Below are 64,442 nucleotides of genomic sequence, written 5' to 3'. Positions count from 1 at the left end.
TGACTCATTAATAAAATGGACTTGGATAAAGTGAGTAATTCTACATGCCATTCCACTTTACTGATTTGCTTCTCTGGCTGCTGCATCAATTCTCTCCTTGCTACTGTTTGCGGACTACTTTTACTGCATCATTAGGCACACTTCCAGGGTGTACATATGGAATTACTTTGTCATGTAAGCACATGAACACAGCGTGAATAATTAACTCTGGAAAATCAGGGTTATTGCTGCCATTGTTATTCTAGTTGAGATGTAGTGATAGCGCAAGTCAATTGCTGCTAATATATTGCCTGGCATTGATTCTATCTTTCCATCTTACGTCCCAATGTTAAGAGATGTTTGAGTACATAGTTCCACTGGGGAACCAGCACAGACACACTGTGGCGAGCTTTTGTTCATGTGACATGTGCAATGGCGTTAAGAAGCTATAATTGTGCCATTATGGAGAGGACCTGCCAGAAATATCCAAGGTGGATCAACGATACTTGTTCTCCACCATGCCATTTTCTTCTGTCGTTGTAGAGACCACAACAATAACTCATCAGCCCAGAGAGATTGATCCTTTTCAGAGTTTCCAGATGTTTGTCACAGTCTGACTTGCTCTGTAAGAAACGTTTTTTTGAAAGGATATTTCTAATTCAATGATTATACTTTTCTTTTTCTTGAAACAAAAAAACAGTTTTCTGGACAAATTGCTTAGACATTGAAGCAGAGAGATTGCAATACGCACTCAATTGCTTAATATTTAAATATTTAAATAGCTTGTGTTGCAGACCACTGCAACATCGGGAATTAGCATATAGACACAGCTACATTAACTTGTGCCCTTGTTCGCGAAAACACAGAAAATGAAGCCTTAAAACATTTGTAAATTCAAGGACTAACTTATATCTTCCTAAATGGAAATACCAAAAATGTATTATAATTTCAGACTACAACATACGAGATCCCCTAGCATTGATGCTGATCTAAAAGAGTAAATGAAAGCAACTATTGGGCTTTGTGTATTCTTCGCCTGCCTGCAGTTAGCTACCCAGCCGTGCTGCTCCAGGAGAGAAGCTAAGAGAACAGGAAGATATTCACCATGGACCAGTACATACAAACGGACAAATGCAGGAGCGTACAGAATGCATACCCTAATAATCTGAATTTCATTACAAATCATCCGAGAGCCAGCTCATAGGAACAACAATGAGAGACGTATACAGGGAGGTGGAATCAACCCTAGTACCAAAGCAATCATGCTACCTAAAGCCACACAACCTTACACAGGTCTTCTGTTTTAACCATCTCTTTGTGTGATCTGCACCATGGTGTCAAAACCTTGACTCCAGTTTTCAGTGCGGCAATCAAAGGTTCACAATTTAATGCATTATATGTAAGGCTCGGGGTTTGGGATCCGTAGAGTAGAATTCAGAAGTGTTTGATGAGGATCAGGAAGTCACGCACGATGATGGACACAATCTGCGATATTTGCAGAAGACTAGTTGTGATTTCCGAAACCTGCCAAAGTGTGAAAAAAAGACTTATTGTAAATATCACAAATTAGATCCCAATAATGATCAAAATAAAGCCAAGTAACAGTTAGTGCATTCAGTGTTATGTGGTATTTTATTAATGTAACAACGACAACCACTTGCATTTATATAGCGCCATTCACGGAGGGCAGTGTCAATCCTTTTAAGGTAGCAATGATAATCAAATGAGTCTTAATTATTCTATTGTACCATTTATTGTCATTGTTTGTATGACTGACAATGGGAAGCAAGCTTTGAAGAATACCATGATACTTTATGTGCTCTGGTAGCTTGGGTCAGGTCTGTGAAGTATCCAGATTCTAAATCTGTTCTTCAGATCAGGTAACCAGAAGTTCAGATATCCTCAGGTAGAAATAAAGAATGAATAGAGATAGAATCATAAAAGAAACTTGAATGAGACAAGTTAAAAAGAAAGGTAAAGAAAAACAAAGAGATATGAAAAGTTTTTTTTAAAAAAAGGCATTACGTCCACACATCCTGCTCTCACTGGCACTCATAATACTAAGAGGCCTATTTTTTCTTAATGAGTACCTCTTTGTATAAAACTTTCTAAAGCTTTCTCCCCTCCGTGGATCCCTGGTGTCAAGGAAGTAATATACTGTAGTTTGCTGTCTATCTGTCTGCCCTTTCAAAAACAACTTCACCAGATTTCTCATTGCTGAACCTTAAGAGATATCATGTACAGTTACATGTATTGCTGTATACAAGATATAAAGACAAATTTAATTCTGAATGCCAGTTTTTCACAACTGTATCTCAAAGAGCAACTATTAACCCTCCAATAATATTATTGTTTAATAGTGGATATCGTTTAACGAAGAGTTTATATATATCTATACAGGATATAGTTTAATAATTTAATACTCCTAGGCAACATTATACAGTAGTACCATATCACATCAGCAAATCCATCAGATCATTCATCATAGAAGTAGGGTGGCTGAGGTGTATCACAGTATGTTGTATGTTGGCTTTGTTGGTGCAAATTATAATCAGTAGAGAAAATGCAGCAACTTCTGCTTGGTCAGACATTAGTATCTTTCTTCTCAGTTTCAAACAGAAATAAATAGCTGAAACCTCTTAAAGCATTATAACAAATCATAATTTACTCCCTCTTCATATTAGAGGGAAATTATATGTGGGGAGTTTTGGACCACAGCGTTTTACTTAGACTACATTTTTTCTATTTTCTTTTTATACTTCTCTTCCCTTTTAGCCTTTCCTCCTCTCCCAAAGCTAGTGATTCGTGTTGTGGAACCAAACCTCACCAAAGTGCTATTCTTTATGTTTGAGCTGCTGGTCAACCTTCCACATACATATCTCAACTTTTGAGATTGGAGACTGAAACAAACCAAAATTGGAGTAATACTACAATGAAATACAGATTAGAAACATGGCTGAAATTGTTGGCCATAACGATGACAACAATTTAGTTTGGGTCAGGAAGTAATGTAGCAATTGAATGAATAACTTTCCTTGCCCATTTTTTCCAATGTTGCTTATGGTTCACAAGTTTATGAAATATATAGTGTGTTAACAATTATTCCATTGTCACAATTATCACAAAATCATCTTAAATATAAAATAGAGTTACAACAATCTGTATTTAGTACATCCAATTAAATCCAAGATGATTTTGTTTCAGAAAACTTTAAGAATGTAGTTGAATCCTTTTGCCCTACCATCTTATACAATATTTTTGTAAGATAAAAGGGTAAAATACGGTTCTGTATAAAAATTGAAGTACATTTATAAGTTTTTACAGTACGTTTATATAATTACGAAATATGTAAGGTAAGAAACCACACTTTTTATATTACACAAAAACCTATTGAGGGAAGCATCATTTTATTTAATTTTTAATGCCCTTTTTGTTATCAAGGCAGCAATTTGTACATTGTACATGAATAGGTGATTAATGGTTCACATTGAGCTATGGTTAAGTAGGTGCACTGGTAAAAAAAACCTTTTATGAAATAACATTTTAATTTTTTAAACAGATTTTCCATCGTTGGTTCTTTCTAACTGGATTAGTTCTTTGATCTGTTGTGACGAAGCTCCTTGTTAAGGAGACTCCATTAACTCTGTCTGTCATCTTATTTTCAGTCATATCCTATAGAACATAATTTTCTAAATTGTATTGCTTTCAATGCTGATTTGAAATTGCGCAAATTTTAATGAATGACAATGACCAATGGTTCTGATCTATTAAATACGGTATTAAATCATCCCTGTAGCTTATATTTTCCTCAGCAGGTGGAGACATTTTGCAGTCCTAAATATATGTATATATATATGTATGTGTCTGATTAACATAGGTAGCTTTTTTGAAGCTGACATTCTTGTAACATCTAATCCCCATTTCTGCATTTTACCTTTGCAATGCATTTGTCATAGTTCACTTTTCTATTTTATTAGTTCTAATATTTATTTACTGCAGGTCACACTACTGCTTTCGCATAAAAATTTCACGGACAATTGATTTCCAACAGCAGTATCATGCTTCAGTTCCTGTCAAACAGCCTTAATCTGGGAGCCGTTGAAGCCAGAGACACTTTATACTGGTATTTTGTGCAACAAAGTTGTATTAGAATAGACAAGGACATAGTTGTATTTTTATTTCATTTAAGAATAACTACAATAAAGAAGTTTTGTCAGAAAGAACCAATTAGAATATTGGTAAAAAATGCTCAAAGGAATATGGAATTCGTATTGCACATAAAAGTCACATTGATCCCGAAATAACAGTGGTGGCAATAATTGCCTGGTGATTCTGGAAAGAAGACTTAAAAGGCTGTTTCCTTATATTAGTAGAACAAAATCGAGTGATTCACAAGTAAGAAATGTTGCCATTCAAAAGCAAATAGCATAATTTACAGAAAAAATGTATTTTACATTTGTTTCAGAGATAAATGCATTGTCTGTTTGTTCAATAAGACACAGAATAAAGCAATATCAAACAACTTCTTCACAAAACCCAGATGGAAAAATAAACCACAAGTGGATAGGAAGTGAAAATCAACCATTTTGTATCAGTTGATTCCAGAGTATTTGTTTTGAAAACAACTGATTATTAAACAGGTAAAAGCAATTGAGTGGTATTTTTCTATTATAGTGAACAGCGAATAATTTATTTCATTAAACAAGCATATAGTTGACAGGAGCATAGAGTAATCAGATATGCAGTTAGCTGGAAAAAAATTCATTACCCTTTCTCTGGATTTCCAATGATTTGAAAATGCTAATTTGAGAAGCTATCAGCATTCATCAACCTTAATATAAAAACTTTAACTTTACATAAAAACATATTTATTTTGTTTCCCTCTCATACATCTAATTCAGATAATTAATTTGACAATACCCATGAAATATAAATGAAAGCACAATTATTATAATTTGCTATGCAGAACCTCTCATTTGTGTTTTATTATCACTATTCCTCATAAACATGTACATTACTTAATGAGGGCCCCTCATTTGCTGTATCCTCCAAAAAATGACACTTATTTTTCATCTGGACAGTGTACGATCAAGCCAGGTGTTTGGCAGCAACAGAGTGTTCAGGTGTAACCGCAGCAGTGCCGGTACATTACTAACAGTGTGAATGAAGGATGAGGCATGTAGAACCCTTTGACTGTGGTGCCTCCACCATCATCTCTTTTGAGTGGCTCCTCTGTGGAGACCGACAGGTGTTATAGAGTGACTTGGAATGAATAATCTCATTGCATCGTTGAATTTACTACATTCATAAAATACATTTTTAAAAACTCAGAANTTTTTTTTACAAAATGTTTAAGAAAAAACTTTTCGAGTTCTCTTTGAATGTTGCACAATTTAAGCAATGGTATAATTTCCACACCAAACCTTCATCCTTTACAATTTTACAGTTTTAATGTTATTCTGACCCCTGAGACATCCCATCACTATTTGGAGCAATTATACTAAGGTACAGCCATAATATCACACTCAAAGAGATATAATTGCTATTGAAATATGCTTACAAGTTAATAATTAGAGAGAGCTTTACACATATTTGGTTGAGGAGAAGCCTTTTTAGTATATAGCAGTGCTCACTGAACATTCTGTGAGGTGAAATTTGCACTTGACATGAATTACACTTCGCTTCACAATGCTTTTATAGAGTATATATTTTTAAAAAATATCTTCCAGGTTTCTAACAAAGGATTGTTAAACTTCCAAAAAAGTTTGCATATCAGGGTGAAATTGCTTGGTGTAATGTAAATAATGGGGTCTAAAATGCTTCTATTTCTTACAGAATTCCTATTAATTCTGAGATCAGTGCAGCAGTCATTGATAACATGTTTGTTGGCATTGTTAGCTTGATTTTGTAGCCATTTTCTTTGTGTTACGTTCTTCAATTCTGCAGCTCCCATCTTCACACATTAAACGGCCGGTACATTAACGACTTGGTTGAATTTACTCTGAAGGTGACTGGATCCTTCAGCACTGGTGTTAATGTTGGCAACCATGAGAGGGTGAAAATGTTCTTCGAATCAATTAAGAAGACAATGAGCATGTCTAATTTAATAAGATATTTAGGAAAGTAAATGTTGCTAACATCTACTTTTTTAAAATAGTTCTTTAAACCAGCAGCTAATCAAAAATCAAAAGCCTATAGCTTTTCATTTGTAACCCTGTTCCTGGAGATATGAAGCTCAACATGAAGCTGTCTTTATATCAGCAAAGCTTAGGGTGAAGCCTAAGCATTAAACGGAGATATTAGTTGGCTCAGTTGCAGTACTGCCAATGTCTGATAATTATTACTATTCCTTGGATGAACATTACAAATATTACAGATGTATTTGCGTGCGCTACATTAGAGTTTCTGGTGTATTACCCAAAAGACAGGCTTAGCGCAGTCAGACACCAATTGCCTTTTAAAGAATGTAAACTATCACTGATTCTGTTTCTTTACAGAGGTCACTCCAATAGAGCAACATCTCATCTAGCTTAAAGAAAGCAGCACTGAAGAGTAAATCACCTGCCACAAGGATTCCATCAACTCTCAATTATCCAATGCCTTTGATAGTCTATGTGAACAAAATCCACTCAAGTCATTTCAAAAAAGGTACATGGGTCTGTCTTCCTTTTCTTAAGGATAAATATAAGTAGATTTTATGCTGTGGAAACTCAAAGCTTTATGCTAATCATTTAGGTTAAGCTCTGGAAGCAAACTGGATACATTCAACACGCCACTGGCAATAGTGCACTGCACTAGACTCTGGAAGATAAACTACACAGGAATCTTATCTGTTAGTCTAATTTATTCAGTGTCACTGCCATATCACAACCCCGTGTTTGATTTTCTTATTAACTAATAACATCAAGAACAAACTAATACTGCTACATACCCTAGTAGTTTTGCCTTGTAGAAGTCTTTATTGTTATGTATGCAACTAAATTGAAATATCTTTCACTTGAAATATTGACTTTAATTTCTTATTTGAAAAATTCATGAAGCCTTTGATGTTAAATCCATACTCAATTTAGCCAAATGCCATTAAAATATGCAATAAGCCTCAGCACAGAAAGCGTTATTGTCTGTGTTTCTGCAGAAGAATTACATTTTATGACTATAACGTCAGTATCTTTTCTGAATTTGTGCATGAGAAAAGAAAAGGAGAGCTCGCCCATTAGAGGCAAAATGAAAAGTGGTATTGATTAGACTCTCATTTCCCCACTCTTTGCTTCATTTCCTAAATGCATGGAAATAAGGACTATGCCAGGAAGTGAGTAACAATAAGCTGTAATGAATGGAACAATCTTCAGAAAATTAGCGTGAGCTTACGTGATGGTACACAGATGTTGCTCAGGGTAACTGTCATGGCTTTGTTCTTCATTTCCATTTATAAAATACTCTACTTATCATGCAATAACATTACATGCTATAGTAGTTCCTGCAAACACAATTAATAATAGACTGATAAAAGAAGACTTTGAGTACTGGAGCAATTATAGACTTATTCTTTGTGTGTGAACGATCATTTCTCAAGCAACAGAGTTATTTTACATATGCGCAAAACACTAGAGACAGTCATTTAGATGGGAGAAATAACATTTTATTATTACTTGTGGCAATGCTCCCAGATCATGATCAGACTTTGCCTGTTATACTACACATTTTTTCCAGTGATTCTTGGCCGATTTTTCTCTAAATTCCTCTCTGTACACGAGTGAGAACACTCCAAAAAGAGCATGAAACTAATTACATTATTTCCATTGTTTTCTTTACATTTTCTCAACTGATGTGCACCTTCGGAGTAGTTTGAGCTTAGATTAGAAGATTGTCCTTTCTTTCTCTTTGCCTTGCTCAGTCTCTCTTTGCTGCATTGTTGAACTATGCTTCTCTCCAACTCTTGCCTTCTTTTTCACTGTTGGTCCTCCCACAATGGATCAACAGGCAGCCAGCATCCAACTAGCCCACCTGGCACAGTCTGAAACTGCTGTGTATGATTGGAAGGCAAATTGAGATAACAAAAATGGCTGACAAGATTCTTGGAAAAAATGCATAATCCTCCTCCCTCTTCATTTCTCAGAGCCATTTTAAAATCTGGAAGGAAAAGTGCTGAAGTCTCATCCTTTCGGCAACGTTTGCAGTTTGCTTCCCGTTGAACTGAATGTCATGACTTCCCATTAAGTTTACAAATTTTATACGGCTCACAGTTCAAATGGGAGTGTTGTGAGTGTTTTTAAGCACTCCGGGACACTACCCCGCATGAAGGGCACTATATAAATGCAAGTTGTTGTTGTATAGTTTTCCGTCTACCTATTGTAAAATGCCCAAAGTAATAATAATAATAATAATCCTTGCATTTGATATAGTGCTTTTCACATCAGGAGGACGTCCCAAAGTGCTTCACAGAACACACTGTAAAGTGAATTGACTGTATATTTGTGGGCGAACGCGGCAGCCAATTGCGCACAGCAATGTCCCACAAACAGTCGTAGATTGAAAATGACCAATTTATTATTGTTTTTGGATTTGGAGGGATTATTATTAGGCGTGTGGAGTAAGGAAACTTGCCCAAGGTTTCGCCCTGCCTGGAATTGAACTCAGGTCTCTCGCTTGCAAAGCGAGTGCTCTAACCACTGAGCTACAGGACTCCACAAAGTATCATATTCTAAATGAAAATTTTCCACTTGTGTGTCCTGATTTAATAATATAAGTAAGCGGAGGGAATTTACACAATAACTCAATGTTTGTGATTATGCTGGAGAGTTCACTCAAACAAAAAACTTTAAAAAAAAGGCAATGAGTAATTTCAGTCAATCCTCGCCATTGTGGGTTCCAAATACACAATTCAATTCTGCTTGTCAAGGTTAAACTTCCTGAGGTTTGATCTTCTCTGCACACTAATGCTACTTTTGTTGGAAACAAAGGTAAGGTTTCTATGGTGAGAGTTTATAATAACAGACTATATTATAATGTCCTGTTTCTGTGCTTTAACATTCTGTTGTATCCAGTTTCTGTAATACCATCATGGAATATTAATATACAATATTAATTTTTATAAAGGCTCAATGGCATCAATAAATCCATCAACTGTAACACCATTCCACCTACTTTATGATGAATATCCCCTATCAAGGCCTCCTTAATATTTGGTCAGTCTCAACGAATTTTCCTCAGTGTCTCCCATCATAAATTTCTCAAGATCAAACTTCCCCCAATGGTTTATAACATTGAGAAACGATTCTCAGCCTATTGCCAAGGCTGAACTTGCCAGAATATCAAGTTATTTCTGTATTTTATCCCAGATATTTCACTTTATTAAGCAATGATTCTTATAGAAAAAGTGTCACAGGAAACTGGTCTACAAGTAGAAGGCCTGGAAATATGGCGAGTTTCTGAAGTGGATTCGAATTTGGCTGATTTCTAAGAAACAACACAGCAAGAAATATGGAGCTATATGAAAGGTAGTTTCTTGAGAGGTGCTTTTGACATCCATATTGGGACAATGCTAATTACGCTGCACAAACGTGATTTGATGTTGAGGACACAGATCCAATTGGAAAAATATTCTGACTAAATAGAAAGGGATCTGGATATTTTAGAAAATGTGCCTGATAAGTGATGAGATTACCAAGGAAAATAAACAGTAGCAATATAAACTAAATAGTATTTGTCTATAGCATAACATAGGAGATAACACAAAGTTTATCAAAATGATGGTAAAACATGGAATGCACTAAAGTTCCAATATTCTGCACCTCCAAAACCATATTAATATGTGGTTAAGGCTTAATTTGAAAATCTTTGTGCTAAGCAAATTAATTATATACCACTATACAGTATTAGTAAAGACCTTTGTATTTAGGCTCCTAAATCACCCAATGCTTCTGTGGTACTTTGGTAATACCACAAATTCCACCTGACAAGAAAGCCAAGTCAGTCATCCTTGTTGCTGAGCTTAATTTGCTTTAAATAAAAGAATTATAGGATTGTATTGAAAATGTTTTTCACGTAATCAAAAGGATGATTTCTATTTTTTACAAGATGAAAAAATGAACACTTCTCATTACATTCAAGGACTCAATGTCACAATGATCATTTTATGTTACAGGGTTAGCCAATTATTCTTCAATAATTTTTATTCTAGCAATTATGTCAATAAAATTGTACAAAATGAGAGCACAATTGTGAAAGGGAAGGAAAGATTGAAATCTATGATCAGTGATTCTTTACGTTTAACTGACTTGAGAAGTCAATTCAAAAACCTTTCTTCATTTAGACTCAAAGTTAATTTCATTTATAGGATTGGGGAGGTGCATAGTTATGTCAAACCAACAAAAAACATTATTAAAGCTTAATATTATGGAAGACATATTTATCTCCTACAGTAATTATAGAAACAGTGAAGTTAAAAAAGCAGTTCCCTGAGGAACTATGCATATCTAATAGACTGGAAATTATTTTATTAATTATTGTAGAAGAAAAAAAGTTATTAAGCAATACAGCTCCCAAATACCCACAAGGAAGTATAATTTTAACAGATTTTTTTTATTTAAACTATTAACAGTATTTAATACTACAATATAAAGAAACTCGGATACATATAGAAAACTAAATGTCAAATATATGTTGAAATGCCTTTCAGATAATTGCTAGGTAAATATTAAACATATTTTCTGAACATTTTCATAATATTGTAGCATTAAATGGCAAATATATTTTTGATATATTGGACACACATGGCATATTTTCAGGATTTAACTTGACGTGATTCATACATTAGCAGGATGCTTTGACAAGGTACAAATGCAGTGAATGTGTAGTGCTGGAGCAGGGTTAAATATTTATGAGTCTAGCTTTAGAGTAAAGTCTTCAAATGCATCTGCTCACCAAAATAAGTGAAAACAAAAGAGTATAGCATGTTTTTTTTGTATTAGAAATCAATTTAATAGATAACTCATAATACATTGATGCCATTATTTAGAAATGTTTTTAAAGTGGGCAATGTTGACGAATTTAGAATTATATACTACATTATTCTCTCTTCACATGAATGACAATCCTTCTTACATGAGATGGGAATTTTGACAGACCCGAATATTTTGAACCTCATGCAAATGGTATTAAAGAGTAGTCATTTTTTTTTGAAGTAAAGGCAAATCTCATTTAAAATAAGCTGTTTATTTTGTGCATGAGACCTTTTAAGATTTTTTTTTAAACTGCTTATTCCCTTATCCTCCTCAACATCCCCCCCCCCCCCCCCGCCCCCTTCCCAGAGCAGGCATCATGATTATGGAAAAGTTATGGAAAGCTGCTGGTGATAAACAATCATGGTACTCAGGCCAATTACTTTTTCAATCAGCGATTTATATTGTACCCTGATCACTAAAAATCACAACTTTTATTGTGTTTTCGTTGTCATTCTGAAGTTGAAGGGCAAGTTGTAAGTCGCATGATGTGCTTCAAGTTGCAAACACAGATGTGTTCGTGTATTTTGAGCCATTTGGATGGTACCATTTGCTGATAAGGTGGATCTTCCCTTGCAAGGGGCTTAGCCTTAGGGAGTCAAGGGCATATGGTCTTGCATATCACATGCCCAAATGGGTGTTTGGACAGTTAGTGAAGGTTGAGATCTCTGTGTGCAGTGGTTGGGCTCGGGGTTGGAGGGAGGGGGGTGGTCCCTTGTGGTTTATGTGTTAGAGCAGCTGCATACTGTAGATTTGCAGGAAAGGGGTCCATACCTCCTGGTATTTTCCCATCTCTAGAGAGAATCTGTGCATTACTCACTCCGATGGGCAAATATCCCACAGATGATTTGTCCATGTTTGCTGGAGGGCAGGGGGGTGGGGGGGAATGGGAGGGAGGGGAAGTGTTTTGCATTACGATATGCGCTATGTATTTTATTGCACGATTAATGGGTTTGCTTTCATTATTGCATTACTAGAATGTTATTTTAGCTGTTTTCTTTCTCCGGGCAGTGCTCATGTAACATGCACCAATCCACATTTCCCAGCGCAGGCAGCAGGAAGCTGACTTGCTCCCAAACCTCTCCCTAACGTGTTGCCAAGAGAAGCACAGCAGTGGCTCAATTTTACTTTCTCCTACTTAGAACAATTTTGAATGGCCATTATGGAGAGTAACAACATGCTGGTTCACAGCGGCAGTACAAGTTTTGCTGTGTAGTATTTCTAAATATTCGCATTTTATAGCTGTTTCAAGTGCATGTTTAAAACATTCATATTCATTTCTTGATGCAAACAGCGTTTCGAAACTCCACTGAGTTTATTAAGCACACACACATCCATACACTCACCTAGTCTAATAACCCATATCCATGTATGCCTACCCACGACCACACCCACACTTCCAGAAACCAGCATGTTCTTTTACCTCTCCTCTTAATGGATACTTATCTCCATACATTGCTTCGCTAGTGAGCAGAGCATGTGATCTGGTTACAGATTCTAGGGGATTTTCAGTCCTGCTCTTCTTTGGTGAATCAGCTGGCATGGGACATGCATCCATGTATCACATGCATATTGTATCAGTTATTCCACCATACTGAGAGGCTCATCTGATAACTGAGAAAAGTTCTTCCACAATTTAATGAGCTAAAGTGTTGGCTACCTTTGGGATTTGAGCTGTAATTGAGCTAAGGTATAAAATTAATGCATCAACCACTGTGTTACTGAGTCAGTATATCTTAACAGTCAAATGAAATCCTCCAATTAAAATGCATAGTTTAAGTGTTTACAGCTATTGTGAATATATAAAAATGTATTTTTTTTATTGAATTGACAAATGTAATCAATGATAGAAGGTTAAATGTTGCTCCTCAGCACCAGTAATGATATTTCTAGCCAACTTTGCTGAATCAGAACAATAAATCTTAAACCCCTTGTTTTAGATTTAGAAGGTCCACTGGAAGAGTCTCTGGTGACACACTCAGAGAAGTATATGTCCAAAATTCAAACTTATATCAAAGAGAATTACCTATTGATCTTATCTCACCCTATCCCATAAAGATTACATTATTCTATTCAAAAAAGAAGAGTTTCTCCTGGTGTCCTGACTAACAATCCATCAGTGTCATTGGTCATTCACTTAAATATTGTTTCTGAGACATTAGGTACTGTGTTTGCCTACAAAAACAGTCACTACACTTCATAGCAGTTACTTGTGAAACTCTATGAGACATTCAACATAATAAGGTGCTATAAAAATTCAAGGTCTTTCTTTTTGACTGCTGGAAGTGAAGATTGTGTACATACACTTTTGAAGATGTGTAATACTACGACTTATCGAGTTTTGCACAAGATTGTTCTCTTCTGAGGGGTTTAATGGAATTTTTAACGTGTAACATATAAGCTTAACAAGCAAACCGTTAAGCTCACAATATCAGTCAACACCAGGGTTCATTTTGCAAATACATTTTATTTTGGAGACACAAATCCTTTTGTCAAAATATTTTTTGTTGGAAATATTCAAACTACAACTTCAATGGACTTAGCCTAGACAGGGGAAAGGTAGGAAATTGCAAACATTATGAAACTATTTAGATATTTACACACTTTGTCAATATATACATGCACTTCACCCATATACATATTATCCGAGAATAAACATAACTAATAATATTAGTCTTCATGGACATATTGCAGCATTGATGTCTTCATATGCCTTCCAAGGCATGGAAGAAAGCTTGGCTGTCAAACTTTCTTATTTTTTTCATAAAAAAATCTCTGCCGATGGTAGGATATGCCTTCAGAATTGTGGGGCACTTTATACGATTACTCTCAGCAAAGCTTTTAGATCCTTTTTGAATGTTTTGGAGAAAAAAGCTAAAGAACCACTGATTTGCACTTACGGTATGAGGAGTTCTTTTATTTGAAATAAAAGTGCTATCTTTTCTTAGAGCTAAGAGCTGGAAATGTTTAACTTATAATGAGGTAATTGATTCACTTAGTGCCCAGACGTTAGTCAAGATCTACTTTCTTGCATTGGAACTCTGGTGACTTACGCCAATCTAAAATTCAGTGATCAAGTTAATTGCCTCTCAGAAGACATTAAAATCTCCATCGCAAGGCACTAAGATGTCTTTAGTTCTCAGGGAAATGTAAATTCAACGTGCTGCTGATGAACCAACTGCATGCTATTTTCCTTTCATGATGAAGAATTTTGATTTGAGAAATAAATGCGTAAATTGCTGAATTTTGCTTCAAAAGAACCCATCATTAAAAGGAAGAAGTAGCTAGTGGTTGGTGGACTAACCACTTGTGCTATTGAATAATGGAAAGATTCAAGATCAGATGTAGAACTCTCCATTGAATAATCTTCTTGGCATTGGCTGGGTTGTCTGGGGAAGGCACCAAGGAGAAATTGACTGCTTTGGTACAGTGGAAAGGGAAAAGGAAATGGCAATGTAATCATTTCTCCATATATCAAAGACGACAAAGTATATCTTCATGGATCCCAGATATCTCCACCTTGAAAACTCCCCTTCTGTCTCCAGGCTGTTACACTCACTCTTCCCATCTTTTCATTGCATATGGTGTCAGCCCAGCATGGCCAACACAAGTAAACTCAACTTCAGCAACAATCAGCTCTTCGAAAAGAAGACAGGAGGAGAATGGAAGGAGAGAAACAGCAGTAAACCTCTGTCAGAGTTGTCCTCTCTGCCTCTCTAGCTATTACCAGGTATTAATAAAATTGTTCAATGACGTGTGGCTTCTGTAACTAGAATACCAGCTGTTAATTTGTTACTGTGCATGAAGTATAATTATTCAGTTGACTCCAGTTGCCTTGCTCAGCTGTCTGCAGAGCGAAGCCTGCTGAAACAAGGCCTAATTATATGTGTAATGTTGAGTTTATTTTGAGCATGACTTTGCCCTGCATTACTCACTGATAAACTGTTCATTTTCTGTTTGATCCAACCCCTGTTCAGTTCTCCACCTGAATATGACAAGAAGTGCAAAGAAACTGTGTTTACCATCAGAAAGTTGTGACAGTGGCATTCCATGTAGGCTGGAATGATTTGTTGCTGTTTTAATTCTTTCAATTAAATATTTTTTGACTAAGTAAGATCTTGTTCACAACTTATCTCGCAACTTGTCAAGGGCAACAATCCCCCCCACAAAAAAAAGGTTGGTCACCCACTTCATGGCTGTTTGTAGGACATTACTGTGCACAAATTGGCTGACATATTTGCCTAAACTTCACAGTCACTACATTTCACAGTAAAATCCTGTGAAGTGTTGAGATGTCTCGATGACATGTTAAACTGCTATATCAAATGCATAGGTTATTATTATACAAAGCCATACGCTATTTTTTGAAATGGAAGTTGAGAATTGTTATGAAAACGTAACAAAATGTAGTTCTATCACTTTAATTTATTGTAAACTCTATTTCCTTTATGAGTTTACACTATCTCGGCCATAAATGATTAAAGAATTCAACACTTTTATTAAACAATGAGTCAATATATTTTATAATCCACTTTTATTTTGCCACTGAAATTAATGCAATAAATACTGCGTAACAAATTTCCCAATAAACATGGCAAAGCATTACTAATAAACGGTTGTGATAAAAATGAACTGATAAGATTTTCTTCCCATTATCTTAAAACATTGCTCATCAGAATGTGCTTGTGGTGCTATTTGCTCTATTAGTACCCCTGTTTGATTGTACTAATTGCTCTCTTGATTTTTGTAGCTCGGCTTTGTGCTTGCATCAGCTGTTAGTTTCACAGCTTGATGACTCAATTACGTTAGTAAGCAACTTATACAGTGAGCGGGACTTGTAACACTCGTATGTAGTCACAAACATTTGACCAGAACAAATGCTCTCAAGATGCCAGAGCGTATTTCGGATGATGAGTATTTGCAAATTGGAGTTGTTGTGTACACACACTCGAAAATACATCTTACATACAATTTTAAATTTAATAAGCATGAGTCCAGATGAATAGGTTCTTGACAGTTATGAATGAAGCCCTGGCTACATTAAGGCAATGAGGGAGCAAACAGCAGGTCTGAAGCTGGGTTTGAATAAATCATCACCGTGCACATAGTGGCTTCACAACTGGTTCAGGCGTGAACCCTGTAAACATGTGACCCCTGTTGCTGAGCAACCAGATCTTAGGCATTTCTAAAGAATATTAAAACAATTTTTGCTGCAGCAACTTTATTGGAGTTCAATGAACTGAGACTTTACTGAAGTGGCTTTTTCATTAAGGAGAGTTTGTTTTGTGTGAAATATCTATATCCGGTAAAAATGAAGGTCTTGGCAAACATAGCAAAGGAATGGAATCAGTATAGGAAATGGTAAGTGGTAACTGTAACCATTTACATACTGCCTTATTGAACTGAATGGCATACGTTCATTATCAATTAGATTCCATCGCTCTAAGACAACTACTCCGCATGAATGGCTCTATATAAATGCAGACGGTTGTTTTTTGCTGCACCGGAAATTCTTCTTATAATCTTGCTAATTGTTATAAAGTATATGAATGTCCTACATTAATTAAAAAGGAAATGCCCAAATAATGCTTGTTCCCTGCAGGAACGCGGAGACTAACTCAACTCTTCATCTGATGAGAACTGCAGCCAGTATAAAAGTTTATTTTATTGTGATTAAATTGCTGAAACGATGCAAAAGCATGACGTTTTCTAAGATAATTAAATAAGCAAAAATAAAAAAATTAAAAAAATTATTACATTTTGGAAAATGATGTTTAAAAGAACTGGTGTTGAGTCATTAAGTGCAACAGTCTACTTAAATTGACAACTGCCTCTAAACACACAAGCAATCCTTTCAGTAATCCTCCTGTGGAGTGAATCAAGAGTTGTGCAGCTTTTTTCCTTTATATTTGGGATGAGATCAGTCTTCTGCCTTTTTATTGACCATGACTCCAGGTTTGTGTGTTAAAGAAACTGAAGAAAAGTAGCTTTTTTAAAAAAAACAGCTTATAAAGAGCCTGAGAATTTAGATTTACAACACAATAGTTTACTTAGAGGTTGGTCTTTAAACAAGACCAGGCTTGAGAGTTCATTCTTTCTTGTGTATGTACAGTGGAGTGAAAAGTATTTTACGATGTGCACTTTCAACTGAGCCACATAAAACTGAATGAAATGTTGTTCTCTTAGTTTTTTGAAGGCCTATATAAATGTTGATAGGTAATTTTTCCATACATGCTTTTAAGTAATATTTTGAATCTGGAATGATTTTTCTATGATGATAACTCTTGCAATTTGCACAGTTTATCATTACCAGTGGATCCTTTAGCAGTGATCGTGTATAATAGGGTATTTGTATGCCCGATTATCTGATCCACATCATTTTACTGAAGGATAACTTAAGTTAAATATATTTCTGGGTAAATGGAAAGTTCTCCATCTTTGTCACTTTTAGTTGGGTCTAGCTGAGTTAAACCACTATTCTCAGAATCTGCCTACAACTCTCCAGATTTATATGTTTGTCATTGAGAATCCCATTTTAAATGCTATGTACATAAAAATCATACTTAATCATCAACTATGGCAGACTACTTTGCCACTTTACTAGTTTTTAATAACATCAAAACTGTGCAAAGAATAGAAGGATAATTTAATGGGTGGAGGGAGTGGGGAGGAAACTACATAAAGAGAAACCAAAATGATTCAGGGTTAATTGATGGATACCTAGAAGGAATCTTGTGGAAAATTGGATGAGTAGATCACTGATGCACACCTATCTGAAAGTGTTACAATATGATTAAAACTCCAGAATAAAAGATCACATGAGTTTTATGAATTAGGAGTGAGCACACATAATTATAGAATATTGTTTTATCGTATTGAAAAGAAATAAATCGTACAGTTTACATTTAATAGAGAGGATGTTGGTGATGCACAGTTCCACAGGAAAAGTCGATCATAATTCCGTATAAGAACATCACAGAGGCCTGATCCCAAATGAACACAAGAGAGAAACTGGAGCAGTGACTACACATTTACAGCATTACATTTGTAATACCTGAGTTTATAATAACTCACATCTCTTAAAGTGACCCTTTAGCTCCTAACTGGAGCTCTATTTTATTACTGGAGAAAGTAAAACCTCTTTCTGATGAGCCTGTGACAAGAATTATCTTCTAATTTACTGTCCTCCTTCCCCTCCCCTTCCCGGGTCAGAATTTGTGATAACGTGATTTAACACTATTTCTTAATTAACAGCTAGGAATAATATGAATAAATTTGAACTGAATTACTGCATTTCTATCTTGTTAACTTCATTATTTTGTGAGGCATCGCAAGTTTCTGCTGATCCTTTACATTTTTATTTTATATCCAAATAGACGACTTCTCCCCTCTTTTAGGCTACCTTTTGCCAAGGTCCAAGACTGGGCTGCTCGCACAACTCTGCCAAACTATTCGTATAACCAGCCACTGGGAAAAACCATAATTAGCATTTTTATTTTTAATTTTGACATTAAAATGAAATGATGAATTGTAATATATTCAAAATGCTAGATGAACTGGTGCAGTGCTGTAGGATAAATCCTAGGAATAGGTCGGTGCCTGTCACATGGTGCTGTATCCCTTCAGGTTGAACGTCTCAATCTGCTGTGGTCCTCCTGCTGTGGAACCTCACTCGCCTTACATCAGCAGCTTCCACCTCACAGCAGAGCTGAGTCTGTCTAAAATACAATTGTAGGAAAGCTAAGGCAGCATTTGGGATATATAAATACACAAAACAATCATCTTAGTGCGTTTTTTTAAATCTAGAATGCAAACTCAGTGCAGATGACCTTCGCAAATCATTCTCCTGTCCCTCGTGTACTTTGCAAAATCATCTGAACTCCAAACAGTGGTGTAACCTAGATACATTTTTCTATATACATATATATAGAAAAACATTCAAATGAAAAATAAACTATTAAAACATTGTATTTTAAAATTAACGTTAGGCTGAGTTAAGTCCAACCCAACTGGGTGGTTTACCAAATATAATTCCCTGGATGGTATTGGACACACAGCTCACAAAATGAAAAGGGTAAAGGATTTATATAGACTTCATTCACTGGCGGTTTAGGTTCCATAAATTACTACAAACTTTGTTATTACAAACCCCATTTTATGACTAGTATTTATGTTGGTTCCAATAGAAACATCAACAGAAGCCATTAAATAGCTCAAACTTAAAAAACATGAACCCTTGAAGGTAACAGGTTTTTTTTTGGCGAATAGGGAAGCGATTTTTTGTGCCATTCTGCAGTCATTTAGACTGAAAATGATATGGGTGGAGAGAGGAAAAGGGGCTCTGAGCTGTGATATTTCTAAATTGGATTAGATGCTGCTGTTGTGTTCTCTGGACTTTATTCTTACTTTGTTTTTTGGAATCACAATGAGCTGTTTGTGGAAATATTGCCAATCAGACGGCTTTTGCAAGTCACTTACTGAAGTCACAATTACCATTTCTAATCCCACATGTGAATATTGTACATTAAACCCCTGAGTGTCAGGGAGATCTAACATTTTGGGTAGTGCATGAAAGAGCAGATTGTAAAAAAATCTTGTGGAAATGAACATGTATCATGGGATGTGTTTTGTAATTTCCAGAGCTAGGTAAAAGCTGGATTTCAATATAATCCATTGCAAATAAACCATTCTATAGTGTCTTATTAATGGAAAAAAATAAATCATTAAGTGCTGTTAGATCACATAAGGTACAGATCAAAATTGTGTCATCAATCAACTATTTTTTCATAAACCATCACTCACAAATCACTAGTCGAGTGTTTGATTCACACCAAGTGTTTTGGAAATCCCGTTAAAGTTAAGTGCTTGTTTTTGAGCCAAATTACAGGTGAGGCGCTGGTTCGGTGGATGGAGTATTCTTCGCTGTGCTCACCTGCTGCTAATGCAGCTGCTTGAGTGACTGTGAGTGAGAAATCGTGTGGACAGAATGATAAAGCCTTAAAAATAAACCATTAATTCTAAACCCACATGGATGATAGAAAACCTTCATCTTATCAATCATGGTTTTTTTCAAACAAATGCAGTGCAGCAATTGGGAGACCGATGGACTTTCTACAATATTATTTTGCCGTGTGGATGCTTTAGTGAAGTTTTATATAAATAGAGTGTATAAAAATATAGATCAATTTGATTCATACCACAAATTATCTCAGGCTTTAGCTCCATTCACCTTGGCGCATTTGGAGAAAAGATGATTTGATTATATACAACAACAACAACAACAACAAGATTCCATTTATAGAGCGCCTTTCACGTCGGGAGGATGTCCCAAGGCGCTGGACAATTGGGTCAGGACCCGAGCAGGGTGGAAATGGTCAGGGTGAGGGGAGGGAAGGGAGGGAGCGAGGAAGGGGTAGAGAGTTGAGAGGGGAGCTGAAGGCACGATCAAAGAGAAAGGTCTTGAGACCGGCCTTGAAGGAGGAAAGAGAGGAAGCAAGGCGAAGGCACTGGGGGATGGAGTTCCAGAGCCTCGGGGCTGAGAGGCTGAAAGGCCGGCCACCGATCGTAGGGCGGTTGGGGCGGGGGATGTGGAGCAGACCGGAGCCAGAGGAACAGAGGGTACGGGCAGATAAGTAGGGGGATAGTAGGTCGGAGAGGTAGGAGGGAGCAAGGTCATGAATGTAGGTGAGGATGAGGATCTTGAATTCGATCCTCTGGGGGATGGGGAGCCAGTGGAGGCGAGCGAGGGTGGGAGTGATGTGGTCGCGAAGCCTGGTGCGGGACAGTACACGAGCTGCAGAGTTCTGAATGACTTGCAGCTTGTGGAGGGAGGTGCCGGGAAGGCCGGTGAGGAGAGAGTTCCCATCGTCCAGCCTTGAGGTGATAATGGCGTGGCCCGGAGTTTCAGCAGCGTGAGGGGTGAGGTAGTGCCATAGTCTGGCGATGTTTCGGAGGTGATGGAAGGTGGAGCCAGTTGTGGCGCGGATATGAGGAAGAAAGGACAGCTCAGGGTCGAACAGAACGCCAAGGTTCCTGACTGGCTTTGAGAGGTGGAGAGTGCAGCCTTGGATGCTGATGCTGTCAGCGCCTGAGGTGCGGAGGCACTGACGCGAGCCAATCAGGAGGGCCTCAGTTTTGTGCATGTTGAGCTGAAGAAAGTTGTCTCTCTAGGACTCGATGTCAGACAGGCAGCTGTCAGGACATCGGTGGTCGTGGAGTTGAAGGTAGAGGAGGAAAGGTAGAGTTGAGTGTCATCCGCATACATGTTAACCCCATGTCTGCGGATGATGTCACCAAGGGGGAGCATATAGAGGGTGAAGAGGAGGGGACCGAGGACAGAGCCCTGAGGGACACCACACGAGACAGTGCGGGGGCTGGAGGAAAAGCCATTTGTGGAAACAAAATGAAGACGGTGGGAGAGGTACTACCTAAACCACTCAAGGACAGGGCCTTGAAGGTTGAGGTGGGAGTACAAGAGGTGGAGGAGGATAGAGTGGTCGACCGTATCGAATGCTGGCGATAGGTCAAGGAGGACGAGGAGGCAGAGGGAGCTCTGGTCGCAGATGGTCAAGATGTCATTGGAGTGGATGGGTAGGAGTCGGAGTGTGGGAGGGAAAGGGTGGGGGTGGGTGGAAGTTGGAGGGGGAGTGACCGAGGAGCGGATTCCCTTGATTTTGGATTCAAGGAAATCCAGCATCTCCTCGCAGTGAAGGTCGAAGAAGATGACCTGCACCGGTGGCAGGGGGACGGAGGAGTCAGGATGTGGTAGAAAACAGAAGCCTGGGGTTCTTCGCCTCCAGGATTATCCTGGAGTAAAAGGACGACTTGGCCGAGGCTAGAGTGGAGCGGTAGATTTTGAGGAGGTCCAGCCAGATTTGTTGGTGGACTGTTAGGCCAGATTTGAGGCAGGTGCGTTCAGCGGCCCGCACCTGGCTCTTCAGTGAGCGGAGGTGGGTGGTGAACCAGGGGGAGGAGAGAGAAGAGGGGGCAGTACGGGAAGTGATGGGGGTAAGAGTATCGAGTGTGGAGGAAGGATGTTGTGGAGGAGGGTGAGAGCAGAAGAGGGGTCAGTGAGGGTTGAAGGTCAGAGGGAGAGGAGTTCAGAGGACTCCAAAGCAGCGGTTAGCTTAAAAAGCTGCTTTTTATGTCTTAATATTTAAAATATGTTCAGTGACGTGTTGAATAATACATAATCATTCAAAAACAAATCGGATAGATTTCTGTTAGGAAATAATACCTCGGAATATATGGTGGAAGGCGAACTGGACGGACTTTGGTCTTCTTTCCCCTAGCAAATTCTTATGTTCTTATGTAATTAACTTGGGATCTGTTGTGACTCCTTCACGCCAGGTTTGATGTGGTCAATTCAGTCAATTAATACAGAATCTGTGGCATTTGACATCTGCCTGCTGTATGTCCTCTCTATTATACTCTACATTTATCTCTTTATCTGAAAATATCTTTGTCTAGTGCACTTCCTCCAATTGATATCAATCGTAATGTTGCATGTTCAATATCGCACACCCAAACTTCTTAATGGTCTCCTCACCTATGGATTCAACTCAGGGTCCTCCCGAGGTGCTTTACAAATGTAATTTGTTGTTGTTCAGATTAACATAGGGATCTGTAACCCGTCCACCACTGCTTTAATAATGAGGGTCTGAGTGGTCCTTTAATTTATTTTTAAATCCAACGTACAAACCCCCACACACAATAATTCCATATAAGTGGTTGCTGTCAGTCTGATAGCACTGTTTGACTGTGATGTCTAATGATGGCTGTCTCAGGAATATATATCACAGTGTACAAGTACAGGTTTCAGGGCATAACTGGTGTCCTGCAGCAACTATAGCAGGGAAGCCTTGTCAGATCATGTATCAGTATCATTAAGGCCAGACCCCTGTGTGGTTGCTTTGGGGTACAGTCAAGCCATGTGACTTCGGCTGCAGGAAGCTATCTTGGAGCACAGGAGGAGTTTTCAGCATGGACCAAGAGATGCAGATATCCAATCATCCTTAGAGTGGTCTGGATGCAAACATTTGTCGGAATTTACGATTTATTACATATGAAGTTTTTCTTGTGAATGTGGATAAATGTGCTAACTGCAGGAGCATTACAGCCACTGGGCCACAGCTGTCATTCCTTTGGAACTTACTGTCATTCTAACTCAACTCTGTCATCCTTCAACCCAGTTTAAATTAACAGGTAATTTGTAAATGTCACTTCAACTTAGGTCAGTCATTTTGTTTTCATCCCACCAATGCAAAGCTATAGACTAATTTTTCTTGTCCAGTTTTAATAAGATTTTCATTATAAATAGAATTATGTTCGGAAAATAAATTAAAGTAAGTGAAGCACTGCACTGGTAGTAGCATGTGCATACTCAGAATTTAAAGAACCTGCACATCAGAGAAGATTAATAAAAACACTTCAAAGGCCAAATTCTATTTTATTGGAAGACAGCTTACAGTGAATATTTAATTTGAGCATTCACATTTATTTTGTGAAACTAATAACTGAGCCCTCGCATTGAAATTTAATTTTAATATCCGAATTAATTTATAAAACAAAGCTATTTAATTTGGCAAGAGAGGGTGTTACAAGCAAAGCAATTTACTCATTTATTCTTAGTTTTTAAAATCAAATGTGTTACTAAATTATTTTTATGTGCAACTGAGCAAAGCTAATGAATCTGACAATTTTGAGCAATATCTCTTTGTATTCAGAACTTCAACACAGTTTTATAGTTTTCCATATTAAAAAAAAGTCTATGATTACTGCAGGCTCACAGTTCACTACTTTCAGATACTTTGTATTTTAGGTGCAGTTTTGAATCCTTTTTTCTCTTTGACATATATATACATGCATTTTATGTCCTTTTCTTGGAAAGTAGGCTAGCCTTTCACCAGCATCCACTTTGGAGCTGCTGCCTTCAACCCATGGAAATGACATTACTGAGCATCGTTTACTATTTTAATATTTCTGTTTTTAAAAATGTATTATTTCAAGAAGATCTATCTTGTGTGTGCTGACGTTTTTATTAAAAACAGTTCTTTATAGGCTTTTTGTATTTTTCCTGAATTATTCAATGCAACTTAAATTATGACCTAAAGCAGCCATGTTGCAATTTTCATTATTTTTGTTTCTGTAACTCATCTCTTTCTCTGACCCAGCACTGGTTCCCACACTGAGATTCTCCCCTTTCTCATGCTATACTGGAAGCTGCATATACCTGCTAAAGCACAAGTCCGAGGGGTTAACAATTACCATGGTTCTATTTGTTCTGCATACTAGATTTTATGTTGTCACATCTTACGGTAACAAACTCTCTCCGGCATCCAGATTAGACATCATTAACAGTCCAAAAAGAAAATACCAAATGTATTTACTTCCAGTACTTAAAAAAAACTATATCCAAGGTAATTTACACATTTAAACCTTTCAGTCCTTTTGTCCTATAAAATAGCTGCTGACTTTGAACAGTCTTTTTTGAGACAAACCCAAACTGCTGTGTTTCTCCTCCTTACAGTCTTTTTGTTCTTAGATTTCAAATCTCAGGGTCAACTAGATGTAGACTCTCCTCCTCCTTTGCTCACCTATCAAACGTGAATGATGAGCTATGGTTTCTCTGACAAATAGCAACCAGAAAAATTGAACCTCGTATCTCTTCTTTATACCAACATGAGATACAGTGCTAACAGACAAAAGGTTTTTTCTTTGAAGTCAGAACTTATTTTGATTTTAACTAGATTTCCAAGTGTTGTGTATTAAGCCGATGACATTGTTCCTTGACACTCCAGTATAGTACTGAGAGGTGCACTGCATTGTTGGAGGTGCTGTCTTTCAAATGAGATGTTAAACCGAAATCTATGTGTCTGTTCAGATGCACTTTAAAGGCCCCATGATACTATTGGAGAAAGAAGTTTCTCCCGATAACCTGGCCAGCAATCTTACAGATGGCCATTCACCATATGGCTGTTTTGTGGGACATTGTATGCGAAACAAGCAAAAAATACTGTTATAAATGCATATTTTCAATGATCAAAAATTTAGTGATAATAATTTGGTTACTCTCATCAGGTAACCAAACCGGCTGGTTAGTAAGGTTAACCTACTAAGAGGCTTTCCCAGCTAACTATATAAATACGTGTCCAAATGTGATACCACTGAGAATCCATTTGATTTGCCTTTGATAAGTAGCGAATTTTACTGAGGAGAATAAACCCAATTTTAATAGATTACTGAGTTGTGAAATGTGTAAAGACAATTTCCTCTCTGTAAATTGTGTGGGATTGATAGATTCCCGATGGGAATTTATTGTAACTGTAAAGAAAGGTAACTTGATTTTACTCATCTCTTTGAAGGAAATGCACAAAGATAAAAAGATGTCAATTTCCCTGATCCATGTGGATGCAAAGATTCATTGATGTGAGCAGGTTATTGGGATCTGCGTAATACTGACCACTAAAAATAGCAATCTTTTTATTATACCTTTTTAATGGCATTTCGCATTATGAAAATTATGCATCTCTATTTTAGTGGTCAGCGTATGATAGACCCCAGTGATTTTAAGAGGCTACCTTCAGCTAATCTAGGAAGTCTCATAAACCTAATACACCCAGCATATGATCTTGCATTACAGCAGCAATCATATCCCTTGATGCAAAGAAGGCTTTTGACCTAGTAGAATGGAAGTATGTAATACTGTTCTCCATCAGTTTGGCTTAGCCATCTCCTTTATTAGATGGATATGAATCCTTTTTTGTGAGCCTTCACTGGAGGTTTTTTAATCAATGAGGTTATATTCTCCTGTTTTTCCCTTGAGGCAATGGTATCCACTGTCCCCATTATTATTTGTATTGGTCTTGAAACCATGAGCACAAGCAATTCAGGCTGATAGCGATTGCTGCGGGTGATTGGGATTATTGTGCTGCATTCTGATTATAGTATAATGCCTCAACAACAAAATGTAAATTGGTCTTTGATGTTGTAGGCCAAGTTGGCTCCTTTTCTAGACTAATTGAATAAAATTGAAAATTACACCATTGTGCAATACGCTTCACCCACCAAATATAATCCGTTCACTTTACTGTATATTCTGTGAAGTACTTTGAGAAGTCTTCGTGATAAGGCGCTACATCAAATGTAAGGGTTATTATTATTATTAATAGGAGTTTTCTTTCCACCCCCACCCCCACCCTCCCATGCCCTGCATTAGGAACAAATCTGCTTTTCAAGACTGTACTCTAACCTGCCATGAGAGGAATGGTGATGGTAAATCTAAATCAATGGATAAATTGCCTCCAAATAGATTTGCTAAAAGGACTCCCACTCTCTTTGTTATTATGGTAGGGAGGCAATGTGTAGTACGATGAAGTGACAGTGGGCGTGCAGATTATACACCAAATATGATCCTCTTAACAATCACCAGGATTTATATTCTTTTTATTAATCGAGCTTATCTGATTGCTTGTCACTCATTAACTATATTACGCTTTCTCAATAGAATGACTGTAAAATGTGGAGTGAAAGAAATCGTAATAACTCTGGTGATAGACATTCATTTCAATATTTTTCACCTACTGCATATTTATCGGCAGATGAAGTGTGGAAGAGGTAGAGAGAGAGTGAGCTTCTTATTTGATCCAGAGCAATGACATCATCAGTAAAATCACATCTTAATTAATCACAAAATTGTTGTTTCCGGGTGAAATAGTGAACAGTTAATGGAGATGAAAAAGACTAATTTGGTATTTAAAACTGGAATTTTACATTTACCATAGGAGGGGACAGTAAGCAAGGACCAATGATTTTTTGGTCTCTCTGTTTATTTAGTCCAACAGATGCCCAGAAATAGGTTCATCAGCACTTTCATCAGTGCCTAAAGATGGAGAGAAAGATGAGCCCATGAGTCATGACAAAACCATATGGCGTTCCTGGGCAGCAAATGATTTACTGGCTACTCCTAACCCTCTGCCACATGGCCCACACATAGCTGAGGCTAGAATAGACTTGGTAGCACTTTAGAATAGCTATCGTCAACATATTTGGCTGGAAAAATGAAAACCCTGTCATTTCAGTGGCCTGGCAAACTTTCTGACAAATGGAAAAAATAATGAATATTAACCTCCATCTGTCATCAAGAGACTTGGTGTAGCATAATCCTTTCATCAAATTGAGTAAAGAACATTTTGTTTCAAGGCTTGGAAACCTAAAGTAATTATAATTGTAAAAGACCTCTTCTGGTGCAGTGCCTTTAAATCATTCAAACAATTGCATGCAGGAAGGAATTATCCAATACAGATTTTTTTTTAAACTATCTCCAGCTACATCAAACGGAAATGGGCCACCTGACCTCACCACTTTCTCACAGTGCAGTCTTGACTTTATTAGTTTCTTTGGTCATTCAGGTGTCAGACACAAATAGAAACTCCTCGCTGTGCTTAAGGGGCTCATGTTCCAGCCACCATGGAAATAATAATGGTCTCATCTGGCGCCTTCATGGGAGCATGCACTATGACGGGAATCTTGCTAAAGGCCATCTTTATTTGTGATTCAATTAAGAGCAACCTGCTATTAAGACCCACTTGCCATAATGTACCAGTTTTGCTGGGTAAAAGAAAATCAATTATAGCAACTACCAGGTTTGTTCTTGGACACTGTTAATGATTTAAGCAGTAAGAAAAATGGCTTGTGTTTATTACACCCCCAAAATAATTGAATATGGGTGGTTTGTTTATTACACCCCCAAAATAATTGAATTTGGGTGGCATCAGCCAGCTCAGATCATAAAATAGCTGAGTTTCCGTTTCCTCCTTCGCTGCAATGCAAGGCAATATTATTTGATACTTTATTTAATATTCCCCTCGCTTCTCTCCTTGTCCCCTAAAGGGCTTTACTCACGCTGATGGTCTATTGTTCCACTGGTACCTCCTGCCCCTGGTACCTTGCCCAGGTTTCCATAATTCATGTATAACCACAACCTATGTGACCGGGGTGGGGTGGCATGGGGAGAGGGGGAAGGAAACGTGGAAGGAGTAGAGGGAAGACATCACTACCTTGTTGGATCCTATATTCACCTTGATGTTCACAAACATACACACATACATGCACACACACACACATGCTGGGCTCACTGGATCAGGAGCAGGAATCCTGTCTGATTGTTCTCTCTCCTCCTGAATCCAGTGGCGCTGATGTCAATTGTAACATTCCTATAGCTGCAATCAACTGAACCAAAGAATTGAAGAATGAAACACTTTTTATATTTTTTTGTTTGTGAGAATAAAACAGTTCAGTGATTACTCGAACGCTTCATGTGGAATACAACCAGGAGTTTACATTCCTTTTTTCAGAAGTAGAACTGGTGTCTCGTACAATTATGCCATTTGCATGAAATATATTTCATATTTTGTGGAGGTGAAATCACTTCCCAATTACGAGAATGACTTTCCCCAGGAACATTTGAAGTGAATATTCAGAGTATAAACAAATCCACATCACATGACAATAGTTTAATTTGTACACATATTGCCTCTAGCTGCACTGGAGCCATTAAGCCTTGATTTTTTTAAAAACCTCTTTACCTAATTAACTTTACCTAATTAATTTTTTAAGTTTGGTATAAACAGAATACATTATGAAGACCCGTGGGAAACAATTTAAATCCCCTGAGTGGGCTGACCTGATAACTCAGGAGTGACAGATCCCTGCAAGTTATGGTCTGTATCAAGAGTGGGATATAAAAAAAACGTATCCCACAGGTTTTCAAAATGTACCTTTACATTCCTCTACAGATTTATGGACAATTTGTACCTTATGCTAATTTTTACACTAATTAGTGCTGTGTGCACAAAGCAAAATTGAAGGCAGGTGAAAATTGGCAGAAATTTGCAAGCCTGTAAATATCGTGTTGTTATAAATGAGCCATGCTACGATTGGATTCAAATCATTGTCCGTTTCACTGTGCAACTTATGCAGCTGCACCAAAGAACATTCTTCGGGCTGTCCTAGTTTAACTGGTGCAGCTGTGCCCCATTTAGAATCAAGCCCCAGGGAAAGAAAAAATGGACATTGTCAGCTTTACCCAGCAACAAGCACATCTGTTGGCTGACTGCAAAGCTGAATCATGGAGAAGTTTGTGCCCTGGACTACACACTGTCCTCCTGTGTGAAACAGCTGCATGAGAAAGAAAAGCTTTGTTGAAACATGGTGGAAAATCGGAAGTAATATCAATAATAAATTGGATACAATATAAATTGGGAATGGTTGTGAGGGACTTTCAGCATTTAATTGTGTGGTTCTGATAGTATCATAAGCCACAATGGAATAGCCTTGAATGGTCCTGGACTTCACCTGAACCCCAAGATTAAATGGCACCATGATGTTTGCTTTGTACCATCTGTCATTTTTTCATATTACTTGCTACAGTTTAGCAACAGGAAGCAGAAGGTGATAATAAATAGCAAATAAGCTTTTTCAGAACAGCGATTTAGAAGAGTTCTGGGCCCTTTGTTGGCAACAATATTTATAAACTACTTGGAGGAGAGTATTTCATGTAATGTAACATTTGATGATAATATCAGGCTTCTTGGGCAAGTGAGTAATATGAGAATAAGTAGCATACAATAAAGTGTGGGTTTTAATGTACAGAAATGTTCAAAATGAAGGGGTGTCTCCTAGCAGGGTACAAAATGACTTGGGTTTGATGATTGATCATACACAGATTTCCAGTCAACTTGAAGCTGCTGTCTAAAAAGTTAATCAAATACAGTACGTGGGTGCATCTTGAGAGCTTTTCACTGTAGATTGAGAGAAGTTGTTCTAACATTCATCAGAAAAAGACTGGGGAGGGGGACATAATCCAGGTCCTCAAATACTGAAGGACATAGATGAGGTAAGTGCATTATTTCCCTTTGACCTTGAGAGCAGAAGTAAGGGACAGAACTTTAAAATGAATCCATGATTTGTGGATCTGTGGAGAGTGATCCTAATGGGCAGAAAGCCTTTTCTCTTTCCACGCTTTTTTATTGTTTCAGTATCAGCTTGAAATAACACTCATATAACTCTGTCTGACATCTGTGTTAAACTAGTATGGATGTCAATGTGCAAAATAATATTGTTTTTCAAGGCGGATAATTGTATTACTCATGTTCTGGGAGAATTTCATTTGTTAGCAACAACTAATGGCAAATGAAGTGATATAGCCACTGGTGTTGGCAGCGAGCAGTTGTAACCAAAGGGAAGAACAGGTTAGTTGGATAATGGTTCATCTTCCTTCTTGGATGAGCCTGGACTCCGCTTGCAAAGTGAAGGCACTTCCTTTGAACTCAAACTCCAGTTAGCTCTTTAGAACAAGGCAATTTATTCCTGCGTGACAGGCTTTTTTGGGTTCAACCAGGTGTACGATACATGTGGAAACCATTCGCATGTTCTTAAGAGTATCCACACCTGATTGGGAAGCCCACGTATGTATGCCACATAGACATAGAAATGTTCCAGTTTCTGGAATGGAATATACACTCTATCCATGGAGGGATGCACTCTGCTTACCTAATCCCGGAGAGCATTGGGTGCAGCTTGACAAAAGCCAGGGCTTGTTCAGTAAGGATCACCTTACCCGTTAGGACTTTGGCTTGCAAGGTTAAGAGGAGTTGAGTGGGTAGAATCCATTCTCCCAGTGACCATTCTATCCTTCTGTTGAGCCAGGCTGACTGGTCTATTATCAACAATGCCTTGAAGTACCCGCCTGGCTCAGGAACTGGAGTACTGAGATGGCCACAGATGATTAACTTGATTCCAACATTCCATCGGCAAGCACGTCACCTTGGAATTAGCTGACCCTGAAAAAATCCCACAATCCCATTTACCCTGGGCGTCTCTGGAGAATAGTTACATTACTGCTTAATAGCAGCTGTGCTTGTGGTCTAAACTCCACCAGCGTATGAATTAGGTTGGATTTGAATATTATGATCTTGGTTTACTGTTACAAATAATAAAAATAACCATTATGGTAACTAGGCCAATTTGATATTGGCACTTACTGTACATTATTAAAAAGTGAAACCTCAAAAACAGAAAGCAGGGGTTGGAGGCAGCAGCATATCATTGCTTCGCTGTTTTAATGCAAAATTTGGATTCAAATTAAACCTGGATTGATAGCATAAAAGCCTCCTCTTGTGGATGGATGTGAGGTTACAGGTGAATTGCATTTTTATCAGTCTCAATGAATCTGCAGCACAAAACTAACTTGAATCCAGCACTAATTGGGTAAGCCCCCTCTGACAAGGGCAGAGGTTGTGAAGAATGGAAATCTTATTCTTCGGCAGGAGAGAGTGTCCTTCTCGAGTTGGCATTGAAACACTGCATTGGACATGAGTTGTACCATATCAGAGATAGCCCGTGAACATCTGATACAGGTACAATGTGGAAAAATACTGCTTCATGACATTGTCATCCCACACCTTGACATTAAAATGTAGAGAAAGTTATTAAAATTAATAATAAAAGACCTACAAAATCCACTTTGCTGAATCAGTCCTAGTTGGGTGGGATAATTTGGCAATTACAAAGGAAGACTCACACTAGCACTATAGAGACCACACGGGGATGCAAAATTGATTCTCCAGGGAGATGTGGAGCTGTAATATAGCGGCAATCCCTCCTGATTAAGAGTAGGGTCACACTTTTTCAACACACTGAACTTTTATCTGGTCAGACTGCTTTATTAGCCAAATAAATTAAATCCCCATGGTCTAATTTGATAGTACAGGTTACTAAAGTATGCTTCTAACTGAAGGTTTCAGTTATTCAGATATCTGGGGCAGGTTCATTTCCTCTGTTCTGATTTCCTAGTGTAAATTGTATTTGGCTAAGAGACTTGAAAGCAGCTTACTCTTGTTTCAGGGAAAGATGCATAAAGACCTAAGTATCTCTTAATGAACATACTCCATTATTGTCGGAAAGATTAATGTTGAGTTCAAAAGTGTTTCCCTTTTCTTTTAGCGAATATGTTTGGAATAATGTCATTACATGTAACCTATAGGATTGATCTTGGTGTCTCTGGATTATGCCTTGGAGCAGAGCCTCAATAAGTAAATCCACCCTGTTTGTATCTGCAACATGTCAAACATTCAACTGGTGGAATGCTGCAGAATTGTTCAAGTCCCAATGTGGATCTTAAACCTACAGTCCTCTGATCCAGAAGTGAGAGGGCTTTTACCAAGTTGACACCATAACTTTACAATAACATTTTTGCATTTTGTCCAAGCAGCTTGTACCTCGCATTTGATATTTTTTTTCCATCTCAATCTCCTCCGCAGATACTATTGCTTCATATCTAATTCTATCATTCAGTTAGTGGATGTTGAAGATCCTGCTGTGAATTAGTCCTTTGGGATCAATTGAGATTCTCCAGCCACTCTATTACCATTTTGCTCGTAAGCTATTCCCAGTATAAAAATAAATTTAAATAACTAAATCGAATAAATAGATTAGAATGTAACCTAGGATTGCTCAGGCTATTGTGATCCATCTGATGGGACCCAAATATTTGATCAGTAAACACAAACACTGCCAAAGATTACGACATATTACATTCAGATGAGATGAGGTTCTTTCAGTTGTAAAGTTTTACAAATATTTCTTTACCTTTGAGTTGCAGGAGCAAATAATATTTTTTTTCCCGGGTTATAACCAGGTATGGGCAAGTTGATATGATTGTTAAATAAAAATAATGGCCCAGTACAGTAGATTCTGTGGTTTACATTTTGGGCTTTAACCTTAAAAAAGACTTCCAGAATATGCCAGACACATAATAATGCTTTATTCCAGAACTTAGATATGATACAGTGGAGCATAACTGTGTTGCAAGTTTTAAAGTTGGGGTATTGCTTTTCCTGAATATTGTATAGTTCAGCATTAAATCTGCAGAAATAATAAAGTACTGCTCATTGTCTGAATTTCTATATTTATTTCATCACACCATTTTTCATTTAAAAGCCATTTAAAATTTTATTGCAGCAATTTATTTATGAACATCTCTTCTCTTAACTTATCCAGAGTACACACATGCCATCTGTTACCCATTTTGAATCTATGAATCAAACTTAAATTGGGAAAGTAATTGTTGGAAAGGATACAGAGTATTACAGTTCATAAAATGAAACTCGGCATCTTCTTTTTTCCAAATTCAATCCAGGCAGCGTATGGTTTTATTTTAGTTTGGAAACAGCCAAATGGATGACATTAGTCCGCTCTGCTCTGGTACAATTCTAAGTTCCTTTTAATGGTATGCGTTGCTCCATAAAAAAACCTAACTACATGATAGTAGCATTAAAGCAAACTGAAACAGAATCCCAGCTGATTGCTTGAATAGAAACACTTTATATTCTAAGATTAGGAGTGCATCAGATCAGGCTACACACTGTAAATGCTGTACGATTGTACTTTGTGGAATTGGAGGAATTAATAATGTCACGATTTAACCTTCAATCCTCACATTATCAGGTGGGAAGTGAATAGGTTTTAACGGTTAGCAGTTAAGATGTATTTGTGACCAGGGCTCCTCATGAGCAGAGGATTTCAGCCACATTTTCAAGACATTTTTGTGGCTTTTGTAATTTTGCATTGAGGTTTCTGTTTCTACTAATGGGAAATCAAGACTGTTGAAATTTAATGTCTAACTTTCTCCAGGGGCTATAATTAGTTCCATTGTTGGAAAGTACAAGAGTACTCCTCAGGAAGCCAGCAAGATAGAATGTCATTATTTACACGGCTCAATATTGCAGTTATACTGCCAGAGAAAGGCAAGCTTCGCGCCCGGCAGCATTCTGATGTAGAGAGGAGGTTCAGTCGCTATCAACTGGCAGAGCATTGTGTTCTATAGGGACTGCTTTCCCATTGGAGGCGTCCAGCGTGGGTGTTAAACATCCCAGGAAAAGTACACTTTGGCAAATGTAAAGCAACATTCTCTCTGCTTTATATGCCTTAACCTCCACCTTTGAAGGCCCTGTATGCTCCTGCTGCAGGGTGCTAATCCTTGGACCACACTAACCATGAGGGAAAATGTCAAATAGGGATCCATTTTGCGCTGTCGGCCCACATTCACCAAGCTCAGGATTGTGGCTGCTCAGACACATTTTTTGGGGGAGCCTTTATAGTCAGAAGTGTATTTGAACTCAGGTCAAAAAGGTGAAGCACTTTGGCCCTCTTTACACTGCTGGAAGCAATTCGGATCGGAAAAGCTGATTACGCTAAGTTGCTCCGAATTGCTCGTGGGAGCAGGGGGCTAAGATACACATGACCAGAACTTCGCTAACAGCATCAAACACCCGGTATTTATTGTAAGATATGGTTACTTTGTTACTGCTCTGGTCATGGTCACAAACAACATGCTGTCCACCTGTGATCATGCTTCACTCTGCCTCCTCGTCCTACTCGACCTCTCTGCTGCCTTTGATACTGTAGACCATTCCATCCTCATCCAACACCTCCCCTCTCACCTCAACCCTCAATGTTCTCTCCTTGAATGGTTCAGGTCTTATCCAGCCCCCGCACAGTCTTGTGCGGTGTTCCTCAGGGCTGTCTCATCGGTCCCTTTCTCTTCAACCTCTATATGCTCCACCTTGGTGATATTATCCGCAGACATGGGGACAACTTCCACATGTACGCGGATGACACCCAACTCTATCTCTCTGATTCCACCCTCGATTCCAGGACAACTGATGTCCTGACAGACTATCTGTCTGACATCAAATCCTGGATAAGAGCCAACTTTCTGCAGCTGAATGTCAGCAAGACCGAGGCCCACTTGAATCGCCCTACCATCGGCAGCTGGGTTTTCAGCCTCTCTACCCCCACCGTTTGGAACTCCATCCCTCAGTCGCTTTGCCTTGCTCCCTCCCTTGCCTCCTTCACGGCACGACCCAAGACCCTCCTTTTTGACCATCTTTCAGCTGCCCTCCTACCTCTCTGCCCTCCCTCATCCCAACCCTGCTACCCCCACGCTCGGATCCTGATCCCCGACTGTTCAGCGCCTTGGGACGTCCTCCCGATGTGAAAGGTACTTTATAAATGTAATTTTGTTGTTGTTGTTATAACAATGGATTGCCCATGAACTTTTACACTCCACATTAATGTTCATTGGAATTGGCTGCAGTGGATTTATGCTGCAGCTAAGGGCATTGATTTGAAACCACTGGCTTTTTTGTGTTGCAGTGTCCTGTTTATTTCCCTTACTTAAGAAAGATGATCATGGCACCCCATGTTTCTAAATAACATGAGTACTTAGATATTACTTTCCTACTGCTCTGTTAGTACTAAAGATTACTATTGTTGGAGGTGTCACCTTTAAGATGAGATGTTGAACCAGGTCCCGTCTGCCTGTTCATGTGAAGGTTAAAGATCCCACGGCACTGTTTGAAAAGAGAAAGGAGTTTCTCCTAATATCCTGGCCAATAATCCTCCTTTTTTAAAAAAAGAACATGGGATCATTCACTGCTTGGCTATTTGTGGGACAATGTTGCTAACAAATACATAGTCACTACATTTTACAGAAAGCTCTGTGAAGCAGTCCGAGACATTTCAACGTGATGAGGAGCCATGTTCAAATGCAAGGATTATTACTAAAAGTATTAAAGATAGCTGGCCATGAACAGAAGACCTTTGCCCTGGTGTGGTGTCATCATCCCTTAATTAGTATACACACTGCTGTCTGCCATTGGCCATGTCTGTGGAATCTGCTGTCTGCTTTTGCTCAACCAATATTAATTCCGTTCATTAGCTTCTGTGTTCAGTGGTCTATATATAAGTTTCCTGAAGAAAAGGTGAAGACAGCAGTGATTGAATGCAGTTCGTTGTCACTGTTTCTCTTTTCTGTGTTGCTTTTCCCTGTCAAAACGTATTTGGATCTTTTCGGGCTGGGATTTTTTGGTTCTGAGACAAAGGTATTTCATCTTTTATGCCCTAAAATAATATTGTATAAAACATGCTGCAAAAAGCAGAGCAGACTGCCGAAGATGTGGGTCACGTTTCATGTGTATCAACAAAATGGAAACATCTACTTTTTGTATTACATTCATCATAATGTTTTGATAATCCTTTTCATGGCTGTAATTTTTGAAAAATTGGTTTAAGTGCAATCGACAGGTGGTGAAAAATTGGGTAATATAAAATAAGGTCTTTGCATCGGCATACATCTTTCTTGTTTTGCAAACCTCATCTCTGTAAAAAATGGAATTTGTATGAATAAAACAACACTGGCTTCTAATCGGTAGCATTTGTATGTCTGAGCATTTAGAAATTCAAAACGGATATTTAAGATGGTGATATCTGACAATGCATATTTTTAATGAAAGCACCATGTACAGTTTTCAACAAACATGAACGCACATAGATATCAGCCTATTTATCAGCCAAAGTGCTAATTACCTCATAAAATGTAACATTTTCTTCTTCTCTGGCATTAAAATATTCAATGATAACTCAAAGGTGGTCAAGTTGACCAGAGAATAACCTACATGAGCATGAATGCATTAGAATAGTCTCAAGCAGGAAGACTTTATTAAACCGCCAGTTTCTAATCAGCACACTTAACTAGCTTTCATTAATCTTTCATTGGGCTGTAGTTTGTCAGCAGCCGGCACAGAGTGCTAATGTTAACAAGAGCACTTAACAAACATGACCAGTTAATCAATGAGAATTTGAAAGATTACTTGCCAAGCATAGTTGTTGTAATTACGATAAATGTAACTTTGTTAAAAATTAAAAGATATCCATTAGTGCTGTCATTATAGATTATCCTCTTCATTTCAGTTACCGCTTTTAAATATAGCACACTTTATAAAAGGCTTTCAAGATTTGTAATAAAAACTACATTATTGCATTTTTACTAATACATCTTCCAAAGTAAATGTGTAAGTTAATCGGTACGCTGAAGACTAAATTCTACATGTCAGGAGAACTTATGTTAAAGTTAGTCATACGTGGACTAAAAATGGAAACATCCCTAGCTGGAGAAAATACAGTTAATGAGTAAGTGCAATGCACAATTCCTACTTTCAAAAATGTCAGTTCATATTGAACCTTCATTCCAGATACCCTGCAATTACATTGTCAACAGAACAAGGAGTAGTGATGGATGATGCACCAGTTCATGAAACCAAACTTTCTACGAGTTACTTAAGCTGAAACTAAGTGCTTTTACATTCCAGGGCTTATTGATAACAGTGGGTTTATATTTATCACCCTGTCGCTTTAGTTGACTGTATCAGCCTCCTCACTTCTAGAATATGGACACTAATGGAGGTATGTCCTTATTGCTCTAAAGAGGTCATGAATTCATTCAGCTAATACTTCCACAGAATAACTGCAAGCTTACAAACTGTGTTTTCAGCGTTTTATTGAAAGTACTAGCAACTGCTGTTATTAGGTCGTAAGAATTCAGTTTCCGATTGGCTTCCTTGACTCTGTGACCCGTGTGACCCCCCAGCTCACAGCTCTCGCCTCAAACTAATATACTGTTTCTACTGCCCAGTCTTGCAGTTAGTTAGTGGGCTGGTATTGGGCTCGGGGAAAGTCTGTGTTATGATTGCAGGACTCTGGTTATGAGAAATTCTATCCAAGATCAATAATAGTTTTCCTGCTTTAATAATAGTTTGATATGATTTGTCACAGGCTGGCCCATAGTATCCTCCAGTTTTATTGTCTCACTTGCAGCCTTGTACCTTGTCCTTGAGATATGAGTTCAGTTAGCAAAAAAAATTTAAAAGCTGTATTTTGTTTAGTTATTGCACAAAGCCTAAACCTTGATTGTACTTTCCAGAAGGTGTTCTGTCATGTTCTCACATAGATGTTTAACTCTGCTCTGCAAATGGGTGCAGGTATAGTGAATGGCTGGAGGCTATTTTCTACAACACCAGCATTGGGTTATGGATGTTCAAAAGATTTTGATGGGTACTCAGACTGTCAGCTGAGATTTCAGAATCCTCCTGTTAACCCTGTAATACTCCTTGCATGTTCTCCACCTGCATCGACTCAACTGAAATCCCAGTTGATTCTGCCAACACAGAAAGAAAACATTCCTGTACCACATGCAATACAATGAAACTATTTTTAAATCCATACTTTATACTGGTCTCACATTTCGCCAATATATTCAAACAATGTAGATGTCAGAATTGGACTCGAGATATTACTATATAAAGACTTGAAGCATAAGCTTTCCATTACGGAAATGAAACCACAAGCCAAATCAAAAATATGTTTTACCTTATAAAAAGGAGCGTACATATAATGAAAAAAAACCCTGTGGTGTTGAAATGTTCTACAGATTTATTTCACTTGAGAGGAGAAAAAGCAATATCTATAACTCGGTTGTACTTGTTCTTTACCGAGTTGTGTGGATTTCTTAAGTAAAACTGATGTCACACTGCACGTCATTATTTTCACAGTATACTTGTGTATTCTGGGTTTCGTCCGGTCTCATTGTTATCATATACATTATCCTGAATGTGTTTTAACTTCTCTGCAATTTATGAAAATATTCTCAGGAATGCAGTGGCCAGATGTTTTACAACTCTGATCTAACCCACACTGAGACATGGGAGGAATTTAACAGCACCGCTCTCAGCATTATTGTACAAGTCTGTGATTGGGCCCCAGCAAGATGGTATAGTGTGTTCACAAGCAAAAAAAAATAGTTAAACGTCTGAGAGATGTGGCCCTGAACAAACCAGTGCAGTGTGTTTTGGGAACTCAAATGAATGGGATTATTCATGCATTGATCGAAACAAACTGTTACCAAATGAACAATAGAAAAATGTGTGGCACTGAAGTACACATGGACAGACAACACCAACCAGTTGTCTGAAAATGGGCTGCTGCCTTCAATTACCTCATTAGCCACGGCAACGAGGTATTAGCATTCCTCACATGATTTTTAACTGGACCTGCTTTGTCTTCTCTGAGTGAGGTCCAGCAGTTCTCTGCCCTATCATAATAAGGATAAGACTCGTTGTGATCAATCACATCCTTAGCCACGCATCTCACTAAGCACTCGGCGTATCTGTATTTTATTTAGGATTGGAAAACCATGTTTCACTATTGGCTGGATTTGATGCTTTTTAAGTCGGGAGTAGAAATTTGTCGAATTAATTGGGTGTTCACAGGAATGGCGAAGCAAAATACATTTGTGTTCTGCTGCCTGTGAAAATCATGATGTTGTGTACTCTAGCTTCCAGAAGGCCTTTGATGAAGCAGCACATGACAGACTACTTTACAAACTGTCATCAAATAACAAGGGTAAGACAGGAATGGCTAAAGGGAAGGAAGCTGAGTGTAGTTGTAGGGGAAGTTAGAGTGAAATGAGAGAAGGTATTGAGTGTACCCTTGCTGGGACCCCTCCTCTTCCTAATATGTATAAATAGTCTGATCAGGCTGCACCTGGAGAACTGTGTACAGTTCAGTCACTGCTATATGAAATAAGGGGCCACCCATAGGCTTGAGGCAGAGAAGAACAATGAAGCTGATCTACAGTGTTGGGAGGGGATGAGCTACAAGGTTGATTAGATAAGATAGCAATTACAGCTTTAAATTATAGGGTGGGGGGAATGTAAGTGAGGTTTCCTTGCTGAACTGGCTTCAATGTAACAGCTTGGCAATAGAAATTGGAATAGAGTCAACCCTCTCTATCGTCTCAGTAGTCCGGTTCCTGAGGCAGGTGCGTCCTCAGTAAATCAAAGGACTGCTGATGACACACGAGACAGCCTGCCTTACTTAGAGGGGCAGATCGGTAAATGGGAGCAGGAATTCTGTGTGTTATCATAGCACTACTGGAAAGCATCCCCCAAGTCTCTTCCATAAAGATAGCTGCTACCTACAGAGAGGAGCATTCATCATGGAGCAGAAGAGAAGTGATTCAAATGGAAATGGGGAAAGCTTGAAATGATTAAGATTAGACTAAATGCCATTGAATTCCCGGGTAACAATATTGCTTGCATTTCTGTGGATAATCTTTTACGAAAATATATACAGTCATTTTTTGAGAGTGGAGGTAGATGCAATTGAGATGTCAGCTGTGTATAAAGTTCAGCAGTGACCAAGTAGATTATAAATGATTGATGGTAATGAAACTTACATGATCATGCATTTCAAGAACGTGTATTATAAACTGCCGCACTTGGAAAAGAAAATTGGTTAAGATCATGACAGGGCTTTAGAGGGTGAGAAAATGCACATAAATTTATTGAATACTTGGTGGCGCAATGAAAAGGCAACCACAAGGTAAAGTAAGAGAGGAAGAGATTGTTTGATAGGACACAAATGAAGGGGAATTCTGACTGAATTGAAAACACGTACTACTTTGCAGTACTTAGGATATTGATGTGTGCAGAAATCAGTATAGTAATTTTAGGCAGAATTTCTCTCCTATGCTCATGGCTCAGAAGATTAAATTTTCCCAGCTGTATTGTGCTTTTATGCGAATCACTCACAGAAAAGCGGCTAACTTAATCTTAGAGGGGGAACTTAACCCTGTTCTAAATAGCAATTGCAACCGGACCAGCACTCTCCTCTGCCTCAGTGGTTGACCCACTATCATCCAATTCTCTTTGTTCTGCACGAGAGCAGCAACATTCCTTCCTTATACGGAAGTTCCTGGAAGGAAAATTTGGGTAAATAGTGACCTGGTTTAACCAGTAAAATGAAGTTCTCCCCCACCCAACCCGAGGGGGAGGGGAGAGGGGATGACAACATATTATTGTAAAGTACTCGGTTGTTTACTATGAATTTCATGATCTGTCAGTCAGCTAATCATTATTATACAGCTCAGTACTATGCATAAGAGGTGTCCTTGCCTCTTGAGCCCATCTCTCTCCAGGGCAGTTCCTGACCCCTATCGTTATGAAGTTCGGATAGAGTGCTGGACAAAACAAAAGCAGTTTATTTTAGGCACAGGATAGCAAGTTATCAATCAGTACAGAAGGCCACATGCCATGCTGGAAGCAATCTTGACAATACAAATTATTAGGCCTGTACAACTATGCTACGAAACAACCCAGGATTAGAGTCGCCCATTCTCGTCACAGGCTTGTGGCCAGATGGCTGGAGCCAAGCTGTGAGCTGCAGAAACCTGAAAACAGCAAAAGCCTGGACTGTGTACTAGTTGAGGTAAGGCAGAATAACCTGGGACTGAAGTTGCATCCTGCATTACACTCTAGGCTTGTTCTACTTTGTACATCTAGATGCATTTGTATTTGCTGAGAAATGCCTTGTTTAACCTGTAAACTTTATTTGAATACGTCTCTTTAAAGAGCTCCTGTACTAATCTCTAGATGAAAGGATTGTTCCATAAAATGTAAACTTCAATAACATATTCTTCAACTTTTCTTCTTACTTAGGTTGACTTTTCAGGCTTTACATTTGTCATCTGACATTTTAAACTACATTTCTTAGATCATTTACAATTCCAGATGGATCCGTGTCTGATGGGAATCCTATCCACTGCTGGAAAGCTGGAGAATATCACTATTCTTGTGGAAAATTGAAATGCAACGTGCCGAATTTCTTATTTTTCATACAAGGTGTAGTAGCAGCAAAGCATGACAGGGAAATGTGTTGGTAAATAAAGTGTTTAATGTGTAATTAAAAAGCATTCTCTATTACTACCTCTTCTAATTACTTAGTTGAAATTCAGCAATTGTTGCTTGTTTATGTCCAGGATCAATATTTTTAATTTTTTTTTACCCATTTGGCAATTTGCAGTAAGCAATTTATAATAAATTGCATCAGGCCCGCGACCCTATCACCCCCATCCTCGACTGATTCCACTGGCTTCCCATCACACATTCCCATCACACAGAGGTCACCTTCCTTCCCCAACCCTGCCCTCCACCCTCCCTGATCCCGACCTCCAGCTCGGATCCGAAACACTGATTGTCCAACGCCTTGGGACGTCCTCCTGATATGAAAGGAGCTAAACAAATGTAATTTTGTAGTTGTATAATCAATTGTATGAAGACATGCTTTTTTTCAGGAATATAGCTTAAAGCTTAAACTCGGCTTTTAAACAAAAAGCTAATAAATAATAATAATAAACAATTGATAATAATAATGATGCTTGGATTTGATACATTACCTTTTGTGTTGGGAGGACACCTCAAAGTACTAATACCGATTTTTGTTAAGCGCTACAGGATTTTACTGTAAAATGTAGTGACTGTATTTTGTAGGCAATCATGGCAGTCAATTTTGCACACACTAATGCCTCACAAACAGCCATGCAACAAATAACCAATTTTATCTGAGCGATTATTGGCCAGGACATCTGCAGGCACTCCCTTCTCTTTTCATAGTGCCATGTGATCTTTAACATCCATCTGACTTGGTAGATGGGACCACGGTGTAACATCTCAGCCAAAGGAGTCAAAGAGTTTGATTCAAATTTGTATTGGACTATGAATAAACTCAAGGAATATTCAACTATAGGAGTTTGAAAGAATTCTGAATACAAGAAAGCTGACTGTGAAGTTATTAAATAGCATCTAATTTTCAGCCAAGAGCATTGATGCATACTTGAAAGAATTTGCATATGCATTGCAATGCAATGCTTAATACTACTAACTGAGGTAGCTAAGGCAATGACATGTCAAGCACCAGACTTGGGTTTAATTTATAGATATGAATCTATGATCCACAAAACAAAATGTGCCACTTTTCTTCCTACATTGGGACATTCATAGGTTGGACTATACCTATTTTTGTTACGTGTTTCAGTGTTATGTTGCAAATCAATTGTTTTGGGGAAATTATTTGACAAAATGTAATGAATCCATCAGATGGTGGCTTTATCTTTGCAACAAGAAAGATGCTGGTTAGGCAGAGAGAGTGCAGAGGTGCTAGGGCAATCCTCGCAAGATTAAAAGCATTCTTTTGGACTGATAAAAAGTCAAAAGGTTTTCCCGTCAATTAATGGTTTACAAAAAGTAGATCCAATTTACACCACCACAGCAAAGCTCAATGTGCTTTCCAGAAGTTACAAATTGGTCTAAAAAAAATTCAAGAAAATATAGTCTTTATTTTCAAGTGGACACAATGATACTTATAAGAAAGACAGTAATGGAATCCGAACAAAGGTAATATTGACTGTAATAGCGAGGACACAAAAGACACAGCTTCAGTAATGTCACACATTTTGTACTTGTTCTATTTTTTACTGCATGCACAGCAGGTTTCTGCTTTTGAAAATTATCCATTACAATTGTATCAATACTTTTATATTTTGTGAGACAGGATGTGGAGATGCCATCAGAAAATTAGATTTCATTCTGACATTAGGGGGTCCGGTCAACAATCCAATTCCATGTTTTTCTATTGAGACACAAAGATTTGATATAATTTTGGTTGGAAAACATTTTATAAATTAAACAATTGAATTTCTAGCTGGTCTTGTGGAGCACTTAGCTTAAAAGAATACACTCCCAAATCAAAGCTTTTCAATCATCTTAAATATTATTTTGATGTTATGTGCCTTAAGTATACTATCCTCTTAAATGTTATTGAACGTTTGACTGACTCATGCAAGCATAGGTGATGTATAAAGGTATCTTATTTATATTTTTATAATATTTGGATTGTGACTGACATCTGGCTGACAGGACTTAGAAAGATATATGCTACGAAGTGAATCCCTGAGCAGTCGTGAACAAGATCGCTCCTATTTATCAAGATGTATTAGGCTGATCTATTTTTCAAAATATGGACACTACACAAAGAAGTGAAGGACAATGCACCATCCATAATAATGGACGGATAACATTTTCAGTCCTTAGCTTATGACTCAGTGGAGGTAAAAAGCAATTACGTGATTGTAAACCTTACATCCTGAAATTCACTAATCATTTTAAAATGAACTTTCTTTTTGGGCCATATTTAGATATTTGTTCTTTTGCAACTAAATGCTAAATAATTGTGTCCTATAATAAAATCTGATCTCACTGATCTGGTCTCTTGTCAATCTCCTCCTTTTTAATGTATTGTAATCATTATGGCTCTGATTCCATCAGATTGCCTGGTTACTATTAAAGTCTGTAATGATTTTAGGCCTAGATTACAAAGGCATTAAATATATTTTGCATTGGGTTATTGATGATTCAGTGCCATTGCACTTGGTATATTTCGCGTTGGGCTATATAAGTGGGCATATAGCATGTGCCATTTCAACACATGCAAATGGAAGTTAGCATTACCACAGTTCATATTTTATACTTCTATCATGTTATAAAAGATTAGTTTCTACACTGAGTCACACATTACGACATTTCAGTAAGATTGATCACGGGGCAGGATATAAACTCCAGCTGCATCTGAGTCCATTTACAAGAGTCAGAATGGTCTTCTGGATGCTCGGGTATAGAAGAAACCACAGAAGAGCATCTGCCAAACAATTTACAGGTGGTAGATTAGTTCTACACATTGGTTTGACACCCACTGTTTCCACTTTAGATTTAACTGATGATTTATGAAACCTGAGGAAGGCATTAAAAGAGGATCGGGTGTCAAATACCTACAAGTGATGCTCTGCGGTACAATTGAAGGTGACAAGAGCACAAACCATTCAGAGACACCAATATGTTTGAGAATCTAGAAAAAATGGGCTTGCCTCAGATAGCAATGGCTAACTGTATTTTCAAATAACATTAGGAGGGTTCAAGATTATATTTTCTCCATCCTCCCCACCCAAAAAAACAAATTAGATCTGAATTAAGTCAAGTTTCTTTGTCACTGATGGCTTCCCTAACATTTTGGACACCCATAAATCTTCCCGTGCATCATTCTATATATCTGTTTTGAGTGGGCACTTAAATTGAAAGAAATGCTTGTATTTAGTAAACAGCAGGAGACTTAATCTTTTGGTCTAATTCTTAAGTGATGGAGGCAATGGTCTGAATCTGTGGCTCATGAATCCAGTGCCAATTCATCAATCCTGAACACAATCCCCATTCCACCTCACTTGTGAGCAGCTTGGTGACATGGCACTGGAGCCATGGACCGTGGTCTATGCCCTTTGTCACTTGCCAAAGAGAAAATTGCTTAAATTAATAGGCAGTGAGTATGAACTCCAAGATCTACGAGTTACTCTAACCAGCAACATACACCAGCCAATTTTCCCTTACAGAATATTCTTGCTGACTTCTGAACTGATGATGATGGATGTGTTGTTGGTGCTGCCCTGGCAACAGGTACACACATTAAGAGATGAAATGAGTATTTTGCATTTTGTTAATAGATGAAATATTCTCCTGATTCAGGAAATGTGTTTGTTCTTGGCAGGTACACAGATGAGCACATGCATCCAGACAATCAAACTGAAAAGACGGTGGAAGTCTTTTAGGCAGAGTGTAGACTACTCCTTGGCTGCTGTTTGGTGTAAAAATGTTGGAAGCTGATGTGAGGAGACATCCCCTGAGCAAAGCAGCGGTGACTTAAGAATTGACTTTGAACATTGTTTGAAGCCGGTGAGTGCTCCAGGTGAGTAGCAGTAAATGCTGTACTCGCCTAGAATAGTGGGTCCAAGGCGTGTTGAATCCTGTTTGAAATTCTTCACACAGGTGAAATATGTTCAGCAAACCTTAAAATCTTTTAAAACTGCACTTCAACAAAAAAAAGTAGCCCTGATAAAACTACGAATGGGCTCTCCCTTTCTGCAATACAAATGTCCCTGCTCCGCCAGTAACTGTAATGTTTTTTTTCTAAGGTTCCATTAGTCTTGCTGTGCTAACAATGACCTTCACTTGCACGCTGATGGCATGGAAGCAATCTTTCCAACAATGGCAGGCTTTTGTACTCTGCCATCACCTGCTCTGCTCCAATAAAGTAGGGTTTGGAGATTTCAAATCAACTTTTGTTGCACTGAATTATATTTAGTCACTTATGTGCACATGGAATGCATCAGCAAACATAAAATTGTATACCCATAGAACCACAGAAATTTACAGCATAGAAAAAGGCTATTTGGTTCTTCGTGTCTATGCTGGCTCTTTTAAGAGCAGTCATTTTAGTCCCATTTATCTGCTCCTTTCCCCGTACGCCTGTAGCTTACTGCTTTTTAGGTATTTATCTAGACCATGATATCAATGCAGAATAAGAGTCGAGCTAGTCAAAACTGCAAAAACAAAAATGTATCTCTTTGTATTGCTGCAGAGCTTAACCCTTTGCTTGCATTACTGTGGATAATCAATACGAGGACAGTGTCCAACAATCGCAGAGTTCAGATGACATTTATAACCCACTTGTACATTATCTAAACTCTTTGATTATGTTCTGCCTTGCAACACCCTCCCAGCTATCAATTTGTTTACCCTCAGCACCTCTAGAAATGGAATTACATTCTTCAATTCCACATGTGATGAAAATCACTTCTGACTGGGAGATCACTTAACCTATGTAAAAGCCATCAGACCTACAGATGAGAACGTACTCAACACAGATGAGAAGATGACAATTTAACTTAAGACTCCATTTGGTTTGGCCTCATTTTGAAGTCCACTTTAATTCCCTTTTAAATAACTTTAACCCTACTGTCCCCAATAGTACGCTTTGGGTGCATCCCTCGTGTGTTGTTGCGAACATTCCTGTTCACAAATGCCTTGTGGCACAGTGATAACTGGTGGCTCTTTTTAATCATTTCTTGCAATATCAATGTCTTTGCTCTCTGATATTCTGGTTAGATAACTGTGTCTAAAACTAATGTGTGTGTCATTTTGTTTAAAATAAAATATTTTAGCTGACCAGCAGCAGAACTAGTACCTGGAGAATTTAAAAAGGATTTTACCCAAATGCTTTCTACTTACTTACAGCACTCAAGTAATGGATGAAGATTAGCATATGACATGACAGATTACATTAAGTCATGTCATTCTAGTACTTTATGATGGCAGAATAACATTAGCTTCTTACCACTTGCACACCATGGCATGCAAATCCCAGTCATGTTATTTAAAATTACTAGCTGACATGGCAACCTTGATATGATTATTAGTCATGTTACAGACTTTACTTCATAACCATCAGATACCATCTTCTTGTGAAAAGTTAGTAAAAAATCCCTCTGCTTGTATGGTTCAGGCATCTTTAAAAGCTTCACGATAAACCTTTGAAACAAGATTTGTATAGCCCAAACGTGAGGACATTTGACTCATGTTTTGAAGAGCATGGATTAAGAAATAATTGTTCATTCAAAAGCTAGATAAGACTGTATCGAACACATTTTTCTCTTGTTGACTTTAACAGCATTCCGCAAAATAAATCAATTTGATTTTGAGATATTACATTTTCTGGAAGCAACTTCATATTTCTATGTTGTTTGTTGTCTGACTCATTAATTGTGGCATCGGTGCTTGGCAGATCAGGGAATCTGAACCTAAATCAATTAAAATAAGGAGGCAGCCAAGTCTCCCATTTTATTCTATTTTTAAGTGACTAGTGTTGATAAGGCTCAATGGCTACGTGAGGAACATCAAACTGAGATTGAATAAAACACAACCGACATACAATAATTTCCAGAATATTTAAATAAAAGCAGAAGAATTGGAAATCCAAAACAGGTCAGTTAGCATTCTTTGAAAGAATTGTGCAAGAATTACTTTCAAATTAAGACTGAAGTTTTGAGTTTTCCACGTTCTAGATGACATTACATTTCAAGACAAAATGGTCTCAATGCTAAGAGTGGGTAGAATTTAAGACTTCAGTTCATCCTCTTCAGAATTTTGCTTCAATGGTCAAGGAAAGTTTTAAGAAAAGAAATGGAGAAAGCTCAATAATGTATTCAAGTCCAAGATGGAGATTCTAAACACAAAGCTTTGGTGGTACAGATGATGCAATGTGGCAGGTCCAGTACACAGGGAATACAAATTCATTATAGCTATTCCCTACCTTTCTACTCCAATCGTCCTTCTGAAATGGCTGTGTACTCCTGCTCGAGTAATGGTCCTCCTATCATTTTAAAAAAAACTATGATTAACGTGTTGCGCCTTTTCAGAAAAAAGTGAATCACCCATTTAGAGCCCCAATTCACAGTTGCTTGTAATTTATAAATCTTTGCATTAGTGAGTATTTTACATTATATTCAGCCTTGTTGCTTGGGGTTGTTGTCATCTTTGTGTAGAATCAATTATAATTTAAGTGTCATGTCACATTCCTGCCTGTTCTTTCCTGTGCAGCTGCATTTTATATGCTTTGCACCTCATCAATGCAACAAAAACATGAACTAACTTACTATAGGCACCTGATTGGCCTAATAAGCACCTCAAAACTAGATCTAGATGTATACTATGGCATAATTGACTCCAGCACCGGTCAATTTACGTGCTCACAGACTCTGTGCAGACACATAGCAACAGTGCAGAAAGGTAAATGCAAAATGTACTACAAAGCATGCAATGTCACACCATAGAGCGAGCACCAAAACATTGCACAAAGAAGACGCTACAAGATTAAAAATAATCATAATTGAAAAAAGGGACTGTGTTCCTTATTTCAAAAAGATCATTCAGAATGTCTAAATATATGCTATAACGGCAGAGAATGAAATTTGAAACCTGCCGCAATACATTAATTTTGGAGAATGTGTGAAGTGATTCATGAACATTTTGTCAAATAGTCCTTCTTTACGGATGATTATTCAACACGAGTGGAAAAGGAAGATCATTTGTTTTTATTTAGATCAAGAGCAAAAGTAACATACAAGGCAGGCTGAACTAAACATCTTAAGCTTGAATTATCCAGCACATGGAATTACTCTTGCTTTCTCTTCCTTTGGAGAGCTGAAGTTAATACGCTAGAAATGCACTTTATGATATTTGATGTGCTGGCTTAGTATTTTAAGTGCTTACTGCGGTACATAGCTTCTAATTTTTCTCATATTTTTGACCTTGTCATTGCTTCAACTTTTGTCTTGGTTCCTGTGATCTAAGATGATGTGAATAAAAAGCTTTTTGTCTGTTTGGACCCGATCCACCTTAAAAGGGAGAATCTAATGGTTTGTGCGGCACTTATTTTGCCATAATTCATCAAGGGTAAAGGGTCATAGAAATGTTTCTTAATATTAATATGACTAAAGAAACCTTTAAACTGCCATTTAACAATGAAGCTATAAAAATATCTCACTATTATAAGTGCTATTTAAATTGAGCCTGCCCAGATTGCCTCTGTGAGCCATTGTTTTTCTACACTTCTCCCAGGGTTGGAAATCAGTAGTATCCTGACAGCTCCTCATTATACTCTTCCCATACACTTTCTATTGAGGAAGTTTAGTCTGATTCCCAGACCAAGCCAACATTTAAACTTATCCACTCTCCCTGGGTTTCGTTTGGACCAGCAGCGAGCAATGGTGCATGCATGGGATTAGCACCTAGCTCTGCTTCACCGTAGACATCGCCAGTCAACTGGCTGTGAAATTGCACTCACGATGACTGTGGAGAACCCACATCAGAGAGCAGAGGGATAGTTGCAGGAGAGGGCAATACAGAATTTCTTTATGCATTAATTACAGAAATAAGCACTAGTGCTCTTTGATATTAAACAGTGCTTAGTCAATATTAAACTGTTAGAAATGTTGTGAGGACTTAATACTGAAAATAAACATGACCATGTTTTGATACTGAAATGGTAACAGGAGCTGTCCAGCTGGGATGGATTGACCTAACTGTTGGGGTTTGGGCTCAGAGGATGAAGACAATGTCATTAAACCATTAGCAAGCCTAATTCTATTTCCCCTCCTCTTCTCTATATTCTTTAACATTCTTACTTACCATGTTCCCTTCTCCACTGGAAGAGAATAACTGAGAACCTGATGCTATTACAATCCATGCCAACTCTTAAACAATATACTAAAATACATGGTATAGACCGACCAGGATCTTAACCTAATCTGATGCTTAACAATTGATCTGTTATTGAACTTTATGTAGTTTCTAAACATCAGGGTAAATATAAGTAAATATTAACAAGCTGTGACAACAATGTTATGGATTGCTTCTTTTGAATCACCTTAGAAACATTCAGTAAACTGTACAAGGGAATAAATGTATTTTGCAAAAGATTTACAGAACCAAAATATGTTGCCAGAATCTGATTCCAATTGCTTGTACCTGGAAAAATAAAGATTTTCTACTCGCTTTATACCACCCGCATGGATTATTCCAGCAACGGTTTATGACCACTTGTTTTATGATCCTCATTAACCCACTGCTGGAATTAGTTTTCAGTAATCACTGAAGTCCATGAGTGAAAAGCACAAAGCTTGACTTTTTATTCTTGAGTATTTGAATCAGATGTTGCTAGCTAACCTTATCTAAAAAATACAGCACTGTTTATTTCAAGGGTATCTGCACTTGCATAGGCACATAGTGGTCCATTCAGTCCATCAAGCCTAATCACTATTAAATCGTTAGCAAGCCTAATTCTATTTCCCCTCCTTTTCTCCATATTCCTTAGCATCCTTACTTACCTTCTCTACTGTCAGAGAATAACTGAGAACCTGATACTAATACAATCCATGCAGCTCTTAAACAATTTATTGAAGCCATATTTAAGCTCTGTGTCTAATTAACATTTTTTATCAGCATTCTTTAATACATCATAGTAGCACAACATATTGTTACAGGACCATTGCGAAGAGACACACCCACACACAGAAATAAAATGATTTATTTGGTCTTCTTTAACCGTGGCTATAAAGGTTAAATATTCCTATTTTATGCCTTCAAATATCTATAAATCCTATTTGAACACCTAATTTAATTCTCTAATACATTTAGACCTTGTTACACTGCTAAGTTTGGGATGGCCCTTATGCAGCAGTTTAATGAGGTAAAACCCATAGAACCATCTGTGTGTCAGCCTGGCCCAGTGGTAGCGCTCTTGATTCTGAATCAGAACGTTGTGGGTTCAAGTCCCACATCGGGACTTGGAATCACATAGTGTAAGTTGGCACTCCAGTACAGTGCTAGGGGTATGTTGCATTGTTGGAGGTGCTGTCCTTCGAATGAGACGCTAAACCAAGGTCTCATCTGCCTATTCAGGTGGATGTTAAAGATCCCATGGCTCTGGGGAAGAGAAAGGAGTTCATCCTGATGTCCGGGTCAACAGTCCCCCCAAAATGCACTTCATGGCTGTTTGTGGGACATTGCTGTGTGCAACTGGCTAGTGCGTTTCTCCCACAAAATTCATCAAACCAATTGATAGTATATTCTATGGAGTGCTTTGAGATGTCTTGATGACGTGGTAAGTTGCTATATCAAATGTAAGGATTATATAATATTGGACCTGAGCCACATGCCTTGTGATCTTGAGACCTACAGTAAATTAGAGACTTTTTTCAGTCAGCGTTGGGCAGTTCCACTTCCACACATTAGGGGGGAATAATAGTCACATCACATACCACATTTTTGCACGTTCAATACTCATCCAATGAGAGAGATAGCAATGCAAAAATATTAATCCATTCTCATTAATGGAAACAGAGAGGATGAGGTATAATGAGGCAGAAGGCATTGAAGAGCTATGCTTTAGATCATTCTTTTGGAAATATTTGAAAGCAATATATTGGAGGGGGGGGGAAGGGGGCAAGGTCTACTGGTGCCTGGTTTAGTATTACAAGACATCTGATTTTTCTGGTAACGTTAATTGCACATTAGTTAGCTTTGCAAGAGAATCACAGAATGTCATAACTAGACTCCAGCGTATGTGGCTCGGCAGATGCTGAGCTCAACCACAGAGAGCCATGTATCTGATCATGACATGCAGAAATAACTTGGTTTACATTGATCTTCGTCTTGCAGTATAAATAGCACTGGTGTTCCTGTAGCTTCGTTACAGCATTGCTAATATTACTACAATATCACTGAAGGAGATTAACCATTTCAAAATATATATATATATATATATACCAATGACTGCATTCACAACCTCCAAGGATATTTGAATGCACCTGCACATTTAGATGGGTTTATTTAGGAGCAGGGAATCTGTGGTTTAGCTAGATTTATGCTCAAGATGAAAGGACAGATATGGTGATCAGTAGCCTATAGCAACTCACTTTGTACTGCACACTGCTTTAGAAATGCTCCAAACTTATTGAATGTTTTTTTCTAAAATGTTCTTCATTTGTCTTTTGCTTTGAAGCATTCCTGGTCCAAAATAAAAAACAAAAGAGTGGCATGCTGAGAGTGAAGGCTGGAGCACTGATTCTCATGGTGACGGAGATTGTAGATTTGAACCCTAAATCCACAGTTGCACTTGAGATTACTATCTGAGCAGACTGACCATTTGAGAACTCAAAGGAGGTCTAGGCGATGAATTTCTTGAGCTGCTTTTAAACAACCTCTCCTGAGTACACCAACTCCTCCTAGAGCACAGTTCAATGGGAAGCTGAGACTCTCTGGTTCTTTGTCTAAATGATTATTCCTCCTGTACAAGCCTAGATTATGATTGTCAACAGGCTATTCATTGGAGGGAATCACAGCCAAATCTGTTCTCTTCACACACACACACACACACACACAAGTTATAGAATGTGATAAGACTTTGGTTGATTTTCCTCTCTTTAGCCTTGGGGCATTAAGGCCAAATGTAGCATATGTACAGCTGCTGTGGCTGATATCAATCAGCTCAGCACCTATCGGGAATCAAATCTCTGGTCTGTAAGGGTTTTTGGTGCACTGAGTGGTGCATTTGCCAGCTAAACCAGGGAGCGCAGAAGAGTGTACTTGTTATATGTGTACTCAAGCATAAAGCTGTGATAGTGCTTTATACTGAATATCCCTTTAAACAAATCTGTTGCTTTTCCAAACAATATTGCTCCAGGAGAGAAGGTTATGCTTGATGGTATCATAAATGTGCCCTTCAATATAGAATAAGTAAATAGTGAAAATTTACTGATGAAAGTGATTTGAATAAAACTGTGACACATGGTTGTATTTATGGCAGTAAAATAACTCTCCAACACTTTATAATTCTAACACTTTATACCCTGAACTATCTATTAGTTTATTCTGTCATTTTTTTAAAAAATAGTCGTCAGTACTCCTGTGTTCCTTGTTTTTTACGTTTAATCTTTTTATCATATCAAATATGGTGTATTGCATCTCTTGAAAAGTTAATTTGTTCTGTAACCCCCTTTTATGCGTGTTGTGAATGCTTTCCTTTTAAGAAACCTTTAGCACTGGTTAGCAAATGTTCAGTGACGACCTTTAAAAGCACTGCCTACCTGTGCTGGTTGAGAAGTGCAGCTTTCCTTTTGTCCTAAGCAACTCTAATGAGCTGGAAACAGTTCTGAGTGGTGTGGACAGACAAGCTCCCAGGGGCAAAAATGAAAATTTTTAGTCCGGAGGCAATCGTCTTAGAAGGAAATAAATTATTGTCTGCGTGCAGGAAAAATAACTACCGCTGGCTAAAGTGAAGAAAAAGAGGAATTATGAAAACACTTTTTTTTTCATCTCCAATATTTCTCCTCTTTTCAAAATGGTATACTCCTTTTTTTTTGCTCTTGTGTTCATTCAAGTGTTAAATGTTGATTGTTTGATTAAGGAACAAATTTGAAACCTCTGTGACTATTGCTATATCTGACAAGGTATCAAGTCTCCAGCCAACTTTACATACCATATTATATATATAAATAAATAATCCTTGCATTTGAAAAAGCACTTTATCACGTCGTCTAGATGTCCCGACGTGAAAGGCGCTATACAAATGTAATCTTGTTGTTGATGTTGTTGTCTCAAGGCGCTTCACAGAATATACTGTAAGGTGAATTGACTGTATATTTTGTTAGACAAACACGGCATCCAAATATTGGTAGATATTGGAGAGAGATTGTAGTGAGCATTACCAAAGATTGCAAAAACTTCACATGACACCCAGTCTCTCGTTTTTCTTAAACATTTCCAATCTTGCTGACTCTGTCCGGTGACTCCTATCTCCCTTCTCCCCCCCCACACTCATAATAATTCCCTTTACTAAAGTTGCTACATGTAATAGCGAAAGGCATTTTGGATCTCACTAACTCCTTTTAAAATGATGTGCAATCTGGTATTTGATCTAAAAGTTGCACGTTTACATTTTGGATTCTGCTCATGTGTGAGACATGTGTGATGCCTAATTGCAAATATTACATTAGTTATATGTATGCAATAAAACCTGTTTACCAGGATGTGTGTATGAGGACCTTGTTTGTGTGAAACAATTCATTTATCCTTTATTTATGGCACAACCTGGACAATATGAACCTGACATGTTCTTGCTAATTAGACTAATTCAGTGATATACAACAGAGTGGCTAAGTTTATGAGGCAATAAATGAGTTTTATTCACTGAATAAATTACAAGACCATAAGGTAGAACAGTTTTGTCAAGTAAATATGGCAAAGTTAAAGAATATGTTTGTTGCACTAAATAACTTTCTAAAAACATTTTTTTGCTGTGGGTCTCATTTTCTATTTTATATGTATTTGCGGTTTAATTGTAATATTTGTAGTTTATGGAATTAATGACCATGGGGATCAACAGAATGGTGAGCAAAACAAAGTGCCATCAACAAAACCATTGCCACAGAGGCACCTTTCAGTCACGTCACTAGAATCTACTAATGAACAGAGTCCTGAAAGAAAATGTGGAGAGGCTATGGCTATGGGGAGAGCGCGGAGGAGTGGGATTGATTTGGATAACTCTTTTCAAAGAGCCGGCACAGACATGATGGGCCGAATGGCCTTCTTCCGTGCTGTATAATTCAATGATTCTATGAAAATAATTGTTATCGGAGATAATAATAATCCATCCATTTGATGTGGCTTCTTTCACATCAGGAGGACACCTCAAAGCACTTCACAGGGTTTATTGTAAACTGAAATGACTTGGTTTTTTGTGGGTGAACGAAGCAGCCAATTTACTCACCTGGACATTCTCAGCACGTTTCCATGCTACTAGATCACAATATAAGATGATAAAACAGTTTACACTAATAATCTTTGCAATATTTCCTGCTCCATAAGATTCCCAAAGAGGATCTTTTCATTTCCTATTTAATACCTGTTCAGGGAACCATGCTAGGTAACTGCAATACAGCGGAGGATGTGCAATGATGAACGTCCAAGATGTGGTTCATTGACTCCTGGAAACCTACCTAACTTTCTTTGCCCTTAATATAAGGATGTACGCTATAACCTTTTCACCACACTGTTGTATTTGCCCACAGTTATATTCTAAGTGGCATTTAAACTTGTTTAAGGGTATCACAAACCACTTCTTCCTGCTGCTCTGTATTGAACATGGCACTTGTGTTACATAACTGAACGAGTGATTAATATATGGAACTCGGTGTACATAGTCCCCAGTTTAATTCTACCTTTTTTGACTCTTTCAGGAATCCTGTTCAGTGTTTACTGTACTAACACTGGTATAACCTCGAACTGGCAGTGAGACAAAGAGTTTACCAGACATTGGAGAAAAGGTAATTGAGCACAACCTTTATGAGGAGATATTGTGTGCAGTGTGTATTGTGAGAAGCAATTAAGCACAGAATTTTTAATTAAAAAACTGAATGTGATGAATATGAAACACATGGAAATACTGTTTAGCTTTTCACTATCTACAGCGACAGTTGGAAAGTCATGACACTTCAGTTTACAGACCACACATCTCAGGGCAAAATAACCTTGTTACAGTTGGCAAGACAATAGGTTAAGAAACACGACTTGCGTGGTGGACTTGTTAGAATCTCTTGTTGATAAGCCTGTCTCATTGTCATGGATTTTAAGATTAAACAAATAATTTAAACATCATCAATGCCAGGCTCCAATGGTCCATGGAAGTGGCTTATTGGGGATATGTGGACCACGAACATTGACTGAATCACGTCCTTTTCTTTTAAAAACATAGATTTTTATTTAAAATAAATTCTCAAGATCAGCAACCACTTTTAACAAGTCAAAAACAGGGACATGGTTTAGCAACATAATGGACTGTCCAATGGATCAAGCCTTTAACAAAGAAATAACTTATATTTCTATAGCACCTTATTATGTCAAAATGTATCAACAACAATAACAAATTACATTACATTACGTCCTTTCATGTCGGGAGGACGCTGGACAATCAGTGCTTTGGACCTCAACTGGAAGTCAGAATCGCGGAGGGTGGAGGGCAGGGGGGGAAGTAAGGTGATCGAAGGCACGGGTCTTGGAAGAGGCAAGGCGGAGGGGACGAGGTGGAGGGACTGCGGGATGTAAAGTCAAACCATTTTACAGATAATTACTGTTGAGTACAGTGATTGGATTTGTAGGCAAATGGTCATTGTGTCAACAAGGCCCTTAAAACAGACATTTGACAAACAAATGACCAATTAATCTGCATTGTTGACTAGGACTGGCAGAAACTTGCTCTCTTTTGGAATAGTGTCATGTGATTACCCACCTGAACAGACAGACAGAAAGTCAGTTCAATGTCTTATCCAAAAGAAATGAGATTGCCTATCAGTTTGCAATTCTAAAATGAGTGTGAAAAGGTTTCAGGACTGAAACAAGTCTAGAGAAAGTCTAAGGTGTCTTCTTTATGGACCATTATACGCTGACATTAAAATAAAAGCAAATTATTTCCTTGTGAATTTGCATAATTATTTCATCACAATCCTTTTGCTTTTAAAATGTATTTACATTTTATTATGGTAATTTATGTACTGTTAGTTGTGCTTCTAAACGCTCCCAAGTACAGCGAGATCGCTGGTTGGCTGATTTTGAATTTATGAAATTGACAAGTAGATAATTGGAAAAGGAATACGGCAGCTTAAGAAAAAGGAAGATTTACAAACAAGAGTGGGTAGTATACTGCAGGACATGTTCTTGTAGCCTATAAAAGGAGTCCTAATAAATGTAGTACTAATGTAGTAGTAAATGTTATAATACAGAGCACTCTGAAAAGAATAAAGTATAACAAAATTATTCATAAAAGGAAATAGGAAGAGATGTCATGCTGAGTGGCTACATGCAGTTATATGGAGCACTAACAAGGTTATCATTGAAAGCTGAGTGCTACTACTCACTTATAGCTCTTTTACTTACTCTGTTTATATGCAGGCTGAAAAATTGATGTTTAAATTGTTGATTTTCCCAAGAGCAATATTCCCTGAGTGTAAACTGAGCAAGTCAGCTTTCCTGATGACTAATCCATGCAACACATTCGTCAAGAAAGATCAACATTCCTTGTGATATAAAATATATAGTTAAGTAGGCTGTCAGTCAGGAAGTATCACTTATAAAGTGTGGAAGTTTTGAAAGATTGCTATTCACAATAAATGTAAGCAAAAATCTATAAGGCTATTAACTGTAAGGCTCCTTAATCAGAAAATCATTGACTGGAGCCAAGCATACCCCTGCAGGTAGGTAAAAATCAGCTTGGCTGCTTCGGTTTACTGAATTCCCAATATAATATAATAGAATTGGATTTTGTGTTAAAAAATCATTCGTTAAATTGAAACAAAAGCCAAGTTAAATTATGCTATACTATGTTCAAATACAGAGGTGTGCGTGCTCTCTTGTTCCAATTATTATTTGGATATACCAATTTTTTTTTATGTCCGTACATTCACCAACATAGCAGTTAGCTGCTATTATGCATTCCGTAAATGGCGTCTCCTAGATTTGTTACTAAGGTTAACAGAGGGGGACATTGAAATCGAAATCCTGGAGAAGAGAAAGTCAAGCCTTGATATTCTAAAGGTGATAATTCAAACATTTTACAGAGCAACCTAAAGAAGTGTTGGCTAAAGTCAAATGATATGTGCTCTTACAATAAAATTAACAGGGTATCATCTGGCAGCTGTGGTCACAAATTCATAATGGCATGCAATACAGATAAGTAGCATTAGAGGGCTGTTGTGGAAATACAGCAATCTTGGCAGCCAAATACAACAGCACAAGTAGGTGAGCCCCCTTGTCTTCAACCCATTGATCCTCTGAATCACCTGAACTCACTTGAGTGAACTTTCTTGTATCCTGGAAGAGGGAGGAGAGAAAAGTGGTGAGAGAAATAAATAGCAAGCACAATGATCTAAGGAGATTATAATTATCTTGCCTAATTTATCCTAGGGTACTTAGGTAACAAACTTCAAAAGGATTTTCTGAAACACTTTGTATTGAAATTAATCTGGCTGCAGAGCAAATGATTGAATATCTTAAGCAGAACCTGCTTAGCACTCGCCTTGCAAGCAAGAGGACTTGGGTTTGGGCAAATTTCCTTGCTACACACTCCACTGATTGCCTAGCTGTAAGTGGGAACCCAGCGATTGGCGGATAATAATCCCTTCAAAAATAGATATATAGGCGAATAAATAATAATAATAATAATTTAGTCACTCATTCCACGACTGTTTATGGGACACTGCTGTGCGCAATTGGCTGCCGAGTTTTGCCCACAAAATATACAGTCAATTTACTTTACAGTATATTCTGTGAAGCGCTTTGAGATGTCTTGAAGACATGATAAGGCGCTGTATCAAATGCAAGGATTATTATTATATTATTATCATCCAGTCATCTTTGTAAATTGTCTTTATTCTGATTGAATGTCATACTTGTTATGCTGTAATCGGACTCTCCTTGTAAATGACCTCCTTAAGGTCATTTGATAGTTTGCATCTGTCACTTTATTCTGGATAGTATATCTCCACCTTGTCCAGCTATTTTTTCCTGAAGTTCTCAGGTGTGGCCCACATGTAGGGCACTTAGTGCACTCGACCAGTCATACTGCTCTGGGTGACTCAAAACTGAAGGAGACCAGAACAATGAATTGTTTTGTGGTGGGAACAGCATGTTAGGTGCAGTGATTAAATATGACACAGTCATATATCAAAAATAATTCTGTTTGTTACAGTAGAGGATTGGGTTCAAGAAACAGCATAGGTAATGGATGTCATTTGTTCAAGAGGAAAAATGAGAACAACAGTGTCAAAATGGATAGCAATACAGACATTGATTTCCTGGCTTGGGACCATAGTCCTATTAAATTCCATTCTCGATAATTAAAGTTGAATAATATGTTCTACAGAAGGGAATAAACTTCATTTTATATTAATTCCTACTTCTATATGGACTGCTTTTTAAAAAAAAGACGAAGTACTTTCAGTATAAGGTATGTTTTAATTGTATTTGCTGTGTTTATTTCAGTGTCCTTTCATTTTAGAGAAATACTTAGCTGAAGGATTTCTCCATGGAGTTCAGTTGAGAGACATTTCAATCAAATGGAACTAAAGGAGACATGGTCTACTGATGCTAAACAGTGGGATCCTCATGGAGTAGATTTGTTGACCGGCATTGATTTCAACATCGCTGGTCTGCTTATAGAATAATTAGGAGCTACTGTTTCCTTCCAATGGAATGCATATCAAATTTTGCTGTTTTCATAGCCCTTTAATGAGGACCTTCTATGAAAGGAAAGGTAGCTGCTAAGGTGTAATGATGTGGAACACACAAAGAGATACGTCTTTTACATTGAAAGTACTTTCAACTACAGTTACCTTCTTTAATTTTGCTACATTCAGGTTTTCCGCAGGGCTAATAACAAAGTTATTTGAGTGGCTTTAGTCGCAGTGGTCCATTGAGTTAATTCAAGTATTTTCTTCAATGAAGAAGTTTGCTAAAAACATCATAGAAACAAGGAATTTATGAACACAGGAACAAGCATAGGCCACTTAATGTATTCAGCTCACTCACTGTAGTCAGGTCTATTGACCAGCTCTCAGAATTTTATTGTAGATTGTAGTGACTGTATTTGTGGGTGAATTCCCTTTCAGTGCCCTTATTGAATCAGCACCTATGTCACTGGATCAGGGTTTCTTTTCTTGTAAGATGGTGGCTAAAAGCAATGACATAATTCATTAAACTGTGTTCAGCTTGTGTCTTCTTTCATCCATGATCATGTTCTCTGGCTCTCCTTTCTTGATTTTGTCCCCAAATACCTCCCTTTGTCCATTCCCACAAAATCATTGGTCCAATAATTTAGGAATGATTTCTGGTTGCTCTGTGGTCATAGTCCTTCAAATTCGAACTGCAACTTTTTTTCTTCCCTATTGTTTAGACAGCGATCCAATAAACTTCTTCTTCCTATATCCAAACAGCTTTCACTCGTCCATTAGTCTCTTATTGAATGCCTTCTGAAAATCTACATATATAACATCCAACAGATTATCCTTTTGTACCAATCTATTCTAACGTGTCTTTTTAGGCATGACTTAACTTTCATTAACCTGTGTAGACCTGGAATTATCGCCGTTCCATGTATTACTTGCACTTGAATGGCTTCCTTTAAAACATAGAAACCCGAGTAGGCCTTTCAGCCCCTCGAGCCTGTTCCACCATTCTATAAGATCATGGCTGATCTGTGCCTCAAGTCCAATTACCTGCCCTTGCCACATATCCCTTAATACTCTGACCTAACAAATATCTATCCAAAAGATGTCAAGCTAACAGAATTATGCATATAACCTTTTTTTGGAAAACAAGGATCGACATTATCTATTTCCCAATCTCTTGATGTGACTATTTCAATTAATGAGCTGCAAAATATTCCAGGCTCAGTCCCCCTACTTCTACTCTAATTTCCTTAAATATTAATGGATGAGTTCCATCAAGTCACATTTTCTAATGAATATTCAAATACTTTACTTTTTAATCTCCACTTCATTACCAATCTCTATTTTCTCAAAAGAAAACTGATGCATCTCTCACGCCTCCAAATACTGGAAAGGTTATACCACCAATTGCTGTAATGAACACTATTTTAGTTCTTTTTAAATTCCCTTCCAACTTCCGATCTTGTGTTTTTATGAGGCCTTAATTGTCCTTTGATAATTTGTCTGTAATGAATATATCCCCAAACTTTTCTTCTAATTCTTTAACTGGTCCCAACAGATACGTATTAAATTTGCTTCTGCTGCTTTTCTTGGAAGTTTATGCCACACACCCTCTACTCTGGGGAGAGCTAGGGAAATTCTTTTCACTTCTCATATGGTTTGAGGATTGTTAATTTAAATCTGTTCTCCAGTTCTGCACTTATGGACTAAGTGTACTCCTGTGGAATTCACTGATGTTGAACTTGCATTGTGTACCACAGAACCACTGTGTACCATTGTAGCACTATACATTACTGCACCACTCCTGCTTTTAGCGCTCTGCACTACTCCAGCGCCAATTAAAAGAAAAAAAATTACGCTGTTTGATCCCCAAGAAGAATTTAATTAATCAAGCCAACTCCCTTACTGATTTGAACTGTCAGCGGGAAAAATTTTAATAATTGACTGGTCTTTGGAGCTTAATCAATGTAAGTTTTTTTTTCTGGGACGTGAATGATTTGCACAGTGAACTGTGCGAAAAAATAGCTGTAAGTAAGAACTAATATTGTAGAAGTAATTAAAAAGTTACCGGGCAATGCTGGTAATTAGAATGTTATTTTGGAGCTTAATTACCCAGCAAAATCCATATGGTTTAAAGAAGGTATATGAGCTGGAGACAAAAACCATTGTGGTTTGCTCCTATTTTTATTCCAGTATTACCGTATATTGGTATTGCACTAATAATCTTATACAAACCCAGTACATTGTTGTTTGTACTTACATTGTGTACCACTGTAGCATTATGTACCACTGTAGCTTTTAGAAATACCTTGTATTAATAGTAGCTATGAAAAGGGAACATATTACAGACGTATTGCTTTTGTGATCTAAGACGTAAGATTATAACTCTCATTGTTTCCTTAGTTAATTTATCTTACAATACAATATGAATTACAGCCGGCCATTGAGTCTTTATTATTGTGAAATTACCAGAAGGAAACAAACACAGTGAACGAATGTGTTGTAACACATTGTTGCATTAATTAACTTTGTAATTTAATGTCACTTAAAACAATATTTGTTCAAAACTTTAGTCATATTTTAAGGCGCTTAAAATCAGTTTAATCAGATTGTGGTCTTCTGGCATGGTGCATAGTTTTGTCAAAATGTCATTTTACCGTGATGTGTCAAAACAGATTTTCTGATTGCAGGTGCCTGGAGCTAATAATTTCTCAGTTACGCTGGAAGGGATCATTACCTGGTATTATTAGTACATTAAAGGCAATCGATAGTTTTTAATTTTTTGGTGACACAATTCCCTCAACAGAATTATAGCAAGGTATTCAAGTGCTGCAATAATGAGTATATTGACTTTGGTCTTGCATAAATCACTGAACACAATCTAGTTAGAATGAATCTTACAGATACACTGACCTGAATATGTAGAAATTTAAAATGTGTAATACTGACCCATAATCCTTCCAGTATTCAAACACAGTATTGCATAGAACGTGCTTGTGTGTTTTTAATCACATATCATAGCAGAAACTTAACATTATGCAGTTATGATATTTGAGATTGTGCATTTAAAATTAGAATGAAGCAGAGGTCACCATGTGAAACAGTTTTGCTTTCTTTAAATATCCTAATACATTCAAAGCCATATTATTCTGAATAATGAAGAAATTCTACAACAGACTTCAGAGGGTAATGCTGGGTCATGCTGCAATAATAATGTCTGTGTAGTGATCTATTTTACGTTCTGGAGAGAAAAGGTTAGAAGTAATATGTACGTTGCTTTCACAGAAAATAATTAAGAACACACATTCCTACAGGTTTTCATTCTGTTTTCAATTTTTTAGTTATAACATCAGTCCCTATTATTTTAAAAATGAATTTTCTGCAAGATGCTACATCATAATTTTAAATACAATCAACATAAAAAAGAAATCAATTAAAATACAATCACTTTTGAACTTTTTCATCTCCCTTGGCTGTTTTAATTTAAAAGGTTCTGCTCTTACAAGGTCACTGACTTTAAATTTAATTTCTTTTTTTACACACACTGCTGTGTTATCAAGCACACAGCAGGGAATAATTATCTTACAACATCATTAGAGACTGCAAAGAATCACCCATCCAGAATGATGAAGACAATGGCAAATGCCTGTAAATACACCTAATATATAGCCCCATTTAGACCGCAGGAACTCCAATAAAGTGCACCACAGAGATCGGGTTCCAAGTCACTCCATTTCCTCAACAGTCATGCAAGGTAGTTCAGAAAATCTCAACGCAGTGCAATAAGGTATCATGTATCTTGTGACTCAAGTGTTTCCATGAGCAACATTGATGCCCACTTAGTAGAGGGAAGACCAATGTGAAGAGAATAGATATACTGATGTTCACTTGGTAGACTGAAGAAAAACACTGATGTATTGGCATTGAATTAGTATAGCACTAATGCTTTAGGTACACTACTACCCAGTCTCCAAACTGCCTTGCATCTCCGAGGTACTGGAACATGTTGTCAGCTTTCCTCCTTCTTCTCCCATCACTTCCTCTAAAACTCCCTTCAAACTGGCTTTCTGCCCTACCCACAGCACCGAGATAGCCCCAGTCAATATCGAAACAATATCCTTCAATCTGGAACCAGAGCTCCTGTGTTTCCTTGTCCTCTTACATCTTTGACACTTTTGACACTGATAACCACTCCATCCTTGCCCATCGTCTCTCCTCCCTGAAACACATCCATGCCTCTGCACTTTCCTAGTTTCATTCCTCCCTGTACCAGTGTCTTCACTTTTATCTCTTCTAAAGACTTCTCCTCCTGCTCCCGAATGGTCAAGTGTGGTCAAATCTCGAATGTTGACAGTGTCCAACTTAACATTGACAAAACTGAGGCTGTCCTGCTCAGCTCTCATTTTCTCATTTCAGACGTACATTCGACCTTCCCGGTTGTTTCCTCCGACTCCTGGAGAATGTGCAGAACCTTAATGATTTTTAACGTACCTTCAAGCCTTTCGTCCAACTGAGACAGCTTTCTTCCATTTGTGCAACATTGTGCGTTTCCACCACAGCTTCACCACCAGTATTGTCAATACCTTCATCTCCAGACATGACCTATCCAGTGACACGCTCCCCAGGCTCCCTCACCAAGTTCCATATCATCCTGAACTCTGCAGTTCAAGTCATCCTTACCAGTTATCCCGATATCTTCAAAGAGTGTTCCCAAGCAGGTACTTATCCATTTTTTTTAACCAATTGACTAACATTACTCTGTATTCTGAATTTGCATCAGTTGTTAATTATTGTAGACTCGTTTTTGTTCTCATTTTAGATCAGTAAACGACACTGTCATAATGCGTTGTGTTTAGTCTACTCTATTGTGTAATCTGATGGCCAAGTAGATGAAAGCATCACCTTATGCATTACAAGCCCATAAAAGGTCAAAATAGAAGCAGAGATTTGGAACTGATACTAATATGATTCAGGAATTCCGTCTTAGGTATTTTAGTTAATGCATGCACCTCGCGCCTATGTAAGAATATCCTCTTTTGAACACCTCTAACCCCAAAAATAGTACACAG

At 37.7% G+C, this 64,442-nt stretch overlaps 1 long non-coding RNA gene across 1 annotated transcript; it reads left to right on the top strand.

Annotated features, from left to right (window-relative positions):
* The first annotated feature begins 45,370 nt into the window (after positions 1-45,370).
* LOC121849160 lies at positions 45,371-63,895 on the top strand. Its single transcript, XR_006085121.1, has 3 exons — positions 45,371-45,503; positions 55,393-55,479; positions 63,790-63,895. It is a non-coding gene; the product is annotated as an uncharacterized LOC121849160 (long non-coding RNA).
* Positions 63,896-64,442: the final 547 nt, after the last annotated feature.

This window comes from Callorhinchus milii, unplaced genomic scaffold (genome assembly GCF_018977255.1).
Source record: "Callorhinchus milii isolate IMCB2004 unplaced genomic scaffold, IMCB_Cmil_1.0 Scaffold5, whole genome shotgun sequence".
NCBI lineage: Eukaryota > Metazoa > Chordata > Chondrichthyes > Chimaeriformes > Callorhinchidae > Callorhinchus > Callorhinchus milii.
Note: the sequence above shows the minus strand (reverse complement) of the source record. Positions and strands in the feature narration are given on the sequence as shown.